Genomic DNA, 58,668 nt, shown 5'->3' on the forward strand with positions numbered 1-58,668 from the left:
CGGTGGACGGACCTGCGCTAGACGCCGTGTCGCAGGTTGTTACGGTGGACGGACCTGCGCTAGATGTCGTGTCGGGTTGTTACGGTGGACGGACCTGCGCTAGACGTCGTGTCAGGTTTTTACGGTGGACGGAACTGCGCTAGAGGCCGCGTCGGGTTGTTACGGTGGACGGACCTGCGCTAGACGCCGCGTCGGGTTGTTACGGTGGACGGACCTGCGCTAGACGCCGTGTCGCAGGTTGTTACGGTGGACGGAACTGCGCTAGACGCCGCGTCGGGTTGTTACGGTGGACGGACCTGCGCTAGACGCCGTGTCGCAGGTTGTTACGGTGGACGGACCTGCGCTAGACGCTGTGTCGCAGGTTGTTACGGTGGACGGACCTGCGCTAGACGCCGTGTCGGGTTGTTACGGTGGACTGACCTGCGCTAGACGCCGTGTCGCAGGTTGTTACGGTGGACTGACCTGCGCTAGACGCCGTGTCGCAGGTTGTTACGGTGGACTGACCTGCGCTAGACGCCGTGTCGCAGGTTGTTACGGTGGACTGACCTGCGCTAGACACCGTGTCGCAGGTTGTTACGGTGGACGGACCTGCGCTAGACGCCGTGTCGCAGGTTGTTACGGTGGACTGACCTGCGCTAGACACCGTGTCGCAGGTTGTTACGGTGGACGGACCTGCGCTAGACGCCGCGTCGGGTTGTTACGGTGGACGGACCTGCGCTAGACGCCGTGTCGGGTTGTTACGGTGGACGGACCTGCGCTAGACGCCGCGTCGGGTTGTTACGGTGGACGCTAGACGCCGTGTCGCAGGTTGTTACGGTGGACGGACCTGCGCTAGACGCCGCGTCGGGTTGTTACGGTGGACGGACCTGCGCTAGACGCCGCGTCGGGTTGTTACGGTGGACGGACCTGCGCTAGACGCTGCGTCGGGTTGTTACGGTGGACGGACCTGCGCTAGACGCCGCGTCGGGTTGTTACGGTGGACGGACCTGCGCTAGACGCCGCGTCGGGTTGTTACGGTGGACGGACCTGCGCTAGACGCCGCGTCGGGTTGTTACGGTGGACGGACCTGCGCTAGACGCCGCGTCGGGTTGTTACGGTGGACGGACCTGCGCTAGACGCCGCGTCGGGTTGTTAAGGTGGACGGACCTGCGCTAGACGCCGCGTCTGGTTGTTACGGTGGACGCTAGATGCCGCGTCGGGTTGTTACGGTGGACGCTAGACGCCGCGTCGGGTTGTTACGGTGGACGCTAGACGCCGCTTCGGGTTGTTACGGTGGACGGACCTGCGCTAGACGTCGTGTCAGGTTTTTACGGTGGACGGACCTGCGCTAGACGCCGTGTCGGGTTGTTACGGTGGACGGACCTGCGCTAGACGCCGTGTCGGGTTGTTACGGTGGACGGACCTGCGCTAGACGCCGTGTCGCAGGTTGTTACGGTGGACGGACCTGCGCTAGACGTCGTGTCAGGTTGTTACGGTGGACGGAACTGCGCTAGAGGCCGCGTCGGGTTGTTACGGTGGACGGACCTGCGCTAGACGCCGCGTCCGGTTGTTACGGTGGACGGACCTGCACTAGACGCCGCGTCGGGTTGTTACGGTGGACGGACCTGCGCTAGACGCCGTGTCGCAGGTTGTTACGGTGGACGGAACTGCGCTAGACGCCGCGTCGGGTTGTTACGGTGGACGGACCTGCGCTAGACGCCGCGTCGCAGGTTGTTACGGTGGACGGACCTGCGCTAGACGCCGTGTCGCAGGTTGTTACAGTGGACTGACCTGCGCTAGACACCGTGTCGCAGGTTGTTACGGTGGACGGACCTGCGCTAGACGCCGTGTCGGGTTGTTACGGTGGACTGACCTGCGCTAGACGCCGTGTCGCAGGTTGTTACGGTGGACTGACCTGCGCTAGACGCCGTGTCGCAGGTTGTTACGGTGGACTGACCTGCGCTAGACGCCGTGTCGCAGGTTGTTACGGTGGACTGACCTGCGCTAGACACCGTGTCGCAGGTTGTTACGGTGGACGGACCTGCGCTAGACGCCGTGTCGCAGGTTGTTACAGTGGACTGACCTGCGCTAGACACCGTGTCGCAGGTTGTTACGGTGGACGGACCTGCGCTAGACGCCGTGTCGCAGGTTGTTACGGTGGACGGACCTGCGCTAGACACCGTGTCGCAGGTTGTTACGGTGGACGGACCTGCGCTAGACGCCGTGTCGCAGGTTGTTACGGTGGACGGACCTGCGCTAGACACCGTGTCGCAGGTTGTTACGGTGGACGGACCTGCGCTAGACACCGTGTCGCAGGTTGTTACGGTGGACGGACCTGCGCTAGACACCGTGTCGCAGGTTGTTACGGTGGACGGACCTGCGCTAGACACCGTGTCGCAGGTTGTTACGGTGGACGGACCTGCGCTAGACACCGTGTCGCAGGTTGTTACGGTGGACGGACCTGCGCTAGACACCGTGTCGCAGGTTGTTACGGTGGACGGACCTGCGCTAGACACCGTGTCGCAGGTTGTTACGGTGGACGGACCTGCGCTAGACGCCGTGTCGCAGGTTGTTACGGTGGACGGACCTGCGCTAGACACCGTGTCGCAGGTTGTTACGGTGGACGGACCTGCGCTAGACGCCGTGTCGGGTTGTTACGGTGGACTGACCTGCGCTAGACGCCGTGTCGCAGGTTGTTACGGTGGACTGACCTGCGCTAGACGCCGTGTCGCAGGTTGTTACGGTGGACTGACCTGCGCTAGACGCCGTGTCGCAGGTTGTTACGGTGGACTGACCTGCGCTAGACACCGTGTCGCAGGTTGTTACGGTGGACGGACCTGCGCTAGACGCCGTGTCGCAGGTTGTTACAGTGGACTGACCTGCGCTAGACACCGTGTCGCAGGTTGTTACGGTGGACGGACCTGCGCTAGACGCCGTGTCGCAGGTTGTTACGGTGGACGGACCTGCGCTAGACACCGTGTCGCAGGTTGTTACGGTGGACGGACCTGCGCTAGACGCCGTGTCGCAGGTTGTTACGGTGGACGGACCTGCGCTAGACACCGTGTCGCAGGTTGTTACGGTGGACGGACCTGCGCTAGACACCGTGTCGCAGGTTGTTACGGTGGACGGACCTGCGCTAGACACCGTGTCGCAGGTTGTTACGGTGGACGGACCTGCGCTAGACACCGTGTCGCAGGTTGTTACGGTGGACGGACCTGCGCTAGACGCCGTGTCGCAGGTTGTTACAGTGGACTGACCTGCGCTAGACACCGTGTCGCAGGTTGTTACGGTGGACGGACCTGCGCTAGACACCGTGTCGCAGGTTGTTACGGTGGACGGACCTGCGCTAGACGCCGTGTCGCAGGTTGTTACGGTGGACGGACCTGCGCTAGACGCCGTGTCGCAGGTTGTTACGGTGGACGGACCTGCGCTAGACGCCGTGTCGCAGGTTGTTACGGTGGACGGACCTGCGCTAGACACCGTGTCGCAGGTTGTTACGGTGGACGGACCTGCGCTAGACGCCGTGTCGGGTTGTTACCTGCGCTGTGTTCTGGTTTAACTGAACATGTCTGTGTGCACCAGGCTCATAGAGACGGCAGCCTGCAGCAGCTGCTCAGCGGGGAAAACGAGGCCTACGACTACGACCTGATCGTCATCGGAGGAGGATCTGGAGGCCTGGCGTGCTCCAAGGTGAGCTGCAGCACGCGGAGTGTGTCCTCTGTGGTTTTGTAGCCTTGTTGTGTAACTTTGGTGGCTGGTTAGTTGTCAAGTCAGTGTGAAACTGAAGCCTGCGTTGCAGTTCTGTTATCAGCCGGTCCCGTTTTATTTCTGTAGTTAACCTTCTTGAGGAATTTCCGATGTGAAGTCATTCTGAAACCAAACTGTTCTGACAGGAAGCGGCTCAGCTGGGGAAGAAGGTCATGGTGTTGGACTACGTCGTGCCAACACCGAAGGGAACCACCTGGGGTAAGGCGCTTCCCTTTACCAGCCGTGGTGATTGCAGTGAGTAGCGCGCAGATGGACCCAGTGTGTGTGTTTCAGGTCTGGGTGGAACCTGCGTTAACGTGGGCTGTATTCCTAAGAAGCTGATGCACCAGACGGCCATGCTGGGAACGGCCATGCAGGACGCACGCAAGTTCGGCTGGGAGTTCGACCAATCAGGTCAGCGCTGCACGTTGGTTTAATCTTTAAAATCCCCGTCCTGTCTGGTGTTTGTGTCGCTAATCGATGCATCTCATAAATCCGTCGTGATGATTGATGACTGATTGATCAGGAAACCACGTCTTGCGTTCCTGCCTTGTTGCTATGGACCAATGGAGAGGGAGCGAATGATGGCAAAGCGGAACGAAGATGTTCAGTTGAAAAGGAATGTATGCTACACTGTGTCTGCAGGGGTTTCTGCCGCATGTAACGCATCGCCATGGCAACGTGAACGCTGCCGAGTTATCAGGTCGGACTGTTGCAGATGTTACATAAAGATGAGATTGTATAAATGGATCCATGTGACCCACATGTCTGCACAGCAACAGACCATAATGCGTGTGACATCCCACTCAGGACATGCTCTGCTAACTTCATTTAGACAAAGACTGGAGTGTCGACGGCGTTTCTGCGGCGTGGCGGAGGCGTGGCGGAGGGGACGTGGTACAGTTAGCGTGTGACTTTGTCCACGAGAAGCAACAACTTTGTTCGGGTTTGAAGGCAACCAGAAAAAGAGTTGGTTCAGGTCGATTCATCCTTCACGGGAAACCGGGGGTCTTCATATGAAAGAAACATGTGACCCGTTATTTCATGTTTAACGTGGAACTTCCTCCGTGGCAGCGCGGGCTTGTGCACGTGGCGGTGCACCGGTCTTGGCCAGGGCAGTTTGTCACCAGCTCGACCAGCGGTTCGTAGAAACGTCCCGCTCATCCTGCATCGGGTGCGTTTGGGAAACCACAGCGATGTCGGACAGTTTTAATGACTCAGCATTTTCACCTGACGCGTGTCCCCGCCGTTACAGCCGTTTAATCTGTTATGAACATGTGAGAGTGTCTTTTCTGAGTCGTCTTTAAACGCACCATGAGCGTACACGTGCTCCAAAAGAAAGTTGGTTAGTTTTCCCTCCAAACAAAGAGATTTTTTTTTTTTTTCTTTTTAATCTTTTTGGGGTTTTTCCCGTCATATTTTACCCGAGGCAGGTCTGGTCGTCTCCAGCCGCCAGAGATCCCTGCAGGCTTTCCATCAACACGCCTGGCCCAACATGAAAGGATCCAAACAGGCTAATTACATTCAGTCTGAAGTGCTTCTTTGATCCCAACCAGAATCCGTTCACGTTTTCCAGAACACAGCGGACTGTCCGAGCCGACGGACGTTCGGATCAAAGAGGCGGATGTGAACGTGTCCTTACTCCTTTATACAGGAATAATCTGTCTGTTTGGTGGGAATGACCTTTTCCCTGTCGTACATTCGCCCTCTAAAAGCCCATTTCTGCTCCCTTGCGTGCATAAGTTCACGCTCCACTTCTGACATTGGCTGCTAATGCGCCGCTTTAAAGAACAGAATGTTTTAGGCTGTTGTCTGTCGTTTCATGTACTTTATGTGTGGTCTTCTCCCTGTTTCTCCTCCCCCCTGGTTTGTTCCTTCCGCTGTGTGTCAGCCATACAAGTCAACGTTTGCCCCGCCGTATCTGGCAGTACCGCTCCGTTTTCTCCGTCAAGCTCCCTGAAAGAGAACCGAATCACGTGCATAACCGTCGCAGGAGGCGAGACTTTCCGTCAAGTCCACCGTCTGTGTGGAGCGTAAAGTCAGGAGGTAACGGGTGTCTCGTCTCTGTCTGTCTGCAGTGAAACACAACTGGGAGACCATGAAAACGGCGGTGAACAACTACATCGGCTCTCTGAACTGGGGCTACAGGGTGGCGCTGAGAGACAAAAAAGTAGACTATGTCAACGCCTACGCTGAATTCATGGAACCACACAAAATCAAGGTTACACTTTTATACTCTGGATTAGATGGTATTGTTGCTCATACGGCTCTGTAGCATCTTGTGTGTGTGTGTGTGTGTGTGTTGTTTTTATGTGGTGTGTATTTACTGTTTGTACCAGCGTCTACAGATGCAAATGAGCCGTCAGCTAACTGCTGCAGCACATGGTCCCTGTCAGATAAACAATGAAGTAAATTATTAAGGATTTACTTGAAATAAATGGTCTGCTATCTGGAGAAATCCTGTTTATGTTTAGATGTTTAGACATGGTGTCTCAGAGCTGTTCACGCATCAGCGCCAATGTTTGTTCCAGGCCACTAACAAACGAGGGAAGGAGACGTTTTACACAGCAGCCAGGTTTGTTCTGGCTACAGGCGAGAGGCCGCGCTACCTCGGTATCCCTGGAGACAAAGAGTACTGCATCACCAGGCGAGTCTGCAGTCAGATTATTTCTTTTCTGTGTGATAGCCTGCTTCTGGTTCAGAGGTGGTTCCATCTCAGCAGGAGGTTCTGTTACTGGTTCAGAGGTGGTTCCATCTCAGCAGGAGGTTCTGTTACTGGTTCAGATCAGGAGTTTTGCTGTTGAATCAGATGTGAGAAGGCTTCTGGATGCTGGAAGGAAGCCCGACGTTCTGCTGAAGCTGCGGAGCCGGACGTTCTGCTGAAGCTGCGGAGCCCGACGTTCTGCTGAAGCTACGAAGCCCGACGTTCTGCTGAAGCTGCGGAGCCCGACGTTCTGCTGAAGCTGCGGAGCCCGACGTTCTGCTGAAGCTACGGAGCCCGACGTTCTGCTGAAGCTACGGAGCCCGACGTTCTGCTGAAGCTGCGGAGCCCGACGTTCTGCTGAAGCTGCGGAGCCCGACGTTCTGCTGAAGCTACGGAGCCCGACGTTCTGCTGAAGCTGCGGAGCCCGACGTTCTGCTGAAGCTGCGGAGCCCGACGTTCTGCTGAAGCTACGAAGCCCGACGTTCTGCTGAAGCTACGGAGCCCGACGTTCTGCTGAAGCTGCGGAGCCCGACGTTCTGCTGAAGCTGCGGAGCCCGACGTTCTGCTGAAGCTGCGGAGCCCGACGTTCTGCTGAAGCTGCGGAGCCCGACGTTCTGCTGAAGCTGCGGAGCCCGACGTTCTGCTGAAGCTGCGGAGCCCGACGTTCTGCTGAAGCTGCGGAGCCCGACGTTCTGCTGAAGCTGCGGAGCCCGACGTTCTGCTGAAGCTGCGGAGCCGGACGTTCTGCTGAAGCTACGGAGCCCGACGTTCTGCTGAAGCTGCGAAGCCCGACGTTCTGCTGAAGCTGCGGAGCCCGACGTTCTGCTGAAGCTACGGAGCCCGACGTTCTGCTGAAGCTGCGGAGCCCGACGTTCTGCTGAAGCTGCGGAGCCCGACGTTCTGCTGAAGCTACGGAGCCCGACGTTCTGCTGAAGCTGCGGAGCCCGACGTTCTGCTGAAGCTGCGGAGCCCGACGTTCTGCTGAAGCTGCGGAGCCCGACGTTCTGCTGAAGCTACGGAGCCCGACGTTCTGCTGAAGCCGCGGAGCCGGACGTTCTGCTGAAGCTGCGGAGCCCGACGTTCTGCTGAAGCCGCGGAGCCCGACGTTCTGCCTCGCCCACCATGTCATTAACTGGCTGGAGGCCGTTTCAGAGCCTGAACAGCAGCGTGTCGCCGGGTTTTCAGCCGTTTTATAGCTTCCTGTAAAGAGTAGTGTTTACTGACAGCGTTGTTTCCTCCTCAGCGACGACCTCTTCTCACTGCCCTACTGCCCGGGGAAGACCCTGGTCATCGGCGCGTCGTATGTGGCTCTGGAGTGCGGTGGCTTCCTGGCCGGCCTCGGCCTGGACGTCACCATCATGGTCCGCTCCATCCTGCTGCGGGGGTTTGACCAGGACATGGCCAACCGTGCTGGCGACCACATGGAGGAGCATGGCGTCAAGTTCATCCGCAGATACGTCCCAACGAAGGTCTGTCTCCGACTAACCATAAAATCTGGTTAACTCTTCCCTGAGTGAAGATAAGAGGCGGTTTGCAGACTTTGGAGAGTGTGTAACCGGGTTTATTGTTGCCGTGCGGAGGCTCGCCTCCGAGCGCGGCGCTCGGCACAAGGTCAACATTTCCCCCCCTCTGGTGTGCTGTAGATAGAGGAGCTGGAGGCGGGCGCTCCTGGCAGGCTGAAGGTGACAGCCAAGTCGACGGAGACCGATGAGGTCATTGAGGGCGAGTACAACACGGTGTGTAGACTTCATCTCAACACTTGTTTGTCTCTTTTTCATTAATTGTGAGTTTTATTCAGAGTTTTACGACATTTCCCATCCGCTAAATGAAAGCAGCTGATTGGCTGCTTCATATTGCTGCTATTAAAACCCAGTTAGGCGTGTAGAAGTGGTCTGAAGTCGCTGGCCAGCCCCACTCAGGCTGAATACATGATGTGAAACGATCTGAAGAGGAAGGGAAATGATCAGTAAAGCTCCTGCAGTATTCTGACCCCAGCTTCCTGGTGTCCGGTCCGTTCTGCAGGTGCTGATCGCGGTGGGTCGAGACGCTTGCACAGACAAGGTCGGTCTGGACAAGGCAGGGGTCAAAGTCAACCCCAAGTAAGTTGGTTTTTTTTCTCTGCGTTCTTGGTGCGCTGCCCCTTTAAGACTGGTGTAGAGTCACGGTGATTCAGCAGTTCTCGTCCTCCCGTGGCGCTCTGCAGGAGGAGTCCGGGGGGGTCATGCAGAGGAGGAATGTGGGTCGGCGTGCTTAGTGGCAGGAACGCTACGTCTACTGACTGTCCTCATGCCACTCCTGGTTTTTTCTGGAGGTGGAACAGATCCAGACGGGAATGAATTATCTGATCCTCAGAGCGACCTTTTTATTATTTAAATAACTTTCTGACCATTAAACTCCGTGTTCTGGGCTCGATCCACGCCGCCGTGTGCATGGAGCTCAGGGAGCTCTGTGTGTGTGTGTGTGTGTGTGTGTGTGTGTGTGTGTGTGTGTGAGTGAGGGGGGGGGGGGGGGGGGAGTCCATTCAGATAAAAATTGAGTTTTTTTTTTTTTTTTTTTAGTTATTTTTTATTTTACAGTTTTTAAACTTTTTGGTCAAATAAAATTTTTAAAAGGAATTAAAATGATGATTTTTTTACTTGAAGTGTTTTTGTGGGTTCAGGTGGGGGAAAGTTACGGCTTCTCTCCAGCAGGGGGCGAAATGTTTCCGCTGTCCAGTAACGTGACGTTAGATCCGTCTGGAGAACGGCGACGACCTGCAGAGAAAAATCCTCCACCGTCACATTTAGGATTATTTGCTTTGAAGGGAAACAGAGCTGGACGTGTCGAAGTATTTATAACCTGAAGATGTGGCGTACGGCGGTAACACGACCTGCCCGCCTAGCAAAATGATGAGCTAGCAGCCAAACGTCGCGCAGCAGGAAGACAACAGAAGCTTTATGAGCAGCCCTGTGTGGACACATCATCATGCAGATCTAAGCTGGACGGAATCGTTTCATGACATGAAACAATCGGACGTATCCATGGCGATCGGACGTATCCATGGCGATCGTATCTAAGGGTCCGGCTGCAGCGCCACCAGACGGGGAAATGAGGTGGAGTAGCCTCATACAGGTCCGTCTCTGCCTGAAAAAGCCTGGAAAGGTCTGGAAAAGCCTGGAAAGGTCTGGAGAAGCCTGGAAAGGTCTGCTAGCTAAAAAGCTGTGATCTGCATGACAGTGAAGAACACAGAGGAAACGGAAACTCCAGCCTAATGGAACCTCACACAACAAAACTGGTCCCAGTGGACCCGCCTGAACTGGTCCCAGTGGACCCGGCGGCCACCTGAACTGGTCCCAGTGGACCCGCCTGAACTGGTCCCAGTGGACCCGCCTGAACTGGTCCCAGTGGACCCGGCGGCCGCCTGAACTGGTCCCAGTGGACCCGCCTGAACTGGTCCCAGTGGACCCGCCTGAACTGGTCCCAGTGGACCCGGCGGCCACCTGAACTGGTCCCAGTGGACCCGCCTGAACTGGTCCCAGTGGACCCGCCTGAACTGGTCCCAGTGGACCCGGCGGCCGCCTGAACTGGTCCCAGTGGACCCGGCGGCCGCCTGAACTGGTTCTGACCGTTACAAGCCTTTGAAACGGAGCTTTTTCTTCGGGGTTGTTTGGTGGAAGATGGTTAAAGCCGTGAGGCTGGCTGGGATTAGAACGGCATGGGGTCGACTTGACAGGGATTCAGTCATGTGCTCGCTGGTCTTGTGACCGTAGCAACGTTCAGATGGTGCACTGCAGTCGTCAGCTGTTCTGCTGCTCTACGCAGCAAGATGTCAACAAGTCCTTTTAAAACCGTGTTCTCATCTGGACTTCAACAGATTAATGATCTGCAGCACCATGATACAGGTTAGCTGTATCATATGTAGCTGTTTGTAGGTCATGTTCCAGTTAATTATCTACAAGGTCCAGCCCTTCCCAGTGGCTTTCCTCCCTCTGAGCTTCGGTCGGCAGCAGTAACATGTAATTATAAAGAACAAATGCAGCTTTCATTCAGTTACTGAAGTTGGACACAACACGGGAAAAACATAATCCACATCCCTTTTAACCACCGGAGGTTGCTGCTTGCTTATATTACATTCTGAAAACGTTTAAATATGTAAAGCAGCTCTATTTACCCTTCCAGCAGCTCTACTTCCCCCTCCGCCGGCTCTACTTCCCCCTCCGCCGGCTCTAGCTCCCCCTCCGCCGGCTCTAGCTCCCCCTCCGCCGGCTCTAGCTCCCCCTCCGCCGGCTCTAGCTCCCCCTCCGCCGGCTCTACTTCCCCCTCCGCCGGCTCTAGCTCCCCCTCCGCCGGCTCTAGTTCCCCCTCCGCCGGCTCTAGCTCCCCCTCCGCCGGCTCTAGTTCCCCCTCCGCCGGCTCTAGCTCCCCCTCCGCCGGCTCTACTTCCCCCTCCGCCGGCTCTACTTCCCCCTCCGCCGGCTCTAGCTCCCCCTCCGCCGGCTCTAGCTCCCCCTCCGCCGGCTCTAGCTCCCCCTCCGCCGGCTCTACTTCCCCCTCCGCCGGCTCTAGCTCCCTCTCCGCCGGCTCTACTTCCCTCTCCGCCGGCTCTACTTCCCCCTCCGCCGGCTCTACTTCCCTCTCCGCCGGCTCTACTTCCCCCTCCGCCGGCTCTAGCTCCCCCTCCGCCGGCTCTACTTCCCCCTCCGCCGGCTCTACTTCCCCCTCCGCCGGCTCTACTTCCCCCTCCGCCGGCTCTAGCTCCCCCTCCGCCGGCTCTAGTTCCCCCTCCGCCGGCTCTACTTCCCCCTCCGCCGGCTCTACTTCCCCCTCCGCCGGCTCTACTTCCCCCTCCGCCGGCTCTAGCTCCCCCTCCGCCGGCTCTACTTCCCCCTCCGCCGGCTCTACTTCCCTCTCCGCCGGCTCTACTTCCCCCTCCGCCGGCTCTACTTCCCTCTCCGCCGGCTCTACTTCCCCCTCCGCCGGCTCTAGCTCCCCCTCCGCCGGCTCTAGCTCCCCCTCCGCCGGCTCTAGCTCCCCCTCCGCCGGCTCTAGCTCCCCCTCCTCCGGCTCTAGCTCCCTCTCCGCCGGCTCTACTTCCCCCTCCGCCGGCTCTAGCTCCCCCTCCGCCGGCTCTAGCTCCCCCTCCGCCGGCTCTAGCTCCCCCTCCGCCGGCTCTAGCTCCCCCTCCGCCGGCTCTAGCTCCCCCTCCGCCGGCTCTAGCTCCCCCTCCGCCGGCTCTAGCTCCCCCTCCGCCGGCTCTAGCTCCCCCTCCGCCGGCTCTAGCTCCCCCTCCGCCGGCTCTAGCTCCCCCTCCGCCGGCTCTACTTCCCCCTCCGCCGGCTCTACTTCCCCCTCCGCCGGCTCTAGTTCCCCCTCCGCCGGCTCTAGTTCCCCCTCCGCCGGCTCTAGTTCCCCCTCTGCCGGCTACGTTGATGCCTGTTTAGGACTCACCTCCTGGTAATATGTTTCTGTAATCCGGTCTGTCTGCTGCGCGACATCGCGATGTTCCTCGTAGTATTTCCGTGGTATTGCCGTAGCTGTTGCGCCGTGCAGCCATCGTGACATCATGACCACCACTGATGTTTGGTGACGCAGTAAAAACTAACTGGTTTGTTGTGTTTCTCCCTGCCCCCTCTCACTTTCCAGGAATGGAAAAATCCCAGTGAACGACGAGGAGCAGACCAATGTGCCTCACATCTACGCTATCGGAGACATTCTGGAGGGCAAGTGGGAGCTGACGCCCGTCGCCATCCAAGCTGGCAAGTTGCTGGCTCGCCGCCTCTACAAGGGAGCAAAGCTGAAGGTAAGCCGGCTCCTCCAGACCAGGGTGGTCACGGTTCAACCCAGCGTGAAGTGACGGTCTGTGTTTCTGCAGTGCGACTACATCAACGTCCCCACCACCGTTTTCACACCGCTGGAGTACGGCTCCTGCGGCCTGTCGGAGGAACGCGCCACGGAGCTGTACGGAGAGGAGAACATCGAGGTAATGAGGAGACGATCTGTCGGCGGACTGTTTACACATCCAGATCCATCTTTCCAGCCTGATGTTTGCTTTTCATTGTCTGCCTCGTTGGTTCATCAGAGCTCGCTAACTCCATAAACTATTCCACATTAAAGTCCGTTTTAATACGACAATAGAACCTAATTCAGGATGTCCTCCCTGCGCGGCGTTCAGGTGTACCACAGTCTGTTCTGGCCTCTGGAGTTCACCGTGCCCGGCAGAGACAACAACCGATGCTACGCCAAGATCATCTGCAGTAAACTGGACAGCGTAAGATCCCCACTTCCCACGTCTCCAGCTCCTTCCTGTTCGCACGTCTTCATTACAGCTCTGATCTTCACTGCAGGACCGGGTCATCGGGTTCCACTACTTGGGTCCAAATGCAGGCGAGGTGACCCAAGGCTTCGGGGCCGCCATGAAGTGTGGCGCCACCAAGGAGCAGCTGGACGGGACCATCGGCATCCACCCCACCTGTGCTGAGGTAAGGAGATGGCAGAGTTTTAGCTCTGGACGTTGGGCTACATGAGAGGACCAGGTCACGACCTCCCTCTTCTTCCAGGTCTTCACCACGATGGCGGTGACGAAGCGATCCGGTGGAGACGTCACCCAGACGGGCTGCTGAGGTTAAACCCTGCTCGTTTAGCGGGCTGCTCTCCCGTTCAGACTCCCGTAGAAACACCTGTATCTCCGTAGCTCCCCGCCAGCTGTCACGCTCGCCGTGGCGGAGGCCGCCGCGATGCGGACGGTTCTGGCTTTCGGGGAGCTCGGAGATGACCGAAGCCGGGGCTGAGCTCTGGCGAGTCTGACGTGGGGGCAGCCTGCGGAACTGCGGGGTTACTCCAACGCACCGTGTCACCGCCGTGGTTTCCTCCCGGAGGAGCACCGACACACTCCGCTGTGTTCGGGCTGTTTTTGACGTCCTGGCTCGTAACCTGAAGTATGAAGGTGGGCGAGGATCGATGTCCTTCTGCGGAGATGGCTGCCGGTGGCCCAGATTTCGTCCAAACGTCATGCAGTTATTTACATTCACCCCTTTGTGTGTGTTTTGGGTTTTTTTTGGCTCGTCCATGCTGAAGTTATTTAAGTGGTGTCCTGCTCTGGTTTCTGGATGCTGCACGGCTCCGGAACATTCCTCACGCTGCTCGTACCTGCTCTGCAGGATGAGTTGATGTTTGCTTGTGGCTGGGAAACAAGCCGGTCTCTGCAGCGCCTGCGTTCACATTAGAAAGGAGTGGAACCGGACTTGTTTAGACCTGAGCTGACCTTCTGCTTTATGTAAATAAAGATATTCAGTCTTCTAGAAGACGTGTTCCTATAACTACCAGTGACTTCAGTCATCTTGATAAACGACTTGTTGGACCACTGTAGTCTACTTCAGCTGAATAAAGGATGGATTCGCTCTGGTTTGTCTGCCTTTAGTGTTTTTCTCTCCAATCCCATCAAAGTTTCCCGTTCAAGCGATGGATTAAAGAAACGGTAGAAATGAAAATGAGCCTTTTTGGTGACACGGTCTCTGCCCAGGCCTGGATGGAAAATGTGTGAACAGACACAAACATGCACTTACTGACTGAAAACGTTTGTTTAAAACTGAAACAAGCCTCTTAAGGGGTTAAATCAGTTCATTTCATGCTGGTGTTGGTCTGATCTGGACCGTTTTTATCCGGATGTCTCCATCCTCCACCAGGAGGACGCTCATCTGTATGAACAGTTTCGGGTATTCAGAAACACTGTTGAGTCGCGGCTTGTTTCTAACCTGTCATTCAGACATCTGAACGCAGCACGGCAGCTGTTTACTCTGTGTGAGACTTCCTTTCCTGCTCGGGAACAGCCTGCGCTGCGGGAATGCTAAAACATTTAGTGGAAATACATTTTAAAACTTTCTTTTCCTGCTTGGAGAAGTTCGTCTTGGGTTTCCGCCTGAGTCAAGCTGACACACCATCAAATAAACACGCACCAGAAAATGAAATGGTGCCGAACATTTACTGATCCTGTCCAATAAAAACTATGAATAACAGGAGCCTCCATAACTAGAAGCAATCGCAGCAGTTTTCTGTTGCGCTGCAAGGAAACCGTCCACGTGGAACGAGTGTGTGAAGATTTCCCTCTGAAACGCTGACAAGATGGAAAATATGAAGCAATCCTAAATCATCTGTTTTTATTACATGATGGACATTAAAACTTAATTTAAAAAGAATAAATGATCCTGAATATGATGGATATTACCTCGACTCTCCTTCCAAAGGAACCTGACTGAGTCCTCCTGTAAACTTTGAACAGGTTGGTTGGCAGGATGCCTGGAGCCCTGCTCCGTCCAGGTAGAGCTGCGTCAGAAGCATGGAGCCCTGCTCCGTCCAGGTAGAGCTGCGTCAAAAGCATGGAGCCCTGCTCCGTCCAGGTAGAGCTGCGTCAGAAACCTGGAGCCCTGCTCCGTCCAGGTAGAGCTGCGTCAAAAGCATGGAGCCCTGCTCCGTCCAGGTAGAGCTGCGTCAGAAGCATGGAGCCCTGCTCCGTCCAGGTAGAGCTGCGTCAGAAGCATGGAGCCCTGCTCCGTCCAGGTAGAGCTGCGTCAGAAACCTGGAGCCCTGCTCCGTCCAGGTAGAGCTGCGTCAAAAGCATGGAGCCCTGCTCCGTCCAGGTAGAGCTGCGTCAAAAGCATGGAGCCCTGCTCCGTCCAGGTAGAGCTGCGTCAGAAGCATGGAGCCCTGCTCCGTCCAGGTAGAGCTGCGTCAGAAACCTGGAGCCCTGCTCCGTCCAGGTAGAGCTGCGTCAGAAGCATGGAGCCCTGCTCCGTCCAGGTAGAGCTGCGTCAGAAGCATGGAGTCCTGCTCCGTCCAGGTAGAGCTGCGTCAGAAACCTGGAGCCCTGCTCCGTCCAGGTAGAGCTGCGTCAAAAGCATGGAGCCCTGCTCCATCCAGGTAGAGCTGCATCAGAAGCCTGGAGCCCTGCTCCGTCCAGGTAGAGCTGCATCAGAAGCCTGGAGCCCTGCTCCGTCCAGGTAGAGCTGCATCAGAAGCCTGGAGCCCTGCTCCGTCCAGGTAGAGCTGCGTCAGAAACCTGGAGTCCTGCTCCGTCCAGGTAGAGCTGCGTCAGAAACCTGGAGCCCTGCTCCGTCCAGGTAGAACTGCGTCAGAAGCATGGAGTCCTGCTCCGTCCAGGTAGAGCTGCGTCAGAAACCTGGAGCCCTGCTCCGTCCAGGTAGAGCTGCGTCAGAAACCTGGAGCCCTGCTCCGTCCAGGTAGAACTGCGTCAGAAGCATGGAGTCCTGCTCCGTCCAGGTAGAGCTGCGTCAGAAACCTGGAGCCCTGCTCCGTCCAGGTAGAGCTGCGTCAGAAGCATGGAGCCCTGCTCCGTCCAGGTAGAGCTGCGTCAGAAACATGGAGCCCTGCTCCATCCAGGTAGAGCTGCGTCAGAAGCATGGAGCCCTGCTCCGTCCAGGTAGAGCTGCGTCAGAAGCATGGAGCCCTGCTCCGTCCAGGTAGAGCTGCGTCAGAAGCATGGAGCCCTGCTCCGTCCAGGTAGAGCTGCGTCAGAAGCATGGAGCCCTGCTCCGTCCAGGTAGAGCTGCGTCAGAAGCCTGGAGCCCTGCTCCGTCCAGGTAGAGCTGCGTCAGAAGCCTGGAGCCCTGCTCCGTCCAGGTAGAGCTGCGTCAGAAGCATGGAGTCCTGCTCCGTCCAGGTAGAGCTGCGTCAGAAGCCTGGAGCCCTGCTCCATCCAGGTAGAGCTGCGTCAGAAGCCTGGAGTCCTGCTCCGTCCAGGTAGAGCTGCGTCAGAAGCATGGAGCCCTGCTCCGTCCAGGTAGAGCTGCGTCAGAAGCCTGGAGCCCTGCTCCGTCCAGGTAGAGCTGCGTCAGAAGCATGGAGCCCTGCTCCGTCCAGGTAGAGCTGCGTCAGAAGCCTGGAGCCCTGCTCCGTCCAGGTAGAGCTGCGTCAGAAGCCTGGAGCCCTGCTCCGTCCAGGTAGAGCTGCGTCAGAAGCATGGAGCCCTGCTCCGTCCAGGTAGAGCTGCGTCAGAAGCATGGAGCCCTGCTCCGTCCAGGTAGAGCTGCGTCAGAAGCATGGAGCCCTGCTCCGTCCAGGTAGAGCTGCGTCAGAAGCATGGAGCCCTGCTCCATCCAGGTAGAGCTGCGTCAGAAGCCTGGAGCCCTGCTCCGTCCAGGTAGAGCTGCGTCAGAAGCATGGAGTCCTGCTCCGTCCAGGTAGAGCTGCGTCAGAAGCCTGGAGCCCTGCTCCATCCAGGTAGAGCTGCGTCAGAAGCCTGGAGTCCTGCTCCATCCAGGTAGAGCTGCGTCAGAAGCATGGAGCCCTGCTCCGTCCAGGTAGAGCTGCGTCAGAAGCCTGGAGCCCTGCTCCGTCCAGGTAGAGCTGCGTCAGAAGCATGGAGCCCTGCTCCGTCCAGGTAGAGCTGCGTCAGAAGCCTGGAGCCCTGCTCCGTCCAGGTAGAGCTGCGTCAGAAGCCTGGAGCCCTGCTCCGTCCAGGTAGAGCTGCGTCAGAAGCATGGAGCCCTGCTCCGTCCAGGTAGAGCTGCGTCAGAAGCATGGAGCCCTGCTCCGTCCAGGTAGAGCTGCGTCAGAAGCATGGAGCCCTGCTCCGTCCAGGTAGAGCTGCGTCAGAAGCATGGAGCCCTGCTCCGTCCAGGTAGAGCTGCGTCAGAAGCATGGAGCCCTGCTCCGTCCAGGTAGAGCTGCGTCAGAAGCATGGAGCCCTGCTCCGTCCAGGTAGAGCTGCGTCAGAAGCCTGGAGCCCTGCTCCGTCCAGGTAGAGCTGCGTCAGAAGCCTGGAGCCCTGCTCCGTCCAGGTAGAGCTGCGTCAGAAGCATGGAGTCCTGCTCCGTCCAGGTAGAGCTGCGTCAGAAGCCTGGAGCCCTGCTCCATCCAGGTAGAGCTGCGTCAGAAGCCTGGAGTCCTGCTCCATCCAGGTAGAGCTGCGTCAGAAGCATGGAGCCCTGCTCCGTCCAGGTAGAGCTGCGTCAGAAGCCTGGAGCCCTGCTCCGTCCAGGTAGAGCTGCGTCAGAAGCATGGAGCCCTGCTCCGTCCAGGTAGAGCTGCGTCAGAAGCCTGGAGCCCTGCTCCGTCCAGGTAGAGCTGCGTCAGAAGCCTGGAGCCCTGCTCCGTCCAGGTAGAGCTGCGTCAGAAGCATGGAGCCCTGCTCCGTCCAGGTAGAGCTGCGTCAGAAGCATGGAGCCCTGCTCCGTCCAGGTAGAGCTGCGTCAGAAGCATGGAGCCCTGCTCCGTCCAGGTAGAGCTGCGTCAGAAGCATGGAGCCCTGCTCCGTCCAGGTAGAGCTGCGTCAGAAGCATGGAGTCCTGCTCCGTCCAGGTAGAGCTGCGTCAGAAGCCTGGAGCCCTGCTCCGTCCAGGTAGAGCTGCGTCAGAAGCCTGGAGTCCTGCTCCATCCAGGTAGAGCTGCGTCAGAAGCATGGAGCCCTGCTCCGTCCAGGTAGAGCTGCGTCAGAAGCATGGAGCCCTGCTCCGTCCAGGTAGAGCTGCGTCAGAAGCATGGAGCCCTGCTCCGTCCAGGTAGAGCTGCGTCAGAAGCATGGAGCCCTGCTCCGTCCAGGTAGAGCTGCGTCAGAAGCCTGGAGCCCTGCTCCGTCCAGGTAGAGCTGCATCAGAAGCATGGAGCCCTGCTCCGTCCAGGTAGAGCTGCGTCAGAAGCATGGAGCCCTGCTCCGTCCAGGTAGAGCTGCGTCAGAAACCTGGAGCCCTGCTCCGTCCAGGTAGAGCTGCGTCAGAAACCTGGAGCCCTGCTCCGTCCAGGTAGAGCTGCATCAGAAGCATGGAGTCCTGCTCCGTCCAGGTAGAGCTGCGTCAGAAGCATGGAGCCCTGCTCCGTCCAGGTAGAGCTGCGTCAGAAACCTGGAGCCCTGCTCCGTCCAGGTAGAGCTGCATCAGAAGCATGGAGCCCTGCTCCGTCCAGGTAGAGCTGCGTCAGAAGCATGGAGCCCTGCTCCATCCAGGTAGAGCTGCGTCAGAAGCATGGAGCCCTGCTCCGTCCAGGTAGAGCTGCGTCAGAAGCCTGGAGCCCTGCTCCGTCCAGGTAGAGCTGCGTCAGAAGCATGGAGCCCTGCTCCATCCAGGTAGAGCTGCGTCAGAAGCCTGGAGCCCTGCTCCGTCCAGGTAGAGCTGCGTCAGAAGCCTGGAGCCCTGCTCCGTCCAGGTAGAGCTGCATCAGAAGCATGCAGCCCTGCTCCGTCCAGGTAGAGCTCCGTCCAGGTAGAGCTGCGTCAGAAGCCTGGAGCCCTGCTCCGTCCAGGTAGAGCTGCATCAGAAGCCTGGAGCCCTGCTCCATCCAGGTAGAGCTGCATCAGAAGCATGGAGCCCTGCTCCGTCCAGGTAGAGCTGCATCAGAAGCATGGAGCCCTGCTCCGTCCAGGTAGAGCTGCATCAGAAGCATGCAGCCCTGCTCCGTCCAGGTAGAGCTGCATCAGAAGCATGCAGCCCTGCTCCGTCCAGGTAGAGCTGCGTCAGAAACCTGGAGCCCTGCTCCGTCCAGGTAGAGCTGCATCAGAAGCATGGAGCCCTGCTCCGTCCAGGTAGAGCTGCGTCAGAAGCATGGAGCCCTGCTCCGTCCAGGTAGAGCTGCGTCAGAAGCATGGAGCCCTGCTCCGTCCAGGTAGAGCTGCGTCAGAAGCGTGGAAGTGCTCAGCCTCCTCACATCAGAGCCTGGGCAACATAATGGCCCCCTTTCCTCTCTTTCTGTGAGACTATTGAGCCTTCATCAGATCAATCATGCCTGGGCTGGTGTGAAGCCTTTGTCTGGTTCAGCTGCTCTCATCTGAAAGCAGTCACCTGTGCTGGTTGTCATGGCGACTCCCACTTTGAACACATCTGTTTGCATGATACTTTGGATGATTAAAGCACAATCCATCAGCAGTCTGAGCGTTTGTTGTGCTAATAAACAGCGGTGGTTTGTGAAGCTGAAGCTGAAACACAGCCAACATGCTGACGTGCACTCGCTCTACGTGCACACCATCCTGGACATCACCTGGCCGGGACTGGCCTCATCTCACCTTCATCTGCTGAGTCGTTGCCGCACACATCTCCATCCCAGCATAAAGAGACATTGTACTGGTTGGATTTTGCTGTATGGTGGGTTGTGTATGGAGACCCACTGTGTGTGTGTGTGTGTGTTGTCTATCTAGTTTAATTTGTTTTGGGCTGCACCACCTACCCTTCTGTCCTGTTAGTCCAAAGAATAAATTCAGTGAAGGTTCTCCATCAGGCACCTTTTTGTTTCCCCCAGTGAGACGCGTCCTAACAGGCATGCAGAGCGACAAAAAGGAAGCCATGAAACCACTTGGATGCCTGTCATCAGAAGATGAAGCGTGTGAAGAGGAAAGTGTGTCGGGTAAATCCAGCAGCTGGACTGGTGTAGACGGATGGTTGTACTGGTCCATGGTGACGGTGTGGTACATCACAGCGTCCAACCAGAATGCAGGGAGTATTCCTCTTTGGTGTGTGTGTGTATATTCATGGTGTGGTTATTGTTGGTTAGTCTACTGCCAGTTTACTCATGGTTTTGTGTCCGTTTATATTAGATTTTTTAAAATATTTTTGCCTCGTGGAGAAAGAAAAACGGGAGGAGCAATGAGAACGACACCTCTGGTCTGTGGTGGTTTTACCATATTTACGTTCTTTTCCTTTTTAAACTAAATTTATTTACCTTTACTGTTTTAGAACTTTACTAGAAAATGGAGACCATATAGAAAGGGCATCTTCATAGTTCTGAGTGTATCTGACTGTTGGCTTCAACCTGGATAGTTTCATACAAGCGCAAGTCTTTATTGGATGCTGTTAAAATAAAATACAAGGGAATGACAAAAAAAACCCCATAAAGGTGGGGTAGGTAATGTTGGGGAGCTAGCATGATGTGAAAGTCGTGCCCTATCTTGGGTCCTCCTCCTGTCTTGGCTCCTCCCCCTATCCTGGCCCCTCCTTATGTCTTGGCCTCCTCCCCCTGTCTTGGCTCCTCCCCCTATCCTGGCCCCTCCTTATGTCTTGGCTCCTCCCCTTGTCTGGGCCCCTTCCCCTCTGGTTCTGCTCCTTGCGTGATCCGAGGCTTTTTTATTTGCAGCTTTTTCCACCAATGATTTTCTCTTTCTCGGCTGTTTAGCAGGAGGAGGCAAATAAACCAAACCGGGTCGGGAAATCCTTCCTGCATTTTCTCAGCCATGTTTGCCTTCCAAGTTTCTTCTTCACTACTTTGTATTTTCATCCTAACACACTGTTTATATGCAGGGTGTGGCTATCAGGTATGTGCTGCTGGAGGGGGAGGAGGGGAGCCGGGAGAAGAAGCTACGAAATATAAGAAATGAACAACTCCATTTGTGTCGGAACGTTTGGATTGGTCAGAGTTTTTACAGATTTACAGTAAACTGAGGGTCTAACTATATTTCTTATTGTTCATGATGACAGAATGTATAGACTACTATCAGGACGAGGAACCGCTTCACCCAGAGGAACATGTCTCTGAGCAGGAGGACCGACTGGAGCTTTTATACCAATGGCGCTGTCTGAGCCTCAGGAACTCTAAAGGTTTGTGGAAAACCTTCCTAAGCAGCTCAAGCGGTTCATGAGGGGACACGTTTCAACTTTGCTATTCATATAAAGAGAAAGTAAAAAAGGAGGAAGGACAAAACTGAACGAAATGTCAGTTTGAGACTGGCTTGTGAAAGGCTCTGCAGACGCTGAGACGTGAGGACACACAGCACAGGTGGAAAGTCAGCCTAACTGCTTCTTCGTCTCTCGGACTTCCGGCGCTGATGAAGGACGGCGACCTGGCATGGCTCCTGCATGATGTTTCCTTTAAACAGCTGCTGTGTGGGCGACAACAACGTCCTTGAAAGGCTGGAAGTTCCCAGAAGGAAATTTAAACCTTTGCTGAAACCGTGTCATTTCTGAGAGGTCAAAGGTCATCCCAGTCTCACCATGACTTGCTGTTTTCAGCTCCCATTCAGCAGCGGCCAGCAGCCACTGGTGAAACCCAAGCTGATGTAATCAGATCTGTTACACAGAGACTGCAATCCCTTTGCATCGTACTTCCTGCTAATCATTAACTTGTGAAATAAAACCAGTTTCAGCCTGAAATACATTTAGAATAACTGTAACTATTCACATCAAATACATTAAACATTAAATGCTCTCCTGTTTACCCTAGCCCTAACCGGTTAACCATGACCTGTTAACCCTAACTGGTTAGCCTTAACCCTAACCTGTTAGCCCGAACTGGTTAGCCTTAACCCTAACCTGTTAACCCTAACTGGTTAACCTTAACCCTAACCTGTTAACCCTAACCGGTTAACCATGACCTGTTAACCCTAACTGGTTAGCCTTAACCCTAACCTGTTAGCCCGAACTGGTTAGCCTTAACCCTAACCTGTTAACCCTAACTGGTTAACCTTAACCCTAACCTGTTAACCCTAACCGGTTAACCATGACCTGTTAACCCTAACTGGTTAGCCTTAACCCTAACCTGTTAACCCTAACTGGTTAACCTTAACCCTAACCTGTTAACCCTAACCGGTTAACCATGACCTGTTAACCCTAACTGGTTAGCCTTAACCCTAACCTGTTAACCCTAACTGGTTAACCTTAACCCTAACCTGTTAACCCTTACCAGTAAACCCTAACCTGTTAGCCCGAACTGGTTAGCCTTAACCCTAACCTGTTAACCCTAACCGGTTAACCCTAACTGGTTAACCTTAACCCTAACCAGTTAACCCTAACCGGTTAACCCTAACCTGTGAGAAAGCAGGACAGTGCTGCTGCAGTGGACATCGGTCACACACCAGGTCTTCCAGAGAAGCGTCTCACCTGCTGGACGTCAGAGGAGGGAAAGGCAACAGGAGGTCAGATGAACACCGGTTCCATCCAACACACGCAGAACCGCATCTCTTTGTTTTATTCCATTATTTGTTCTACTTTAACCAGGAAAACATGAGATCTGCGTCTGTTTCCTGGATCTGCAGCAACACCTCGCTGAATACTTCACAGCAAAACTCCAGGCTGAAGGGGGTTCAACCTGCCACCAGCAGCGTGGACCTGGGAGGGGGGGGGGGGGTAAAGGGCTCTGGGTGGCACTAAACGTACTCTGAAACAGCCGTACGTCACTTTTCACACAAAGTCAGTGTCTTTATAAAAACCAGACTTGAGTGAGGATGTGCAGACGCTCAGCAGACTCTGGTCCTGCGCTGCTGGAAACTGGACCGGATGGTGAGACGGGGAACTGCAGCCACACAGGATGTTTATTTACTTTAATCATAGATCAGCTTCAACAGCTGCAGAGTCACAACTATCAATCAGAACCTTTCAGTCTGCAGGTAAACAGCAGGGGTTTGATATCATAATTCACTTTTCATGCAGTGAATCCATTATTGATCTGATTCTGCAGCATTTATCAGCCCGACTCCTGCGGCTCAGGCACGTCCCCCGGTCCCACTGCTGTGGTTTTCTCTGTAAATCTTGTTTTAAGATTTTAATTCTAACCAGCCTGAAATGAGACTGAAGGGAAATGTGAGTAAGAGTGAATTCTCCACCATCAGATGCTGCGGAGCCGCAGTTCGGCTCCAACAGACTTTAGGACAGCAGCTCTCTGGTAAACGTGACACGTGGCCTTTTAGTGCCACCATGTGACATCACATCCAGCATCTGCACACCTGTGCAGGTGTGGAACAGCTGTGACGGGTTTGGGTTTTATTATTCCTGTAGAACTTTAGGCGTGATGCAGCTTCTGTACATCGTCTGGCTTCATGTCAAACACAACAGATTCTCACATTTCTGATCCAGGTTTCCTGGTCTAGGATCAATATCAATCATGCATTTATTCATTTGTGCAAATAATGTTCATGAACTGCATTTTGTGTGCAGTTTATATTTGATTTTGCACAAATGTCTCAACTTTGACACCATTTCTTTGGTTTTATGTCTCTGCAGTTGGTCTCGCAGTTTCCCGTTTCTCCAGATGTGTGCGCGCGCGGCAGGTCAGTGGGACATGTTAACCAGGTCCTGTTTTTATAAAGCCCTGAAGCTGACAATGATTGGCGTACGCCGGGTTTTGCGCGTGCAACAGCCCTGGTCTACAGGGAGTTGTGCAGTCTACCGCTGGCCTGCAGGGGGCAGCATTGTCCCGGTCTAACCCATAGACTGGATAAGCTGAGGAAAGTTATGTTATAATCAAAGCACTGCTGTTAAACTCTGGTTCTCTATCCTGCAAGTTTCAGTAGTTTCCCTGCTCCAACACACCTGCCTGAAATGAACAGGTCATGGTGAAGAAGCAGAGAAAGCATTTGCTCTGAATCAGGTGTGATGGAGGAGGAACAGAAGCCTACAGGGTGGCAGCCACAGTTTGACACAGAGGTGTCTGAAGTCAGAATATCTCCCAACATGACATGATAAAACTGTCATTTAACCCGTAAACACAACATTCACTATGAAAAGCATGTCTGCAGTTTGCTGTTCAGTTCAAGATGACATAACTTTATGATATTTCTTAGCAGAAGTCAGCAAGTTTCTTCTTCCTCCTCTTAGCTTAAAAAATGTTTGTAATTCATCTTCTGAGGTGGATTTTTCATACAGCAGGATGTTTTTTCTCTCTTTCATTAGGATCCCCAGTAGTGATGGCAAGCAGCTTTTCTGTCTGGCGTCTGTTATTTATTAATAATTTTTTTAAATTATTATTATTATTATTATTATTATTATTATTATTATTATTATTATTATTAATAATAATAATAATAATAATAATAATAATAATAATAATAATAATAATAACAACAATAATAATTTAAGACATGTGATGACAAGTGATGTAATTATAAAGATGATGCAGAAGAAGTGAATACAGGTGCTTCCTAGATATACAGAAACATGCACATTAGCAGCATAAATAACAAATATATCAATAGTAATAATCATAACCATCATCAACAGCAGCATGCACTGCACTAGCATCAGTAAACGCACATAAACAGTGATGTTTATTGTAATGTGATAATAATGGCTAAAACTGATCTAAGGGGAAATTAGAAACAGTCTTGTAGTTTTATAGTGACATTAAAAAGTACTGTTTAAGGATTTGAAATTGCATTTAGCGCTGGTAGTTAAATGTTTATTGGAAATGCAAACATGCATCCTTCTGGGTAAACATGTTTTTATTTATTTAATTATTATTTATTTATTTTATTTATTTTTATTTATTTAATATTTAATATTTATTTATTTTATTTATTTAATTTTTTATAAAATTACCTTTCCAGCACATAAATTAGGATAATTATCTGTTAGAGAAAAATAAAGATAATAGTTTTATAATTGTTTTTCTCTAAATAGTCAGCATGTAATGTGAATAATATTCTGAGTATGACACTGTAACTGTGTGAGACTATAATGTCAGTAGATACACACCTCCTCATGGACAGCATGACCTTGCTGAGTTTTAACACGGAGCAGCTGTTCCTCACCTCGCATCCGCTTCACGTCTCATGTTTTCTGTATTTCTGCTGAAAGTGAACTCCTTGCCAGATAAATGTACTCTTCCAAGAGGCAGGTCTGTCTTTCCGCTGTTAAAGGTTGACAGATTTTAGCCAACATTTTCGCTGCATGTGTCGTCTTGTGATGCTTATCTTTGGGAATCTTTAAATCCTTCTATAATTATGGCGTTTAGAGGTTATTCTGTGTGTCTGTCACTAGGGGAGGTGTGTGTTTGTAGGTCTCTGTGTGTGTGTGACTGGAGCTGAGTGATTGCCGTATTAACATTGCATGTATCTGTCTGTGGCATGTCTGCTTGGTACAGAGAGGAAATGAGGCAGGTGCCGATATTTCCTGCTCACCACTTTACATAAGTTCTGTTTGCAATTCCAAAGTAATAAATGTATGAAATAGTGAATCTTTAACAGAGTCTGAGTTAAGACTCGTGCTCTTCCGGGTTCAGCGTGTCTGACAGACCGCTGGAACCAAACTTTCCAGATCTGGTTTAAGCTCTTCTGGATCAGAGTCCAGTTTGCTGGAAAGCTCTGAAACATTTCAGCTGAATCAGACGAAGAACTCAGCCTGCCTGCTGGCTAAATGATGATAGTCAAGGTATAACATCAATCTTCAGATGAATTATTTTGTTGCTACAAATTGTTTAGGGTTTCCAAAATAGATGAGTTGTTTGTAAATAAACTGTATGATAATGGTCCAGAACAGCCACCATGTGGCATGCCATGCGTCATGTGACCCTGGTAGGAGAATAAGAAATTAAATTACTTAAAAACACAACTCTTAATTCCTCACTGGAACTTTTATTTCGTATTCTAGTTTATTCTGCTTTAGCTTCCTGTAAATGTATAAATGTATGATTCTATGCTTCTTCTGGATCCCACACTAATGGTTTTAATGGTTATGTACCGCACTTTGAGCTGGCTTGGAGGAGAAATGTTCCACACAGATTGCTTTGCGTGTCTTTATGGTAGTTTAACTTCCAGTGTGCAGCCCTTGTGTTTTTCTGCTTTAGGTTGTTTTTTTGTTTGTCGCTTTCAGTGACATTTGCGGGCCCATTTAAGGCCCGGGGGTTGTGGAGCTGTACCCATAAAAGCCTGCTCAGTTAATCCCTGTTTACTGATCCTCTCACAGACGAGGTTGGAACTGGCAGCTTTCTCCTTCCCCAGTCTGCTTCTGGAACCTTTGACCATGTAGTGACTCTGCCGGACAGCCCGTGTTTGATTGGCCAGCTGCTCGGGGAATGTGCACGAACTCGTGGCCAGCACTAACCTCCTGACCTTCTCCACTCAGACGGTAAGCAGCGACAGGCTTCACACTGCCTCGCCAGCAGGCCTGAGCAGCGTGCCTCCAAACCCATCCCGACGTCTCCCATGGATCTGATTTGTGATGCCTGAGGTGACGGACGTGAGGAATGTGGAGGAGGTCAGAGGTCAAAAGTAGCTCTGCAGGAAGCCCCCCCCCATACCAATTAGCAGAAGCCGGCTTCTTGTTCTGGGACTGACTGAGCTACAAGATGCTGCATGCTTCACGGTTTCAGGGCTGAAGATTCATAATGAAAGCCGACATTTTACACCCGGCATTAATTAGCTTGCTGCAGTCATGCGCTCTTTCCTGTGGAGGTTTGACTCCCCGTGATACCTTCATGTGATACAGCATGTGTCACAATCATTTTTCTTTTGCTCATATCAGGGTCTCATATTTTCTGATGTTTGGCAGGAAATGAACACAAATGGATGTAGAAGTCACCGTTTAGTTTAAGCTGCTTCCATTTCTCATCATGCTGGCGAGACTGTGTGGCCAGAGCTTCCTGTTCCCCTGAAACCTGCAGGATGGGAGCTCCTCAGAACCAGTCAAAGATCCCTGCACTAACCATTTATCAAATGCAATTTTATTTTGAAAATTGTTGTATTTTGAGTTCCCCTGGTGTGTTGTTTTAATTTTTTTTTCACCAGTCTGTCTTTATTTGAGCATTATTTCTATTTAAATTCATTGACATACCTGAGCTCAGGAATAAAAAATGTTATTGTTTTAGTTGCTTTTTGTGATTTTGATATAAATGAAAATGACTGTGTTCAGTTTCCTGAGCTATTGTTTAATGATATGGATCGACTGAGCCTACCTACATTAAATCAAATCCATATCAGACAATGACTGAATTTGCAAAATTTACAAAAAAGAATATATTAAATCAACATAGCCTCCTGCAGGATGATCAAATAGTTATTTTTAACTTTATTCATGCCCAAAGGTGTATGCAGTAAAACAGAAGAGGCCATCCTCTGTAAAAACACAAAAAGTAAAAGAAAACAATAAACAAAAACAGAAAAAGAAGGAAAAAACAAAATGCAGAGATGCTTGGAAAAAAATTAGTGCATAAATGACCAAAATATCCATTAAAACATTAAAATGTTATTATGAAAACCTGAGCACAATATGTTAACACTTAGAAGAAAAAAAAAAGAAATGAAACCATAAAAATTAAAGTTCAATCGATAATATAATCAATGACCACCTTTTCTTCTAGCCTCGAACAGCATCAAATATATTTTTTTTTTTTAAATTTTTTTTAGTTTTTTAAAATAAATATGATTCATGTAATTATTTTCTTGTGTAATTTATTATTAATCAGAAATCTTGGAAGTTAAAATTAAATTAAATTAAATTAAATTAAATTAAATTAAATTAAATTAAATTAAATTAAATTAAATTAAACGTAAGAGCGGTGCTTTAATTTTGAAGAAATGACCGGAAGTGTTCTCCATCAAACACGTCGGCCTCTGCTTGACCACAACTGGTCCAGTCTGGAAACCAGTTGTCGGTTTGCTGAGACGCCTCTTACCACCACCCTCCGCATGGACGGAGCTCAGCGGGCTCCGCTCGGACCAGACCCGCAGGAATGAAGCCTGACGCGGGGACGCCGCGGTAACCGACCGACCGGCGGCGGCTCTGCTGCCCCGGCTGCTCTCTGCGTCTTCCAGCCCCGCACATGCGGAGATGTGCGGGAGCGTCAAAGCTCAGGGAGCCGGATCCATGCTCTTATCAGTAATCAATTAGACGTCACGTAAAGGCTTTCTCGCTCGAGCTGTGGAAGAATTGGGCATCTCGGTGTGAAGATGAGGAGACCCAGAGTGATCCGCATGGTGTTTGCCTTGAGCCTGGGATGCTTCATCATGCTTATCTGTTACTTCAACAGCAGTCTGAAAGCAGGTAGGAAGAAAAGGGTCGTAGAGAGGGCCAAACTGGTCACCAGAACACAAACCCGAGGGACCAAACTGGTCACCAGAACACAAACCCGAGGGACCAAACTGGTCACCAGAACACAAACCTTTATCAGGAAGAGTCTGGAAACATTTAGGTGGCAGTTCATCTCATTTATCTGCATCAAAACGGAAACTTTAACATCCAAGTTGTCATGCTTTGCTTGAAGGAGCTCAGAGGAATCATCTTGAATATGTTCATGTACACAAAGTCATGCTGGTTTGCCCACAACGCAACTTATGAAGCTTGTCTGGATTGTGTGGGAACAGCGGATTTCTCTGCTTACACACTGATTATTGTCATCATGACTGGTCATGGTGGTCACGGTGGTCATATTGGTCACATTGGACATGTTTATAATGGTGGTCATGTTGTTCATGGTGGTCATGTTGTTCATGGTGGTCATGTTGTTCATGGTGGTCATGTTGGTCATGTTGGACATGGTGGTCATGTTGGTCATGTTGGTCATGTTGGACATGGTGGTCATGGTGGTCATGTTGTTCATGGTGGTCATGGTGGTCATGTTGTTCATGTTGGTCATGTTGGTCATGTTGGACATGGTGGTCATGGTGGTCATGTTGTTCATGGTGGTCATGTTGGACATGTTGGTCATGTTGTTCATGTTGGTCATGTTGGACATGTTGGTCATGTTGGACATGGTGGTCATGTTGGACATGTTGGACATGGTGGTCATGTTGTTCATGGTGGTCATGTTGTTCATGGTGGTCATGTTGTTCATGGTGGTCATGTTGTTCATGGTGGTCATGGTGGTCATGTTGGACATGTTGGTCATGTTGGACATGGTGGTCATGTTGTTCATGTTGTTCATGGTGGTCATGTTGTTCATGGTGGTCATGGTGGTCATGGTGGTCATGGTGGTCATGGTGGTCATGTTGTTCATGGTGGTCATGTTGTTCATGTTGGTCATGTTGGACATGTTGGTCATGTTGGACATGTTGGTCATGTTGGACATGGTGGTCATGTTGTTCATGGTGGTCATGTTGTTCATGGTGGTCATGGTGGTCATGTTGGTCATGGTGGTCATGTTGTTCATGGTGGTCATGTTGGTCATGGTGGTCATGTTGATTATGTTGGACTTGGTGGTCATGTTGGTCAGGGTGGTCACAGTGGTCATGTTCGTCATGTTCATGTTGGTCACGGTGGTCATGGTTGTCATGTTGATCATGCTGGACTTGGTGGTCATGTTGTTAATGGTGGTCATGTTGTTAATGGTGGTCATGTTGTTCATGTCGTTCATGGTGGTCATGTTGGTCATGTCGTTCATGGTGGTCATGTTGGTCATGTTGTTCATAGTGGTCATGTTGTTCATGTCGTTCATGGTGGTCATGTTGGTCATGTTGTTCATAGTGGTCATGTTGATTATGTTGGACTTGGTGGTCAGGGTGGTCATGGTGGTCACAGTGGTCATGTTCATGTTGGTCACGGTGGTCATGTTGGTCACGTTGGTCATGTTGGTCATGGTTGTCATGTTGATCATGTTGGTCATGTTGTTCATGTTCATGTTGGTCACGGTGGTCATGTTGTTCGTGTTGGACATGGTGGTCACGGTGGTCACGTTAGTCATGTTGGTCATGTTGGTCATGTTGGACATGTTGGACATGTTGGTCACGGTGGTCATGTTGATCATTGTGGTCATGTTGATCATGGTGGTAATGGTGGTCCTGTTGGTAATATTGTTCTCACCTCATGCTTTAATTTCCCCTCTGAACTTCAGATTGGTCACAGTTTAATTTCCAAGCTGATTATTGCCGTGTTTCCTCTGATCTCCAGAGGAAGGCGGGATGTGTTGCAGCTTGCTGGATATGTGGTTGTAAGGCTGGGCCTATGATCTGCCTCCACCTCTCCCAGGTGGCTCTCTGACATACAAAAGCCTTATTCAGAAATGCCCGACTATGTCGGGGGCCTAGAAGGCATATAAAGTCCATACTGTAGGAGAGCTCAGTTAGTTCTGGAGTTGAGGGATCACTCCATATTTACTAGAAACCAATGAAAGTTGAGTCTCATGCGCAGATCAGAGTGACTCCACACTATAAGGGGAATATTACACCGCAGGATATTTCTGGGGGTTATTAACGGTTAAATCTCTGCAAGATTGTCAACAGGTTCTAAGGAACAGTACTGTGTAACTCCATGTGGTGAACTGTGATGGATAGTTTACTCTTTAGATGATCTACAGAAGTTTTCCAGGCATTTCATCCCATCTAGGAGGTTTACAATCCAGATGAAAAATGTCTGTTCAGACACTGTAGATCATGAACTCTTGCCCTCGATGGCCGGTATCCTGCAGGTATTGGGTGGTCTCTGCAGCAACACACCTGATTCACATTAATGGGTCAATAAGGGACGTGCAGAACTGCTGTTGGAGATCCATTTTGTTTGAATCAGGTGGGGAAACATCCAATACCTGGAGGTCATGGCCCTTGATGACAGTGTAATCTGCATACCAGGAAACTGCTCTGAAAAAGGTTCTGCGATTAAATGCTTTATTTTTTTAACACATTAATATTTTTGTAATTAATTAATCATAATTAACTCATTGACGTCCCACCCCTAGTTTTTGCATTAAAAAAGGCAGGCAGACCAAAAGTAGACGAAAATGGCTTGGAGTTAAAGGGTTAAACATACACAGGGTGAAAAAGGCAACAGGAGCTCTTTATCTTTCTGTTCCACTCAGAATGTTTCGGGACCTTTGGTTTGGAGACATTTTAAATAAATATTTAAGCAAATCTCTTTGGTTTCTGATTGGGAAACTTAAAGTTTAATGTTTTTGTGTCAACTTTCAATGAATGGTGCCTTCTAGGGTTTGTTTGGGCATTTAATGTAGCAGAAAAGACAGACAGACATTTAACATGACTTTGAAAAGGGAAAGCAGCACTGATCTGTTTAATGATCTCAGAGAGGGCTTGCTTCAAACCCGACTTAACGGGGAGTTTTAAAGAGCCATCGTTTGTGTCATTGGTCACACCTGCAGGCGTTAGACTGGTTGCTTTATGGAGACGTCTAAGCCAGGTCATTTTAACAACCATTCATTTCCTTTCTTTATTTTCCCCAAACAATTTTCTCCCATTGATGTTTAGCTGTTTTCTGGACAACTTGATCTTTGCTCTCATCTCACTATTTGTACAGTGTGCACACACATTTACACTTCATGCCCCGTGTTGCAGAACTTTTCCTTAAGAAAGGCACATCTATGTAGATACAGAGGTTTTTTTCCCCGTCTACAAATGGTAAAAAGGTAAAACCAGGTTAGAAACGCACAATAGCATCATTCTTCATATCGATACAATGCCATTAGTTTCTGCTTAATTAATACTGATACAAATACGTATCTTCAAGGGCAATATGATATTCAATTCATTCATTCATTCATTTTCCGAACCGCTTATTCCAATTCAGGGTCGCGGGGAAGCTGGAGCCTATCCCAGCTGGCTTTGGGCAACAGGCAGGGTACACCCTGGACAGCCCGCCAGTCCATCGCAGGGCCACACACAGAGAGACGAACGATATTCAATTCAATTAAATTAATTTCAACTTTATTTATATAGCGTCAAATCACGGCAATGCCATCTCAAGACGCTTTACAGACAGAGGGGAAAACATAATGAAGGCCAATTCATAACAGCCTATATAAGGAAACCAACAGATTGAGTTGAGTCCAACTCAATCTCCCATCCTGAGCAAGCACACTGGCAACAGTGGGAAGGAAAAAACTCCCTTTTAACAGGAAGGAAACCTCCGGCAGAACCCGGCTCAGGACAGGCAGCCATCTGCCTCTGCTGTGTGGGGGGAAGAGGACAGAAAGACAACAGACAACAGGAACTGCTACTCCCGGCCAGGGAGACCTGCTGAGACAGGAGACATACATGTTAATGATGCTACACTGTTATGGGGGGGGGGGGGGGGGGGGGGGGGGGGGGGGGGGGGGGGGGGGGTAAAAGAAAGAGATAAAGAGAAAGAAGCTCAGTGTATCAGGAAATGTCCCTCAGCAGTCTAAACCTATAGCAGCATAACTAAGGGATGCTAACCATCCCTAGCTATAGGACTTATCAAAAAGATAAGTCTTCAGCCTAGTCTTAAAGGTGGGGAGGGTGTCTGCTTCCCTAACACTAACTGGGAGCTTATTCCATAAGAGAGGGACCTGATAACCAAAGGCTCTGCCTCCTGCTCGGCTCTTTGAGACTCTAGGAACCACAAGTAAGCCTGCAGTCTGCGAACGAAGTACTCTGCTTGGTATATAAGGAACAATGAGGTCTTTGATATATAGTGGTGCCTGGTTGTGGAGGGCTTTATATGTAAGGAGAAGGATTTTAAATTCTATTCTAGATTCAACAGGCAGCCAATGAAGAGAGGCTAAAACTGGAGAAATATGATCTCTCATGCTGGTTCTGGTCAGGACTCTGGCTGCAGAATTCTGGATCAGCTGAAGGCTTTTCAGGGCATATTTAGGACAGCCCAGTAATAGAGAGTTACAGTAATCTAGTCTCGAAGTAACAAAAGCGTGAACCAGTTTTTCTGCATCACTCTGAGACAGAATGTCCCTAATTTAGGCTTTATTACGTAAATGAAAGAAGGCTGTTTTAGTAACCTGCTTAATATGTGGGCCAAAGGACAGGTCAGGGTCAAATATTACTCCAAGGTTTCTCACTGTAGCACTGGAAGCTAAAGTAATGCCATCCAGGTTCATTACAAAACCGGAAAATTTAGCTCTGAGTTTTTCAGATCCAACGAGAATTACTTCAGTCTTATCTGAGTTTAAGAGGAGAAAATTTCTAGACATCCCAGTCTTTATGTCTATGAGACAATTTTGTAGCCTATTGGGCTGATTTGTTTCATCTGGTTTAAAGGATAAGTATAGTTGAGTATCATCTGCATAACAATGAAAGTTTATTCCATGTTGTCTAATAATTTTGCCTAAAGGGAGCATATATAGCGTGAAGAGTATTGGTCCAAGTACAGAAACTTGAGGAACTCCATGACTTACTGTAGTTTGGGAGGAGGACTTGTCATTTACATGAACAAACTGAAGTCTATCAGATAAATATGATTTAAACCAGCTTAACGCTGTACCTGTAATTCCAATCACCTGTTCTAGTCTCTGTAACAGAATGTTATGATCGACTGTATCAAATGCAGCACTAAGATCAAGCAAGATAAGTACGGACACAAGTCCTTTGTCTGAGGCCATAAGAAGGTCATTAGTAACTTTCACCAATGCTGTCTCAGTGCTATGATGAGCTCTAAATCCTGACTGAAACTCTTCTAATAAATTATTTCTGCTCAGGTGGGCATGTAGCTGAGCGGAAACTATTTTCTCCAGAATTTTGGACATAAACGGGAGGTTAGATATAGGTCTATAATTTGCTATCACCTCTGGATCCAGAGATTGCTTTTTAAGTAAAGGCTTGATTACAGCAGTTTTAAATGATTGTGGTACATATCCTGTCACTAAAGACATATTGATAAGACTTAGTAGTGATGTATTAATTAAAGGGAAAATGTCCTTAAAGAGGCTCGTTGGGAGAGGGTCTAAGATACAGGTGGATGGTTTAGATGAAGCTATTATTTTAGTTAATTCAGAGGGTTGGACAGGACAGAAACTATTTAGACACAAGTCAGATCCTGGTTCTAAGGATGCTTCAGAGACCACAACAGGCTCAACATTATAGGTAGAAGGAAGAATATTGTGAATTTGATCTCTAATAGTATCAATTTTATTCCTGAAAAAATACATGAAATCATCCCAGCTAAGTGAGAAAGGAATACATGGCTCCACAGCGCTCCGGCTCCTAGTAAGCCTAGCTACAGTGCTGAAAAGAAACCGAGGGTTGTTTTTGTTTTCCTCTATCAATGATGAATAATAAGCTGTTCTTGCCGTACGTAAGGCTTTTTTGTATACAATTAAACTTTCTTTCCAGGTTAAGTGAGACTCCTCTAGTCCTGATGAAAGCCATCTGTTTTCCAAACGCCTTGACGCCTGTTTTAGAGCTCGAAGCTGGGAATTAAACCAGGGAGCCTTCATAATTTTACCTAATTTCTTCTTCTTTAGGGGAGCAACATTATCCAAGGTTGTACGCATTGAAGCTGTTATAGTATCAGCATGTTGATCAATCTGAGCAGGAGTAAGGCTTAAAGGGGGACTCTCTGTCATGCTAACACATGGTAGAGGGGAAAAAATTGATTCAATTGATTGTTTAAATTTTGTAATATTATTGTCTGATAAACATCTACTATAGTAGAATTTATTTTTGGTCAGTGAGTAATCAAATAAAGTGAATTCAAAGGTTAATAAGAAGTGATCGGACAAGACAGGGTTTTGAGGAAATACTTTGAGCTTATCAGTCTCAATACCAGATGTTAGAACCAGATCAAGAGTATGACCATGAGAGTGAGTGGCTCCATGGACATTTTGTGAAAACCCAACTGAGTTTAGAATAGAGCTAAAGGAAAATGATATCCAAAATGTTTAGAACATATAAAGAAATTATTACTGAATAAGATAGATGAAAAAGGATTTAAATTGATCTTTTTAGAATTACAAATAAATACAAATAGAGTTATCACAATACTAAAATTTCAACCTTGATACCAATACTGCTCAATACTACTATTACTGTACAAACTATTTTCTATACTACACAGAGGAGAAAATTTAAATAAATTAAAGTTAAAACACCACAAAAACACAAAACAAACAGTAGTAAAACCAGACATGAAGACACAGGGCACTTAATATAAGAAAATAATAAAAAAGAATGGTTCACAAAAACAATAAAAGTCCACCATAGAGGACTATTGCAATCGTAAAAACCACTAAATCGCACGTGTGAACAGATCAAATGTCTGAACTTTGCTCTCTGACCTCCAAAACTTTTATCCACCAAGATAGAACCACTTTTACTGAAAACTGTTTACCAAGGGCCCTTTGACATCAGTTTCCTAAAATCACTATTTTCTGCTTTTGCAACAAAGAGGGTTTAAAGTTTTCTTCAATCGAGACTCGTCAGTCGACTTGCAAACTGTGAAGATCTGTCTGATTTAAAAACTTATTACAAATATAAAATATGTTGTGTAAAAAGTCCATGACGAGCCCCATTCATAAAGAATACGGTGTGTTTCAGGCGTTAACCATCTTGTTAGCTTTTTATGGAAAATCAGTTGATTTCAGTCGGCTCTTCCTGCATGTGCAGCTCTTTAAGCTTCCCTCCTCTACTCCATCTGGGGTTATAAATATATATAAAGCTGCATTAGAGCATCCACATAAACTAGGGTTGTCACGTTACTAAATTTCTGTTTCGCAATAAAGACCATTTTGCTTTTTGATACGTTGATTCTGTTTGTAAAATGGTAAATCACAAAACACGCTCCACCATCATGTTAACAAAATACTGTAGCTGCAAAAACGCCTTGTTGCTTCACTGCTTTTTCCTTTTTCAGCTTCCTCGCCATCAAAACGTGTCTACATTTTCCTCGGTTAGTCTAGATCAGGGGTCGGCAACCCGCGGCTCTGGAGCCGCATGCGGCTCTTTAGCGCCGCCCTAGTGGCTCCCTGGAGCTTTTTTCAAAAATGTTTAAAAAATGAAAAAAGATGGGGGAAGGAAATATATTTTTGTTTTGATCTGGTTCTGTAGGAGGACAAACATGACACAAACATTCTTTAATGTTTTCCAGCGCTGTAAAAATGTGTAGAATAAATATTAAATTTTAACATTTCTGTCAAGGAAGATTTGCGTCACAGCCTGCAACACACGTAGCTGATCTATCAGCAGGGCGGGATGCCAGGCAGGTGGCGTTGTAAACAATCCGGGGCTGTGTGATGCACCATGGATCCCAAAGGGAAAAAGAGAAAAATAACCGAGGAGAACAGAGGATTCAACGTTTCTTGGACCGAATCATTTGCATTCATTGCCAATGCGGAAGGATTGCCTGAATGTTTGCTCTATAGCGAGAACCCGGGAGATAATAAAGCGTAGAAAACCGTTCACAGATGGTGACTACATGAAGGAGTCAGTCATCAACATATCAGAACACGCATTTCCAGACTTCAAAAACAAAACCGAGATCATACAGAAAATCAGAGACATGCCCCTCTCCGCTAAGACAGTGAAGGAAAGGACCATTAAAATGGCGGCAACATCACCGATCAGCAAATCAAGGACATTAATTCATCACAAGTTACATCTTACATGTTGAGAAGCCGACCAGTGATGTCCAACAACAGAAGTCACATTAAACGGGTAAGAACATGATCCTTCATAGACACAGACTGAGTAACAAAGTGGATGTTTTTATAAGATGATTTCTGTTGTTTGTCAGTATATATGTGGAATGACACTTGGTAACGGTGCTCAGGTCGGAGGATAGCTGCGTTGGTTGCGTGTCTAAAGAGAAGAGGATGCTGCTGCGTTTTACCCTCGCACTGACTTGCTTGACATAAATCAAACTGTATTAATTTGATTTGATATACTTTACCTTTTTAAAAGACTGCTGGTTTATTTTTTATAAATGCAGGCTGCGTTTTATTGCGCTCTGTTTGTTGCCCAAATAAGAGGCGCGTTATGCACATCCTATTTTGTTGTTTTTTTCGGATTCTTAAAAATAAAAATTACATTTAAAAAAAAATCAGATTTCTTTATTGCATTGTTTTAATTTAATCAATGCAACGAAGCATAATTCATTAACATCGTACAACAGAGTAATCACGTGGTGCGTCATTCTCTACAGGATGTGCTGCAGGGAAAATAAACATTTTATCATTAAGGCTCATTGTGTATTTGTAGCCAACTTAGTTATTTTGATAGTCAGCTAATATAGATACATAAAGCATGTGTTGCCTTCATGATAAGGCTTATATAAGGCTTTTAATTTTTTGCGGCTCCAGACATATTTGTTTTTTGCTTTTTTGGTCCAACATGGCTCTTTCAACATTTTGGGTTGCCGACCCCTGGACTAGAAGGTTCAGTATTTTAACTAATATGGTTATTTCAATGTGAATGTTCTTTTATTTGACTCATTCTCAGTTTTCAACAAGTTTGAAACTATACATAAAACATATGTACATAACTAGAAAAACAAATTGGATATTTGATTGATGTAAATAAATTAAAATATTGTAGGCTAATAGAATGTTTTTTTAAAAAAATGTATTTCAATATATATATATATATATATATATATATATATATATATATATATATATATATATATATATATATATATAAAAATCTTTGCCTTAAAGGTACATAGCATATATGAAGTAAATTGAAACGGGCAATGGAGGGATGTTTCTGTATGAAATCACATTTGTGTGTCTGATTTCACCATATCAGTCAGTTCATAACACACACACATTGATAATGTAATATATGTCTTTAAAACGCATTTATTACCCATGGTCCTCCTCCAGCAGCTCTATTTCCTCCTCTAGAAGCTCTATTTCCTCCTCTAGAAGCTCTATTTCCTCCTCCAGAAGCTCTATTTCCTCTCCTAGAAGCTCTATTTCCTCCTCCAGCAGCTCTATTTCCTCCTCCAGAAGCTCTATTTCCTCCTCTAGAAGCTCTATTTCCTCCTCCAGCAGCTCTATTTCCTCCTCCAGAAGCTCTATTTCCTCCTCCAGCAGCTCTATTTCCTCCTCCAGAAGCTCTATTTCCTCCTCTAGAAGCTCTATTTCCTCCTCCAGAAGCTCTATTTCCTCCTCTAGAAGCTCTATTTCCTCTCCTAGAAGCTCTATTTCCTCCTCCAGCAGCTCTATTTCCTCCTCCAGAAGCTCTATTTCCTCCTCTAGAAGCTCTATTTCCTCTCCTAGAAGCTCTATTTCCTCCTCTAGAAGCTCTATTTCCTCCTCCAGAAGCTCTATTTCCTCCTCTAGAAGCTCTATTTCCTCTCCTAGAAGCTCTATTTCCTCCTCCAGCAGCTCTATTTCCTCCTCCAGAAGCTCTATTTCCTCCTCTAGAAGCTCTATTTCCTCCTCCAGAAGCTCTATTTCCTCCTCTAGAAGCTCTATTTCCTCCTCCAGCAGCTCTATTTCCTCCTCCAGCAGCTCTATTTCCTCCTCCAGCAGCTCTATTTCCTCCTCTAGAAGCTCTATTTCCTCCTCCAGCAGCTCTATTTCCTCCTCCAGCAGCTCTATTTCCTCCTCCAGCAGCTCTATTTCCTCCTCCAGCAGCTCTATTTCCTCCTCCAGAAGCTCTATTTCCTCCTCTAGAAGCTCTATTTCCTCCTCCAGCAGCTCTATTTCCTCCTCTAGAAGCTCTATTTCCTCCTCCAGCAGCTCTATTTCCTCCTCCAGCAGCTCTATTCCTCCTCCAGAAGCTCTATTTCCTCCTCCAGAAGCTCTATTTCCTCCTCCAGAAGCTCTATTTCCTCTCCTAGAAGCTCTATTTCCTCCTCCAGAAGCTCTATTTCCTCCTCCAGAAGCTCTGTTTCCTCATTAGTTTCAGATGGTGTGAAAAAAGCAGCAGCTTACATCCTGGATTATTTTTCCCCAACCTGGTCTGTGTGACTGCAACACGACCGTATTCCTTCCGGAGTGGGGGTCACCTCACTTTGCAGTGCTGCCCTAGCGACTACGTCACACTCGCTGGCCTTGCCGTGTTTAAAGACACAGGCTCCAATTAAAAAAAAACTTTATAAAATATTTTTTTAAATTTATATTTAAGAAGAAAACCCCCACAAGTACCGTTTGTTCTGCAATGATGGACGTTTTCACAGCTCTAGTATAGCGGTACTGTACTGGTACCAGTATACCATTCAGCCCTATTACTAATTGTAATCCTGCAACATTTAGAAATGAAGTGTTATTTAGCGTACTAGTAACTTTCTGAAACTGGGAGAGTTACATGGATGCTGGGCGGGATAACAATACATATCGTGTGGACATATATTTCTCCTTCTCTTTTTACCACTATGGCACCTGCGGTTCCTCCACAATCTTTTCTAGAATGCTGGTACTAAACAAGATATATATATATATATATATATATAATATATCAAGCAAATACATTTATGTGGTCTCGTGATTTTCCCATATTTTCTATATATGTTATGTAGATATATAGCATCAGCGTTACCATGGAAATGGGTGCCATATGAAATCAGTTTTCAGATTAAGACTATTTAGTAAACGTCACAGACACTGCAATGCTTAATCTGGAATTCCACCAGTGATTAATAAACAGACACGTTGCAGTATACATTAGAATAATAACGGAATAACTTAATACTTAGATCTATACAAACTACCCTCAGCTGGAACCGCCGCCGTTTGGTTAATCGCTGCCATCATTCAGCTCTGGAAAATTGGTCGAAAGTTCCTCCTCTTCCTCTATATCCGCAACATGGATTAGTGTGTCCATTGTTTCACACTGATTTCTGGATGATTTCAGGGCAGCTTAGTTTTCTGTCTTAATCATAGTTTGCACAGATATTTGCATAAACCATATCACCAGGAGGCAGTAAAGGACACCGTAGTGTAGTTTCATCATCATCATCAGCAGAAGAAGGAACTTCTGGTTCAAGCTTGTCAAAATGAATTACTGTATTTCCCATTTTAATTTCCCCAAAATTAGATCAAGGCTCGTTTTCCGTTCTTCCTAATTCTGATTTCCAAAAAAGAAAAATGGGCGATAACTCATTTCTCGTATTTTTTTTAATTGGAAATCAGAGAATTTCCAATTTTTATTTATTTATTTATTTTTTTTACATCATCACAAAAAACAAATGGCCGCTACGTACACAGACCAGCAAGCTGGCAACTTGGTCAGCTAACGCATCACCTCGTAATTTCTCATCAGACTCTTGTATCTTTAAGTCTTCCAACAGGATCAGGAGCAGAAAGACTCACATCTGCATTTAAGACTCAACAAACACACGACCCCAGTGCATAGCACTGCCTTCACACTGACAACCTAAACGGATCAGGTCTTTACTTTTACAGTGTCTCCTATTTAAGTGACTCTTTGGCAGAAGAAGTTGAGATGGGGCCCCAGTTTTCCCAGTGGAACCCAACACAGTGCTCCGTTTATGACCTGAACAGGCCAAGCACACATGGGCCTTTTCTAAATTCTGCATTTCCTAAGGTCACGGTTCTGAGTAGCACGAGGAATGCAGCGAGTTTTCAGGCCAGACAGGGTCGAACCAACTCCTTTGAAAGGTCCTGAGGTGGGATTATTGATGAATGTCATTGTACTGAAATGTAGGTAGTGGTGGTAGATATTCTCGTGGTAGAATATCACCAATACAATGACCCAGTCAGTGACTTAATTCCTGATGATTTTACATGGATGTTGGTGAATCTCGTGGCAAAATGTGGATGGCAGATTTTTCTGAGTGACACTGCAGTAGCAGAGGCATAATATAACACAATGGGCTCTTTTATTGTGCCGTCTCAGCTTGTTGCTAATACACTCACTCTGCCAGTCCGTTCCTAAATAACTTCAGATGTTACTTCTGCTTACTGCCACTTTATTAAGAATGAGGGAAAAGTTGGCTTTAGTAATGTCTTTCTGAGTTCATGGTAGTTTCCATAAGGAAGCTGTGATGTGTTTAGAAAAGGGGTCAGATAAATCAGTATACTGATGCAGAATGTTCCTCCCACATTCATAACTCTTGATGGAGGACAAAAAGCCCTAGTTGGCAGGAGAAGGAGCTTTTTCTAGCCTCAAAGAAGAGGTGAGTCCACCAGACAGGGATGTTGGAAGACCGGCCTCAGCTTAGATCCTCTCCAGCTACTTTTTAAAGAGCCTGGCGTTCTCAACAGAAGGGAGACTTGATGTCTAAAACTGGGATATGCGGAACATTCGTCCTGTATAAAGTACAGGATGTAAAGTTAACATTCCTTCATTCAGGGCTTGTTTTAAGACTAAAACATCGAGAGAAAAGGCTGGAAAACAAGTAAAAAAGAACCTCTTGCAGAACCACTTTCTGACCGTTTGGCAACAACTTCTGCAATGATGTCAACATTAAGGCACACATATTGCTATTTTTCTGCATTAAATATGCAATATTTTACCATTTCTAGCTTTTTTTTTGGGTTTTTTTTTGGTATTAAACTCAACTGTAATGAAAATGATGTAAAAAAAATGCATGTTGACTGGAAGTGGTGTGCTTTGACTTGTAAAAACTTTAAGACAGAAGTCTTAAGGTTTTATACAGATCACAGGAAGCTGCGTCCCGTTGAAAGATGTCAGTTTGCTGCAGATGTTTAGGAAGCACATCTCCTTTGTGTCTTCCATACAGGTGTGTGGTATGTGTTGTCCTGTCAACCTTACAGCCCGAGGTATTTGTAGCAGTCCACAGCCTCCGCCTCAGCTCCCTCTAACAGGACTGGTCACGGTCTTGGTCAATGACCAGCTCCTTAGTCTTAGAGGTGTTGAGCTGCAGGTGGTTAGGGATAGGGTGGCACCAAGTTGCAAAGTCTCCAACCGGTCTCCGATACTCCTCTCTGTCATCCCTGAAGCACCCAGCCATGGCTGTCATCAGCGTACTTCTGAATATGCCACAACTCCGAGTCGTAACAGAAATCACCACGAAAGTCAAACAAACTGCTCCAGCTTTGAGTTTTCTGGAAGAAACTGGATCATTTCAGAGTCAGAGACCAGTCGGCCAGCTGTACATGTCTGTCCACGTCTCGCCGAAGGCTGGATCGGCTGCTTCCTCTGTAGTTATAGCTTACCGGAGGGTGTTTACCTATTTACACCACGACACACCCAGTAACATTTTAAGATGGAAGTGGTTTTTCATGAACTCGGCATATCCATCAGCTGTGCCCTGAAGTAACGTTTGAACATCTAGCAGTGAGAGGTTGCTGGGTTAAAGACGTACTCCAGAACTTGTGCCATTTTCTCGGTGGCACGTCGCCTAACGGCGGCTAATCCTGCTTCCATCCTACAGGTACTGGGATACTGGGAAAGTCCCAGGAATAATGTAATCTAGTTCTACCTTGGTGCTAAATGCTGTCGGGATTCCTTTCCTATTTCCTGTTCTTTCTCTTTTTTCTTTCTTCCTCTGATAATGTCTTTTCGTGTTTCTTTGCTGACTCAGCCACAGTTGGCGTAAAAACATCTGGTGTGTTTACATCAGCATGTGCCACATCATTAAAACTAAAGTCAGCTGCAGCATCACACAGCATGCTGGGTAGGCACGGGACCACAAACATATCATGGTTTCATGGTAGACAGTGGTATTATGACTCTGCTCTTAAATAGAGATTTTTAAAAAAGAAAAAACCTGATTTGGAGGAACGATGGCTTTGTCATCCACCTTTTCCCAGTGTTTGAAGTATTCCCATACTGCTGCCTTTGTCTGTTTTGTTGGGGGAAGAAACTCGATGGGTTCAAACCTCGCAGCCATCTGTGCCGCTAACACACCACTCATACACTGTTATTGCCTAATTCAGGTACAGCAGACTTACACACTCTCCCAGTTACTTATAAGACTGGAGACAGTTCACTCTGCATACACATTTTCTCATAAAAGGACTCTTTTATCCCATGTTTTACCGTGAAACCGGAACATCCTAGTCCTGCAGAACATCATGGCATCTGCAGACCTTAAATCTGCATTTAGTCCCATTTCAGGTTACATTTCTGGATCCAGGTGAAGAGTAAAAATGTTTTCCTGTAGCTGTTTTGAAATCATGTGACTGTATTGCTCTTAGTTGCATCACACTTTCCCTCTGATCTGCCTGAGGGTTCAAAGGTCACAGCTATCCAACTCTGCCCTCCAGTCTCAGCTGTAACAGATATTTCCCCAAACTCTTCAACTGGTATATAGTTTTATAGGAATTTATTTGTCACTGTAGATTTTTTATAACCTACATTCTCTGCAGTCTTTTTCTTTTTAAACTTTGGATTATTTTAGCTTTTGAGTCACAAAACATTGTTTAGGAAGATTAAACCTTCAAGGGCCCCAAAAGCACTGGGGGGAGGGGGTCTGCTGGGCTTTCACTGCACCAGGGATCAGCAGGTCCAGACTTTCAGGACACTGGCCCCAGAGGTCTTGGCTGGGTGACTATACAGAGTTTGTTACATATGTAAAAAGCTGCCATACAACATTTTAAAACGTGTGTTCTTGAGTCCGGTGATGTAGGCCTGACCGCCTACCGATGGCAGCTTGAACAGGGCAGCAAATTTGCTTTGAAACAAGCTTTATTCTATGGATGTTACATTAGAATATATTCTATGACTCGAGATCTGAAGACCCCAAATGCATCAGCAGAAACTCACATTACAACTTCAGTAAGGCGCTAGCAACAAAGCTAGCAGTTCAAAAGCTAGCAGCCCGCAACAAGTGGACAGCCCTTCCTCATTGTCTCCATCAAAATTACACATCACTCAAACCGCTACATCTCAGAAAATGGCAAAGGGCTTTGCAAGGAAACAGCTGATAGACAAGACAGCATGCTTAACGCTTCCAGGCCACAGCGAGGGCAGTGGAAGCTAAGCTAACCAGTAGAGGCACTCGCTTAAGCAATGCCGAATCCGGCATAAATTTCTCAGAGGATGCTAACAAAGGTGGACGCTTTGAAGCCTAAACTGGGCGATATCTAAAACTAGAGCCAGAGAAAAAGCTTACATTTTGCTGGCTTTCCAGAGCGCTGTGAGGGCTCAGACACACTGGTCTTTATCCGTGACACGGTCCCTCCTGCATGTCGACATCCCGGGCATCCCCAAGCCTTGCCTGTTGATTAACCTCCTAGACCAAGCATCCTGGGGTTCCTGCGGCTCCTGCGGTTCCTGGGGTTCCTGGGGTTCCTGGGGTTCCTGCAGCTCCAGGACGGAACGGATTGCGGAAGCTGGACAAACGGAGCTGGGATGGCCATCACATCAAGATCTTCCAGGACTACTCCTTAATGGTCACTGATAACCAGCAGCGTTGTAGATGCTACACGACAAGAACAAGCTCTCCTTGCTGTTTCCTGTTGTGCTGAAGTTAAAGTTTACCTATGGCAGACGCGAGTCCACTGACCCCAACAATGCACAGATCTATATGCAGTCCATGCCATGACAGATACATCTACAAGGGACGGTATGGATGTAATAAATCTATTTCTACCTTGGTGCTAAATGAAGTGATACCTAATGCCAGTTAGAGCTATTAAGCACCATACAAACTCAACTCATTGATATGTTTGCACCTTGAGGTGTGTTGTGTTAGCTTGAACTGCACTTTGCATGACCTCGGGTTCTGAATCTGTCGTTTCGGTGGAACCTTTGCCAGATTTTGACGATACACATTGACTAATGGCAATTACGAGTTCCAGTATAGTTGGTGAATTAATTTTGGAAGAGATTCCGTCCCTGCTGTGAAGTACCATTTTCTCATTGGTATGTTTTTCTGTCTCTTGGCTATTGTAGCTCTTTTGCTGAGGCAAAGTTAGGTAAAACCAACCTTCATATTGTCTTAAAGCTCCAGAATCGTAGCTCTGATCACATTTCATTTGCTTCTCATGCTGCTTCTGCACATGGTCCCTCTTCAAGTCTGATTGGGGTCATGGACCAAGAAGTTTATGTCTTAGTTAGGGCCCGATGGTGACCAGTGTTCTTGTTCATCACAACCACATTAGTTTTATTGTTCATTTATTTTTATTTTTGTTTACTTACACTTATCCTCATTTTCCTTTCTAAAACTCTGAAATTCGCTGTTGTTTATTCCACACCGCGCCATCTTTACCGGGAATTAACTGGTCCCGACCCCCATGTCACGTCCCCCCACTGGGGGGACACGTAAACACAAAAAAAGTGTCTCCATTACACTTTTGCAATATAGTTCTGTATTGAAATGTCTAAAAAAAAAACACCTCTTGAGATCGTAAAAACTTTTATAGCTGCGGTTTGTTATGGCGATATTTAGTTTTTGAAAAGTTTCTAGGTGTGATGGAAACGCAGGGTTTCAGTGTGGGAGGGGGCACATGCCACAGGGGTCTGAAGCCAGATGCAGCTGATAGGCTCGTCTTTCTTCTCAAAAATGTGTAAATCAAACAAAAAACAGCAAGAATGTAATAATACATGTATGTTAGAAATATAGCTTTAATAACATTCAGGGATTTTGTAAAAATAGTATTTTGGATCAAATAGGTCAATTTTCTCTCAACACATATTAAGTGGAAAGAAACATTTATTTTTATTACCTCATTGCCAATGTGGGAAATTGTTTTGGTTATTTAATGTCAAAATATATGTGCACCAAATATCAATGACCCTGTATTGTTTTAGAGATCTGAAATGTAAAACTAGCAACATGGATGACCATCCAGTGCTCTTTGTACTAAAGGTGTGGGGATCCACTGCGTCAGTGGATGCTCCTTTTACACCCAGTTATTCTGCTGAATCCTCCTGAACATGATATTTAGTCCATAAATTTGATTAAAAATGCATCCACACCAGCTCTTCTGCTTCTAATCCGGATTTGCTTGCCTGGAAAGTCAGCTTAGTTTCAACCCGAGATGACTCCTAAAAGTTCAACTGATGGAAGTTTTCCTGAATTAACCAACAGGTGAACCAGTTTCCTTCTTTTGTCGCGTCTTCTCCCTTCGTGATGCAGCGCTGCCTCTGGCAAGGAGGAAAATAAAAAGGCCCGGTTTGTTTCAGAAAGGCTGGCGTGAAGCTGCAGCCTGAGAAGCTGCACTTCCCCTCCTGTTTGTTCCTGAGCATCACATTACAGCCAGGTCTGGCTTTATGGCATCGCATCGCATCCTAGCAACTGGATATCAACGTTTTAGCAGGTTAGATTCTGGTTTCAGGTGGTGAAGCTCTGTATTCTGGCCAAGCAGTGAAACCGAAGGCGGAGCTCATGCATCCAAATAGCTCAGTCTGTTGAACACATTTAGGTCCTCTGGTCTGTGTTTCTGCTTCCTGTCAGACTGCAGAAGGTGGAGAAAAAGCTTTTAAATGTAAAAAAAAGATGTGTTTTTAGCTAATACGACAACAGCAGCTGAAGCAGATAAAACAACAAACCATTATCTATTTTCTGTCACGTGGAATTTTTACTGCTGTTTTCTCTTCCGTTTGGCTTTATATTTATATTTACTGCTTTCTGATTGTTTTTCAGCTGCTATTTGATTTGGGGCAAAATAAAGAAGCGTCTAAACTACTCCCACTGTAAACTAATCTCGCTGTAAACTAATCTCGCTGTAAACTAATCTCGCTGTAAACTACTCCCACTGTAAACTAATCCCGCTGTAAACTTCTCCCGCTGTAAACTACTCTTGCTGTAAACTAATCTCGCTGTAAACTACTCCCGCTGTAAACTACTCCCGCTGTAAACTACTCCCGCTGTAAACTAATCTCGCTGTAAACTACTCCCGCTGTAAACTACTCCCGCTGTAAACTACTCCCACTGTAAACTACTCTCGCTGTAAACTACTCCCGCTGTAAACTACTCCCACTGTAAACTACTCTCGCTGTAAACTAATCTCGCTGTAAACTACTCCCGCTATAAACTACTCTCGCTGTAAACTAATCTCGCTGTAAACTAATCTCGCTGTAAACTACTCCCGCTGTAAACTACTCCCGCTGTAAACTAATCTCGCTGTAAACTAATCTCGCTGTAAACTACTCCCGCTGTAAACTAATATCGCTGTAAACTACTCTCGCTGTAAACTAATCTCGCTGTAAACTAATCTCGCTGTAAACTAATCTCGCTGTAAACTACTCCCGCTGTAAACTAATCTCGCTGTAAACTACTCCCGCTGTAAACTACTCCCACTGTAAACTACTCTCGCTGTAAACTACTCCCGCTGTAAACTAATCTCGCTGTAAACTACTCCCGCTGTAAACTAATCTCGCTGTAAACTACTCCCGCTGTAAACTACTCCCGCTGTAAACTACTCTCGCTGTAAACTACTCCCGCTGTAAACTACTCTCGCTGTAAACTACTCCCACTGTAAACTAATCTCGCTGTAAACTACTCCCGCTGTAAACTATTCCCACTGTAAACTACTCCCACTGTAAACTACTCCCGCTGTAAACTACTCCCACTGTAAACTACTCCCGCTGTAAACTATTCCCACTGTAAACTACTCCCACTGTAAACTACTCCCGCTGTAAACTACTCCCGCTGTAAACTACTCCCGCTGTAAACTACTCCCGCTGTAAACTACTCCCGCTGTAAACTACTCTCGCTGTAAACTACTCCCGCTGTAAACTACTCCCACTGTAAACTACTCTCGCTGTAAACTACTCCCACTGTAAACTACTCTCGCTGTAAACTACTCCCGCTGTAAACTACTCCCGCTGTAAACTACTGCCACTATAAACTACTCTCGCTGTAAACTACTCCCACTGTAAACTACTCTCGCTGTAAACTACTCCCACTGTAAACTACTCCCACTGTAAACTACTCTCGCTGTAAACTACTCCCACTATAAACTACTCTCGCTGTAAACTACTCTCGCTGTAAACTACTCCCACTATAAACTACTCCCACTGTAAACTACTCCGACTGTAAACTACTCTCGCTGTAAACTACTCCCACTGTAAACTACTCCCACTATAAACTACTCCCACTGTAAACTACTCCCACTGTAAACTACTCCCACTATAAACTACTCCCGCTGTAAACTACTCCCACTGTAAACTACTCCCACTGTAAACTACTCTCGCTGTAAACTACTCTCGCTGTAAACTACTCCCACTGTAAACTACTCCCGCTGTAAACTACTCCCACTATAAACTACTCCCGCTGTAAACTACTCCCACTATAAACTACTCCCACTGTAAACTACTCCCACTGTAAACTACTCTCGCTGTAAACTACTCCCACTGTAAACTACTCCCACTGTAAACTACTCTCGCTGTAAACTACTCCCGCTGTAAACTAATCTCGCTGTAAACTACTCCCGCTGTAAACTACTCCCGCTGTAAACTACTCCCACTGTAAACTACTCTCGCTGTAAACTACTCCCACTGTAAACTAATCTCGCTGTAAACTACTCCCGCTGTAAACTATTCCCACTGTAAACTACTCCCACTGTAAACTACTCCCGCTGTAAACTACTCCCGCTGTAAACTACTCCCGCTGTAAACTACTCTCGCTGTAAACTACTCCCGCTGTAAACTACTCTCGCTGTAAACTACTCCCGCTGTAAACTACTCCCGCTGTAAACTACTCCCACTGTAAACTACTCCCACTGTAAACTACTCTCGCTGTAAACTACTCTCGCTGTAAACTACTCTCGCTGTAAACTACTCCCGCTGTAAACTACTGCCACTATAAACTACTCCCACTGTAAACTACTCTCGCTGTAAACTACTCCCACTGTAAACTACTCTCGCTGTAAACTACTCCCGCTGTAAACTACTCCCACTATAAACTACTCCCGCTGTAAACTACTCTCGCTGTAAACTACTCCCACTGTAAACTACTCTCGCTGTAAACTACACCCGCTGTAAACTACTCCCGCTGTAAACTACTCCCGCTGTAAACTACTCCCGCTGTAAACTAATCTCGCTGTAAACTAATCTCGCTGTAAACTAATCTCGCTGTAAACTACTCCCGCTGTAAACTACTCCCGCTGTAAACTAATCTCGCTGTAAACTAATCTCGCTGTAAACTAATCTCGCTGTAAACTACTCCCGCTGTAAACTACTCCCGCTGTAAACTACTCCCGCTGTAAACTACTCCCGCTGTAAACTACTCCCGCTGTAAACTAATCTCGCTGTAAACTAATCTCGCTGTAAACTATTCCCACTGTAAACTACTCCCACTGTAAACTACTCCCGCTGTAAACTACTCCCGCTGTAAACTACTCCCGCTGTAAACTACTCTCGCTGTAAACTACTCCCGCTGTAAACTACTCCCGCTGTAAACTACTCCCACTGTAAACTACTCCCACTGTAAACTACTCCCACTGTAAACTACTCTCGCTGTAAACTACTCCCGCTGTAAACTACTCCCGCTGTAAACTACTGCCGCTATAAACTACTGCCGCTATAAACTACTCCCACTGTAAACTACTCTCGCTGTAAACTACTCCCACTGTAAACTACTCCCGCTGTAAACTACTCCCACTATAAACTACTCCCGCTGTAAACTACTCTCGCTGTAAACTACTCTCGCTGTAAACTACTCCCCCTGTAAACTACTCCCACTGTAAACTACTCCCACTGTAAACTACTCCCACTGTAAACTACTCCCACTGTAAACTACTCCCACTATAAACTACTCCCACTGTAAACTACTCCCACTGTAAACTACTCCCACTATAAACTACTCCCGCTGTAAACTACTCCCACTGTAAACTACTCTCGCTGTAAACTACTCTCGCTGTAAACTACTCCCGCTGTAAACCACTCCCACTGTAAACTACTCCCGCTGTAAACTACTCCCACTATAAACTACTCCCGCTGTAAACTACTCCCACTGTAAACTACTCCCACTGTAAACTACTCTCGCTGTAAACTACTCCCACTGTAAACTACTCCCGCTGTAAACTACTCCCACTATAAACTACTCCCGCTGTAAACTACTCCCACTGTAAACTACTCTCGCTGTAAACTACTCCCTCTGTAAACTACTCCCGCTGTAAACTACTCCCACTGTAAACTAATCTTGCTGTAAACTAATCTCGCTGTAAACTACTCCCACTGTAAACTAATCTCGCTGTAAACTAATCTCGCTGTAAACTACTCCCACTGTAAACTAATCTCGCTGTAAACTACTCCCGCTGTAAACTACTCCCGCTGTAAACTACTCTCGCTGTAAACTAATCTCGCTGTAAACTACTCCCGCTGTAAACTACTCCCGCTGTAAACTACTCCCGCTGTAAACTACTCCCGCTGTAAACTACTCCCACTGTAAACTACTCCCGCTGTAAACTACTCCCGCTGTAAACTACTCCCGCTGTAAACTACTCCCGCTGTAAACTACTCCCACTGTAAACTACTCCCGCTGTAAACTACTCCCACTGTAAACTACTCCCGCTGTAAACTACTCCCGCTGTAAACTACTCCCGCTGTAAACTACTCTCGCTGTAAACTACTCCCGCTGTAAACTACTCTCGCTGTAAACTACTCCCGCTGTAAACTACTCCCGCTGTAAACTACTCCCACTGTAAACTACTCCCGCTGTAAACTACTCTCGCTGTAAACTACTCCCACTATAAACTACTCCCGCTGTAAACTACTCCCACTATAAACTACTCCCGCTGTAAACTACTCCCGCTGTAAACTACTCTCGCTGTAAACTACTCTCGCTGTAAACTACTCCCGCTGTAAACTACTCTCGCTGTAAACTACTCCCGCTGTAAACTACTCCCACTGTAAACTAATCTCGCTGTAAACTAATCTCGCTGTAAACTACTCCCGCTGTAAACTAATCTCGCTGTAAACTACTCTCGCTGTAAACTACTCCCACTGTAAACTAATCTCGCTGTAAACTACTCCCGCTGTAAACTACTCCCGCTGTAAACTACTCCCGCTGTAAACTACTCTCGCTGTAAACTACTCCCGCTGTAAACTAATCTCGCTGTAAACTACTCCCGCTGTAAACTACTCCCGCTGTAAACTACTCTCGCTGTAAACTACTCCCACTGTAAACTAATCTCGCTGTAAACTACTCCCGCTGTAAACTACTCCTGCTGTAAACTACTCTCGCTGTAAACTACTCCCACTGTAAACTAATCTCGCTGTAAACTACTCCCGCTGTAAACTACTCCCGCTGTAAACTACTCCCGCTGTAAACTACTCCCGCTGTAAACTACTCCCACTGTAAACTACTCCCGCTGTAAACTACTCCCGCTGTAAACTACTCTCGCTGTAAACTACTCCCGCTGTAAACTACTCTCGCTGTAAACTACTCCCGCTGTAAACTACTCTCGCTGTAAACTACTCCCGCTGTAAACTACTCCCGCTGTAAACTACTCCCGCTGTAAACTACTCCCGCTGTAAACTACTCTCGCTGTAAACTACTCTCGCTGTAAACTACTCTCACTGTAAACTACTCCCGCTGTAAACTACTCCCGCTGTAAACTACTCCCGCTGTAAACTACTCCCGCTGTAAACTACTCTCGCTGTAAACTACTCTCGCTGTAAACTACTCCCGCTGTAAACTACTCCCGCTGTAAACTACTCCCGCTGTAAACTACTCCCGCTGTAAACTACTCTCGCTGTAAACTACTCCCACTGTAAACTACTCTCGCTGTAAACTACTCCCGCTGTAAACTACTCCCGCTGTAAACTACTCCCGCTGTAAACTACTCCCGCTGTAAACTACTCTCGCTGTAAACTACTCCCACTGTAAACTACTCCCGCTGTATGTTTTTATTCATGTGAATTACTTCTGTGGCTTTTGGAAATACTAACGTATCAATTTTTTAAGTTAAAGAGGAGAAAAAAGGTGAAGCAATTCTTTAAATTTCTTGAAAATTGAACAGCACTTTCTTTACATTTATTTTTGCTTCTTTTATTTTAATGTAATTTTTTTTTTTAGGGTCTTTTTTCTGAATTTGAAATGATTAAAATTTGAAATCCAAGCATTTACCGAGTTTTGTATGCAAAACATATTGACTACTGTGCAAATATATATATGTATATATATATATATGTATGTGTGTGTGTATATATATATATATATATATATATATATATATATATTTAATATGTGTGTATATATATATGTGTGTATATATATATATATATATATATATATATATATATATATATATATATAGATAACATATACACTCTCACACACACACACACACACACACACACATATATACACCAACACATATACAAAACATATTGAATGCATTTAGGAAACATAGAAGCACATATACAAGTTCTATCTTAAATGATAGTTTTGCAGGTTTTTGTCTTCTTGTCTGCAGAACACTGTAGAGTTAAAGCTGGAAGGATTATTTCAGTGCTTAATTACTGAGTCTGATAGTTTCTGTGTTTTCATTCCTTAGCCTCGGAGGCACTTGGAGAGAGAAACAGCGGGCAGAAGTCGAGGAGGAGTCCGCTGCAGACGCTGTACGACGGTGACCAGGTCAGGCCCATGTAAACATGTCCTCCTGCTTCTGTTGCTAAGTCAGCACATTTTTCTTACTAAATTTGAGCTGTAACTCTGGAATTTAGAGAAAACACAGATTTTATATTTAGTGTCATTTTTTTAATTTGTTTTTAATCAAAGAAAGGTTTGTCAAAATGTTTAGGACTCGTTAAGCCGAATGGTCAACATAGTTATTACTGAAAACAGCTGCTGTCAGATGATCATCAGTGATAACAAACTAGATTTAATCCGGGGTGCAGTGAAATTGGACTGGACCAGTGGTCGCTCATCTTCTCTAGGCTGTGCACGTTCACAAGAAGAAACCGCTACAGCCAGCATTTCGCGCAGGAGACGCGTCTCTGGCTGCGAGGCAAAGCTACATTTAAAAACAATCTCCATCCATTACCTAGACGGTAATGGATGGAGATTGTTTTTGGGACAATATTTAATCTGTGGATGGCACTTCCCTGCAGACTGCTGGATAAATACGGCCCCGCCTTTTCCTTTACCGACGGGGAGGGTCTCTCCCTACAATCCCGTTTTTTTATCTTGTGAGTGAATCCGAATTACCTGTTTTTGTTTTGATCCGGCGATGAGCTCCGTGAAGCATTAAATGTAGATGTACATCGTGGTACATTTACCTCATGTACGCCGATTAACAGGGATATCAGTGATAGGCGGGGCTTGCAGGGTAGGCGGGCTTGTCGGGGAAGGTGGGCGTTGCGGGAGGGTGGGGCTTGCTGGAAGGCGGGGCTCAGGGCGGAGCAGTCTCTTTGCAGCAGAGACAATGCAAAATGAATTGTGCGGAATAGAGACGCTTTTATTATTAAAGGGTAGACTCTGATTTGGTAAGACAGTAATAAATAGGAACATACAGCTGTTGTTTGTTTACACTGAAGTCACCCTTCTTCTTCTACTGCTATAAGTCAGTGTCAAGGTGATTTAATCCCTTCAAACAGGCAGTGTATGTAAACGTATGTTATGATCAGAACAGATCTGATGGGAATTGTAACCCCACTGAAGAGATTGGGTGCGTGTGAATGTAAAGACGTTTTAGGACAGAGGTGACTTATTAATTCCCGTTAAACCCCCCGTTTTAATCTAAAGCTATTAGAAAATAACATAATATGTAAACATTGACGTCATGTGATCCAGTTACTGAATGTTTACCGGAGTCTGCTGCTGAAACGTATTGGATGTATTTCCTCCTTTCACCGCAGCCTTTTCATGTCATGTTTTACTGTCCGGCCAGTTTTACATGAGGGTCATTTTTCTCTAGAACTAAGGAAATCTAACACGGAAGATCTTTTGGTCTGAAGGGAGAAACTCTTCCTTACGTTAGGATGCTAACACTGAGCGAAAACAAAGCAAAGTAACAACATCCCACAGATGGTGTGCCGATGTGGGTCAGACATCATGGAAAGTGTCAATACCTTTTACCATTATTAATTATGTCGTCCGATTTAGTGATAATTATAAAGTGATCACAGCTTTCCTAACGAGTCCTGTCAGCTTCAAACTGGAATCTGTTCCAGGTTCCCTCCCAAACCACCACTGCAGCCACTGGTACTCCAATCATTGCTTCTGGTGCAGGAACAAACCAGTACCTTGCATCAGAAACCATTAAAACCAGAGGATTTCAGTACATTATCTCCACGCTGTTGAAGTCCAGTCCTGCAGGTTTTAGTGATTTAACTGCTCCAACGCCTTTCTGAAGAGGTTGACAACAAGCTGCTGAAGCATTTGATTTTAATCAAATGTGTTGGAGCAGGGAACAAGTAAAACCTGCAGCTTAGTGGCCCTTGAGGGCCAGATTTTTACTCTCCTGCATTAAATCAGCGATTAATCGAAGTATTTCCTGGTAAAGATCTCATTGCAAAGCCAGACAACTGCGAAGTAGAGGAACAAAACGCTCCTTATGAGGTGTTCAGCTGGTTCCAACATGTAGGTACTGAGATGTTTTCTCCTTTCAGAAGGTCTTGTACAAGTTTTTCAACCTCGGTAGGTGCACCGTATCTTTCCTAGCAGATCCTCGCCTTCAGGTTTCTGCTAAAAATCCTTCATCCAGGTGAGCAGAGTCAGCGCAACGTTTCCTCCATGTTCGGAGCAAACAGGGAGCCTCACACCAGGCGGGGCGCTCTGTGAAGACAAGGCTCCGACCGCTGCAGGGCTCCGAGGAGTAAAGAAGACTTTTGTACCATGAAGATGAACTGGATGACCTCTTGTTTTATTCACGCTGTGTGCAGGGGTTTTATTGGGACCACCAGAGAAGAAGAATCTGACCTTTCTTTGGTCTTGGCTGCATGAATAATGTGGGCAACAGCTAAATCTGGATCATATAAGTGTTGTCTCATTTTATTTGTTGCTTTTATTTAGACAAACTCTCTGAAATAAAGACGTGTCTTATTTATAAGGAAAGCAGAGAAAAAAACTAAAGATGCTAAAAATGCTCCAAAATAACCGTTCAGAGCAGAAACCTTTAGGTTTTATCTTTATAAATGTTAAACATCTCATGTGATGAAGGTTTACACCCGGTGTTAGCTTCTGACTGAAGACAGAACAACATGTTTTATTCTATGCTTGTTTTTGCTCTGTGTCTGCAGGTAGAGTCAGCAGTGCAGGCCGTCCATCAGGGCCGACGGGAGCTGCTGGAGGAAGCCTGTCGCTCCTACACCCGCAAACGCAGAGTCCTCATTCCGGAGGACCTGAAGCACGTCATCGTGGACGACCAGCACGGCATGCTGTACTGCTACGTGCCCAAAGTGGCGTGCACCAACTGGAAGCGGGTTCTCATGGTTCTGACAGGTGCTGCTGGGACCCACAGAAACCCCCTCGCCATCCCAGCCAACGAGGCCCACGTCCCAGGAAACCTCCGCACCCTGTCGGAGTACTCCACCTCCCAGATTAACCAGCGCCTTCGCTCATACTTGAAGTTTGTATTTGTGCGCGAACCCTTTGAGCGGCTGGTGTCTGCGTACCGCAACAAGTTCACACGGAGCTACAACACGGCTTTTCACAAACGCTACGGTACCAAGATCGTGCAGCGGCACCGGCCCAACCCGCAGCCGGAGGCCCTGGAGAAGGGAAACGACGTCTCCTTCAAGGAGTTTGTGTATTACCTGGTGGACCCAGCAACCCAGCGGGAGGAGCCCTTCAACGAGCACTGGGAGCGCGTGCACTCACTGTGCCACCCCTGCCTCATCCACTACGACGTGGTGGGGAAATACGAGACGCTGGAGCAGGACTCCCGCTACGTGCTGCAGCTGGCCGGCGTGGAGGAGCAGGTCAGCTTCCCCGCCTCGTCCAAGAGCACCAGGACTACCGGAGACATGGCGGCCCAGTTCTTCCACAACATCAGCCCGTTTTACGGGAAGAAGCTGTACAATCTCTACCGCATGGACTTCCTGCTCTTCAACTACTCTGTTCCAGCCTACCTGAAGTTCAGATGAGGTCCAGACTCACAGAGACCTGGACCAGGACCTGTCGTTGAGTTCCAACTCCTTTACAGGCTTTTTTTAAAACTGAAACTGCAATTTTTATAGGAAAAAAGAAACAAGAAAAATAATCATTTTAGAGACATGATGGAGAATTTCTGTGTTGGACGTTGTCGGACCTTCCATCACCAGATGCCTGAAGAGGCGAGTCGTGTAGTTACTGATCCGACAAACCATCGTTGCTGTTTGTTTGCTTTAATTTCTGTTTTCTGCTGTTTTAAAAAGTGAATTTGCACGAATAATGTTGAGGTGCAGTAGTATGACGAATAACGTCAACCCATGTTTCTGTGGTGAATGTCTCAAACACGCGTGCCTTGGATCTCCAGCCTTATTTTATCTCAAGGCAACAGTGAAAAGTTTCCTAGCTGTGTTTCCATCTTTGTGCCGTAGGAACAGATTTTGTGTCATTCTTATGATTTTATTTATTGTTTTATGTCTGACTTTACAAAGTCAAACCAAAACAGATGGATATGATTTTCTTGAGTTGAATAAAATTCCTTCCACTGACAGTGTCTATTATTGTTATGTCTATATGTTGAGCATTACTTCTAAGAGCACCAGTCATGACTCACATGCATTTTATTTAAATAACTTGTAACGGCTGCATAACTTTTACAAATAAAACACTCACAAGTCCAGTAAAGCCAGATATTTGCAAACAGAGTTAAAACTGCTTATAGACACGTTCACAAATCTAACATAGACAGGCACTCTTACAAACATGACATATTTGAGATCTAATGAGATTCCACATGAATTTACAACCTAAAGTTTTGACTCTGTGTGCACGTAAGTAAACACGGGATTCAGTGATTTCCTAATCTCATCAATGTGTAATTTATTCCCAGTAGAAGACAAACTACTTATTGGAACTGAGACATTTTACCGTTTTACAGAAAGTCTGAGCCGATTGGGAATCTGACATGAGAAACATGTCTGTAAAATGTTGGAACTGGAGCAACAAAAGGCTGGAAAAGTTGCTGGTGCAAATAAAAAACAATTGGAGGCGCATTAGATAACTAGTTAGGTTGGTTTTTAACGGACCAGTAACATGACTGGGTGTAAAAGGAGCATTTCAGAGAGGCAGAGTCTCTCAGATGGAAAGATTGTTTCACTAGTCTGAAGCAAACTGGGTAAAAAAAAAAAAAGAAGGAAGAATTTAAGCAAAACCTTTAAGTGTGAGGAAGACGTTTAAGATCCCGTCCTCTACAATGTTTAATATCGACAGATTCAGAGGATCAGGAGGAATCTGTGCGCATTGGGAAGGCCAGTGGTAAACCTAGATGCTTGTAAACTTCTGACCTTCGGGCAGCACTGACACAATTCCTTACTGGAAACCAGTGCATGGACTCAGGAAGCTTCCAGAAACCAGTGTGGACCCAGTTCAGGCTGAAATCCACACATGCAGGTTAAAGCTCCATCATATGTGAAGAGGATCCAGAAACACGCCGTCTTCTCTGGACCAAAGCTCATTTAAAATGTTCTGAGTGGAAACCTGGATGAAGATGTGGAATAGTTTGTGGACAGCATGGACGGCGTGTCCTGCAGACTAAAGAGGAGAGGGAGCATCCAGCTTGTTATCAGCCTGCATCTCTGATGGGATGGGGTTGCATTAGTGCCGATGGCGTGGGCAGCTTCCACATCTGGGAAGCTCCATCAATGCTGAAACATCTGCTCCCATCCAGACAACGTCTCTTTCAGGGAAGACCTTCCACCATGCTGGACCACATCCTGATGGTGGAACAGGAGAACTGGTCCAGCAGGACCACGCTGGACCACATCCTGATGGTGGAACAGGAGAACTGGTCCAGCAGGACCACGCTGAACCACATCCTGATGGTGGAACAGGAGAACTGGTCCAGAAGGACCACGCTGGACCACATCCTGATGGTGGAACAGGAGAACTGGTCCAGTAGGACCATGCTGGACCACATCCTGATGGTGGAACAGGAGAACTGGTCCAGCAGGACCACGCTGAACCACATCCTGATGGTGGAACAGGAGAACTGGTCCAGCAGGACCACGTTGAACCACATCCTGATGGTGGAACAGGAGAACTGGTCCAGCAGGACCACGCTGAACCACATCCTGATGGTGGAACAGGAGAACTGGTCCAGCAGGACCACGCTGAACCACATCCTGATGGTGGAACAGGAGAACTGGTCCAGCAGGACCACGTTGAACCACATCCTGATGGTGCAACAGGAGAACTGGTCCAGCAGGACCACGCTGGACCACATCCTGATGGTGGAACAGGAGAACTGGTCCAGCAGGACCACGTTGAACCACATCCTGATGGTGGAACAGGAGAACTGGTCCAGCAGGACCACGCTGAACCACATCCTGATGGTGGAACAGGAGAACTGGTCCAGCAGGACCACGTTGAACCACATCCTGATGGTGGAACAGGAGAACTGGTCCAGCAGGACCACGCTGAACCACATCCTGATGGTGGAACAGGAGAACTGGTCCAGCAGGACCACGCTGAACCACATCCTGATGGTGGAACAGGAGAACTGGTCCAGCAGGACCACGCTGGACCACATCCTGATGGTGGAACAGGAGAACCACGCTGAACCACATCCTGATGGTGGAACAGGAGAACCGGTCCAGCAGGACCACGCTGGACCACATCCTGATGGTGGAACAGGAGAACTGGTCTGCTGCAGTCCAGATGTTTTAATTAGTACAAACATCTGGAGCATCATGGAAGCAGAAACCAGCAACAAGGTCCAGTAGAGCAGCTGGAATCCTGCATCAGACCAGAACGGGACGACGATCCTCTGCCAAGAACTGGTCTCCTCACCTCCCAGATGTTCGCAGACAGATGTGTTGTTGTCATTAGAATCAAACTGGGCTCTATATGTATATGTGTATACTGGCGAGTGCGTATATGTTTGTACGTATGTATGTATGTATGTATATATATGTGTATATATGTGTGTGTGTGTATACGTGTGTATGTGTGTGTGTATATGTATACATCTGTAGGTTGTTTTTTTTTCTTTTTGTTTTTGGGTTA

At 47.7% G+C, this 58,668-nt stretch overlaps 2 protein-coding genes across 3 annotated transcripts in view; both read left to right on the top strand.

The window, feature by feature from the left end:
* txnrd3 (thioredoxin reductase 3) overlaps positions 1-13,810 on the top strand; it is an 18,088-nt gene extending 4,278 nt beyond the window's left edge. The window contains exons 4-16 of the mRNA XM_079242311.1: positions 3,562-3,669; positions 3,873-3,945; positions 4,021-4,140; positions 5,805-5,947; positions 6,258-6,373; positions 7,674-7,899; positions 8,074-8,166; positions 8,453-8,529; positions 12,053-12,209; positions 12,282-12,389; positions 12,582-12,677; positions 12,754-12,888; positions 12,967-13,810. Of these exons, the coding sequence (XP_079098437.1) occupies positions 3,562-3,669; positions 3,873-3,945; positions 4,021-4,140; positions 5,805-5,947; positions 6,258-6,373; positions 7,674-7,899; positions 8,074-8,166; positions 8,453-8,529; positions 12,053-12,209; positions 12,282-12,389; positions 12,582-12,677; positions 12,754-12,888; positions 12,967-13,029 (1,515 nt within the window). The 3' untranslated portion in view covers positions 13,030-13,810. The remainder of the gene's footprint in view (positions 1-3,561; positions 3,670-3,872; positions 3,946-4,020; positions 4,141-5,804; positions 5,948-6,257; positions 6,374-7,673; positions 7,900-8,073; positions 8,167-8,452; positions 8,530-12,052; positions 12,210-12,281; positions 12,390-12,581; positions 12,678-12,753; positions 12,889-12,966) is intronic.
* A 7,041-nt stretch (positions 13,811-20,851) lies between these two features.
* LOC306757417 (carbohydrate sulfotransferase 11-like) lies at positions 20,852-55,984 on the top strand. 2 transcript variants are annotated; one of them, XM_079242464.1, is made up of 4 exons: positions 20,852-20,940; positions 23,338-23,384; positions 52,070-52,149; positions 54,756-55,984. In XM_079242464.1, exons 2-4 carry the CDS (start codon positions 23,366-23,368, stop codon positions 55,599-55,601), a joined length of 945 nt encoding a protein of 314 aa, XP_079098590.1. In that variant the 5' UTR covers positions 20,852-20,940; positions 23,338-23,365; the 3' UTR covers positions 55,602-55,984. The 2 variants fall into 2 exon arrangements, with proteins under 2 accessions (XP_079098590.1, XP_079098589.1); XM_079242463.1 differs by lacking the exons at positions 20,852-20,940; positions 23,338-23,384 and adding an exon at positions 27,756-28,092.
* The last annotated feature ends 2,684 nt before the right edge of the window (positions 55,985-58,668 follow it).

The sequence above is a fragment of the Telmatherina bonti genome (genome assembly GCF_933228915.1).
Source record: "Telmatherina bonti genome assembly, chromosome: 6".
NCBI lineage: Eukaryota > Metazoa > Chordata > Actinopteri > Atheriniformes > Telmatherinidae > Telmatherina > Telmatherina bonti.

What these genes read in the sequence shown, in the direction of transcription:
- LOC306757417 (XM_079242463.1), top strand. Translation starts at nt 27,999, where the DNA reads ATGAGGAGACCCAGAGTGATCCGCATGGTGTTTGCCTTGAGCCTGGGA. An exon ending in CAACAGCAGTCTGAAAGCAG is followed by an intron (nt 28,093 to 52,069) that starts GTAGGAAGAAAA and finishes TTCATTCCTTAG; the next exon opens with CCTCGGAGGCACTTGGAGAG. An exon ending in CGCTGTACGACGGTGACCAG is followed by an intron (nt 52,150 to 54,755) that starts GTCAGGCCCATG and finishes CTGTGTCTGCAG; the next exon opens with GTAGAGTCAGCAGTGCAGGC.